Raw genomic sequence first — 71,334 nt, forward strand, 5'->3', positions numbered from 1 at the left:
CCCTGTGTGGCATTAACTTTCCTCTGCCACCAAAGCTAAGTAAGGATTGTTTTTACCCTCTTGAGGGATGATGGGTAAAACAGCATCAAAACCCTGCAGTGCACTGTCTCCTGCCTGATTAAATTTTAGTCAGAGCATTTCTTTCTGTAGATGGCCTCTCTGCCTATCACTTATAAAGTAACGGAGTGCAGTGATTTGTCCAGCCTGTGTTCCTCTTAATAGACTACATCACATTAGAGTGTCTAATGGGTACTTGGAGCACTTCTACAAAACTCATCAATATGCTTATGGAGTGCACCTTCCCTCACCTTTCTCCAGGGTATCTATAAAAGTATGGATATGCAGTCTGTGCTCATCATTAAACCAGAGGTAGTAAGTATTATTTCTTCTCGTGAGATTGTGAAAGCATGGGCTGTGTAAACTCATTTGCACCAGCCAGACGTTAGAGGCCTGTATCTAAACTTCATCTTAACACTATCTTATCACTGGAGTTAATGTATGGTGATATGTGCAGATAGCAGAATGATTGATTGAGTGAAGTTAATTTGCGTGCTGACTGAGAGGTGTGGTAGGGAAGGGAGACATCTATCACAGGAATGTGTTCTATAATATATATATATGTGTGTATGTGTGTGTATGAGGATCAACTGCTGCTGATGTTCTCAGAAGGAGTAGAAAATTGAAGCTGTGTCAAACAAAACTAAAATTATTTGTGTCTCTTTCACTGCTGCTCCTTGTCTTGGCTGGATCAGCCTGTACTGAGTGTGAGACTTGGATGTGTTGGGATGTGGAGAGGGTGTTTCTGGAGGGTTCTGTGAGTGGGACATGTCTCAGCCAGTGTGTGCAGAGCTGCTCTGTGCTGTTTGAGGTGCAGGGACTCACAGGGTCTCACCTGACCTGCCCTTGCCATGCTCTTGCAGCATCAATCTCTCTGCGTTAGCAGCATGCAAGGATCACTGTCCAACACCCCAGTCTGGCTTCCCTCCTCCTGCCAGAGGAAGATCATGAGTGGAGAAATATTGATTCCTCTTGCTGCAAAGTGAGAGCTCCCACCAGTGAGGTCTGCAGCACATGGACAAGCAATTCCCAAACGGAGGCTGCAGTGATGCTGGTGCTGACCAATTGTGTGCATTTTGCTGGGCTGTGACCTCCAGACAGGGACCCTGGGCCAACTCTCATAATCCTTACAGCTGGGATGGCCCTGGCAGCAGGGAGGTGCTGCTTGTATCTCTTCCTTCTGCTCTTTCCAAGAATTCCCAGCTTGTGCACAGAAATGCTTAAACCCATGTACTGACCTGCAGAGAAGAACAATCCATTGCTCCTCCTTGGGCTGTGAGTGAGTGCTACAGGGGTGACTGATGCCATCCACCCTGCTGTGCTGATGGAGGGCTTGGCAGGGCTGATTCTCTGCTTGGGGCATCTCTGCAGCTCAGCTCTGGGCAAGGGAGCAGAGCAGCTCCTGGGTGGGAGAAGCATTGACCATGCCAGCCAAGGCTGCTTGTTCTCCGTGGGAAGCAGTGTTAGCAGAAATTGGAATTTACAAGGCCTTGCTGCACAGTTATTTATGTGTATATTGGTCTCTCCCCTCTCTCACCTCTTTTATGGGTTGGTGCAGCCCCTGCTCTGTTAGGATCCAGAGGAGCCAGGTGACCACTGGCAGCTGTAATAACTCTGTGAGCAATAACAGGAGCTGCTGCAGTTTAGCAATTGTTAACTACGTTCTTCATTGAATTCTGTTATAGCTGTGCAATTAAGCTCACTGTAGTATGTTACACCTAATGTGTTTATTAAGAAATCTACTGAACCAAAACAAACATATCCATACCATCTGACAAACTTGTTTTCCACCAAAGTTAATTAAAGAGGAGGATTCCTCCTGACTTGAATATTTTCTTGCCTTGCACCTTAAAACCAGCTAATTTTAAACTAATTGGATTGTTAGCCATGCTCAACAGAGAGCAATTCTGACTGCAGGGGTTTCCCAAATGCTTGGGGATGTGGTGGGCACCATGCAGGTTAAGCAGGACTGAGCCTGGTGCAGGCAGCAGGGCAGGGGATATTTGGGTGTACAGGTGAGTGCAGGGCAGCAGGGCAGGGGATATTTTGGTGAACAGGTCAGGCAGTGAGGGGAGGTTGCTTATCCCAAGCCAGGAGCTGAGATACCTGAAAAAAACCCTGTGGGATTTTGGCTTTGGTGAACTCACTGCTAACCTGGAGGGCATTGGCTTCCTGTGAGCTGTTTTGTCTTCATCTTGGGAGGATTCTGCAATCTCTGCAGGACTGTGCAATTTAGCAGCACGCTGGGTTTGATGGCAATGTCTCTTTCAGGTGATGTTATTGCAGGTGCTGTGGGAACTGTTGTGTCAAGGTGGAGCCAGGTCAGCAAATTCTTTGTGTTCATGTGTCTAGAGAAGGAGGTTTGCAATATCTGTATTAAGGTAAAGGAGGCAGGGAGGAAAGCTTCCAGGCAAGTACGTTCCTTCCTATTTAGCTTTTATTCTTTTTTTAAAACTACATCAGTGTTCTAATAAAAGATAAAGCTTCCAGGAAGAAGTCTCTCTCTTACACTCATAGACCAGAGGATATTGATTTCCTTAAATTTTCCAGAGGGAAGATGTGCCCAAAAAAGTGATGAGTGGAGGCAGGGTGGCACAGCAGCAACTGAGCTGTGCTGCAGGACAGGCTCTGGAGAGCTGAGCCCAAAGTGTGGGTCTGACCATCTCCTTGGAGAGCCAAGCCTTCCCAGAGAGTGACTCTGAAGTTTGCGAGCAAACTTTGCTTTCTAAACTCCACTGAAGAGACACAGTCAGCTCTGTCACTCTTGTTCAGCTTAATACTTCAATCTCCTTAAAAGCCATCATTACATCTGCCACCTGCTAAGCAAGAGTGATTTCTTTTTTTCTTAATAGTGAGAGAGCTGTTTACTGGTATTTGAATGTCATCTAAGATTAAAAACTTTATTCAATTACCTTCTGAATGGTACCTCAGTATGATCTGATGATAGACAGGTAGTAAAGTGAATTGATTTGATTTTGTCTGAGAGATTCATCACAGGAGGTGAAAACCCAAAATATTCCCCAGCAGTAAATTAATATTCTTTTCCTGCTCATAAAAAATAAAATACTTGTGGTATTAATATATTTTAATCTTGTTAGGATTTGAATTGTGGATGTTCTTGTAAAGTTTTGTGTTGCCCTTTGTGAGGAGTGGCTGTTTATTTATTGTTTCTGTAATGAGCTCTGGCTGATGGACACTGATTTCCATTCCACAATGTCTGAACCTCTGGTTTCAGGGAGGGCACAGCTGTGAGTTGTTGCATGGCTAAATCTCTTTAAAACAGTTAAACCTTAAATTACATCAGTGCTGCACCTTCTTCTGTCTCCCTATGGAAAGCCAACTCCTGGTTTTACATTTACACACTGTTGCTATTTCCAGATGCTTTCCAGGCTGGTTCAGCACCTTCCTACCCTGTTCCCAGTGTCTCTCCCACTTTCTTCACCGTACCCAAAGGCTGAAAGACAAGCCACAGTGCAATTAACCCAAATTATCTTCAGCACCCTTGAATGAGGGATGCCCTGCACAGTCTGGTTTGGCCATACTGCTCACATCTTCACTGTGCTGTTCCTCTCTGGTTCCTGCTGCACTAAAGCACAAAGATATGTGTTTGGAGAGGGTAGGAGACCCTGCTAAGGCTTCTTGGTACAGAACTCATCTCTTCTGTAATATCTCTGATCATTTGTGTGCTGCTGGTTGTTCCTGCAAATAGCTGCTGAACCTGAGATCAGGATGCTTTTGATTAAGACATGCTGGGATGGAGACAGAATGTGCCTGCCTGATGTTTCCAAAATAGGAAACCTTCTAGCACTGCCACATTAAGGCTTGGAGATGGGAAAATTATGCACTGGCTTCTCGGGAATTTTCATATTGTTTTTTTTTCTTCTCTGTAGCACTCAAGTCACATTCATTTAATAACTTTACATGGGGTGGGTTAGGGGGGAAGTTTGTGCAATGCAATGCAGCTTAATTTGAATTTTATAGCAGTTTAGTACCACTTGGTGTGTGCAGCCTTTCTGGCTTTGATTTCTTTAATAGCCATACAGACATTTTCCTGCTGACGAAGTATCTGCCACTCTGCCCATACAGGGAAGATTGTGCCTGCAACCTTGGAGCTGAAGAGTCTGGAGAAAACTCAGGGTGGGAGTGTGCTCCTGCAAGGTGCCTTTGTAGAAAGGGCAGCACAGACAGCTGATGTCCAGACCTGTGACCGTGTTCACAGGGGTTTTCAGATGAGGGAAGAGATGAGGATTTGACTCCATGTTCCGGAAGGCTTGATTTATTATTTTATGATATATATTATATTAAAACAATACTAAAAGAATAGAAGAAAAGGTTTCATCTCAGAAGACTAGCTAAGCTAAGAATAGAAAAGAATTAATGATAACCAAGGTTTGTGGCTGGGACAGAGAGTCTGAGCCAGCTGACTGTGATTGGTCATTAATTCCAAACATCCACATGAGACCAATCACAGATGCACCTGTTGCATTCCACAGCAGCAGATAACCATTGTTTACATTTTGTCCCTGAGGCCTCTCAGCTTCTCAGGAGGAAAAAACCCCAAGGAAAGGATTTTCATGAAAGATGTCTGCGACACAGACCAGTGTCATTCCTGTTTGGTGCTGGTCTTTCCTGGCCTGGGGAAAGGGTTCTTTGTGCTTTTCCACAGCAGGTTGGGTTTCACTGGGGCTGGACTCTGCTGAGGGACAGCCACAACCACAGTGTTTCCCTGTCTGGTGCAGGAGAATGGTCTCAGCCCTTTCCTTTGCTGGTTGTGTTTTTCTAAGCCACCCCTCAGTGCTGCTGGTCCTTGTGGGGCAGGGATTTGGCACCTGCCTGATGTCCATCCTTGGTGCCTCGGGATATCCGCAGTGTAAAGTGTCGCAGACATCTATTCATTAAAAATCCTTTCTTGGGATTTTTTCCCTTCTGACAAGCTGAGGCCTCAGAAACAAAATGTAAGCAATGGTTATCTGCTGCTGTAGAATGCATCAGGTGGATTTTTGATTAGCTCATCTTGGATGTTTATAGTTAATGGCCAGTCTAGGCTGAGCTATCTCGGACAGAGTCTGAGACAGCTGGCTTTTGTTATCATTCTTGTCTATTCTATTCTTAGCTAGCCTTATGAGAGGAAAACTTTCCTTCTTTTTCTTTTTAGTTAGTTATAATGTAATATATATATCATAAAATGTTAATCAAGCCTTCTGAACATGGAGCCAACATTCTCATCTCTTCCCTCACCTGAAGACCCCTGTGACCACTGTCACAGTAAAGCTGGAGTATCTGAGCCTCCTCTGTGTCAGCATGAAGCAAACTTCACACCAGACCATTGGCAAGGCTGTGACTGAGATTGCAGAGGAGAGAGGATGGACTGAAACTCTGAGAATGAACAAATCTGCGCTGCAGCTCTGGAGAGGAATACAGGCTTGGGGAGCATCAGAAACTGGATGGTTTAGGACATAAAACTTCTGCAGAACTTTCCTGAAGCTAAGGACATACACCACTGTCCTTGTCTACTTCAAAGGACAATAAGTTGTTACCTTCCCTAACAAAAACCCCAAAAAAGCACTTATTTTATGTGTGGGCTTATTAAGTACCTAAGATGTGAGAATTGAATTTCATCAACCATAGAAACTCAGACTAACCTTAAAAAATTAAGCCGCTGCTAAGATAAAAGATGGGAGGACAAGAACACAGTATGTGTGTATTCTGGTCAGCTCCTTCAAGAGCTTCTCACTGCTAATAATTTTTGTAGCACCCCTTTTTTTATTTCTAGCTCCAACCAGCACTTTCCCATGCAGTTTTATTTCCAAGTTCCTTACAGATGTCCAAATAGATTAGACTTGCCACATTTTTCCAGTGGAAAACGAGTTATCTTTTTAAAGAAAGAGATTGGATTCAGTCTGGCATGAGCTTCTCTTTGTACACCCATGCTACATTTTATACTGCTTTCCATTAGCCACCATATCTTTTAATTATAGTTCCCTTCATAACTTGTTCAGGAAATCTTGCACACTAGTGCAGTTGGATTAATGGGCTTCTCTTAAACGCAGTTTTATATTTGCTGTTTCCTAGCACACACTGCCATTTATGCCTTGATAGATTTTTTTTTTTTTTTAATTATCATTATCCTCAGGAATTATCCAATCCCCAGAACTTAAGTGCCTTAAGCTCTGGCTCTTACTTTCACTTCAGATGGGAGTGATTTCCATTTCTATTAACTCATTCATATTAGCCATCCTATTTGTGTCCCAGCACTCAGAATCCACATTTTTAAGTGCAAATTGAAGTTAAATTTACATTTAGGTTTGGGATCTTAGCCCTGGTTTGGGCAGGGAAAAAAACCCAGCACTCTGGGCATCCTCTCAGGGTTCACCTTGTTTGAGATGCAGGAAATTCCCAGGTCTGCTGTGACACTGGTGTCACCTTTACATTTTGCATTTATTTTCTTCCCTGTATTTTGATGTCTGGCCTTGTTATCAAAGCAGGGTATTTTGAACCTTTGCAGGAAGTGCTCTCCACCCATTTCCACTGGCTGGACCAAATGGACAAAGGACATGGCATAGTAAAAAAAAATAAAAATACGTTCCCCACACACAGTGTGCTTTCCTACTCATTCCTACATCCATGGCTTGAATGATCTGTGGAGATGCCCAATGGGAGTGAAAGTTCAGAGGAATAAGAGGATGGAATTGTCCCCAAGGAAGGTTGGTAAATGGGATGTGCTCAGGGAAGGGGACCTATGTGTGAGATGGGGCAGAGGGAGGAATGACTGTAATGGGGGAAAATGAGGGAAAAAGAGAGTCCTCCTGCCAGGACTTTGTGTATATTGCTGTCATGGGGAGTAAAGAAGTTTAGAAAAGCCTGGCACCCTCTGGAACACTGAGACCAGAACACTTTCAGCTAAACCAAAGTCTCCCAGTCCCCATGCTTGGCCAGAAAACGAGTTTTTGTTGAAAGAGGCACTGGCTCTGTGTCTCAGAGCAGAATGAGAAATGCCTTGGGGTTTCACCAGGGAGAAGAGGAGGAAGAAAAAAACCATTCCTTCTTAATTTGATATTCAGTGCAGCTTGTCCTGTGTTTCTTAACACTGCCTTAACACACTCCAGAAGATGCCATTCCCTCCACGCAGCTGTTATTTGCTTTATAGTTATCATTTATTTCCATTTCTGCTATCTAAACTGCTCCTGCCCTGGGCACAAGTACAAGGCACGTTTTAGAAAGGGAGGAGGATAATCTGAACTGTGTGAGCCTTTCCTGAGCAGGGAATGGCCTTGGGGTGACAGTGGAGGTTTGCTGGGTCAGGAGTGGGATGGGTGTGGAGGCAGGAGCTGAGCCCTGGGGCTGCAGCCCCATCCCATGTTCTCCCTGCTCTGAGGACCAGGGGAATCTGGTCCTCAGGGAAATGGAAAGACCTTCATGGAGTCCCCTTTCTGCTGGGGTTTGCTCCTGTGCATATTTGACTCACACATCTCATTCCTCATGAGCCCTGGTGCTCCAAAGGCTCTCCCTGGTGCCAGGGAGGGAATTTGTGCAGGTGAGGGACAGGGATGCAGCTTCTACAGATCCAAATATTGACCAAGGTGTCAGGTGTTGGAACAGCTCTCCTGACCCCACTGAGAGAGGCCAAAATCTCTCATTATATGATCTGACCCCTCTGAGAAAGAATTGGGGCTGAGTCTGTGGAGGTGCTTTAGCTCTGGGAAAAAACTTTTCTTGCGCGGAGGAGAACAGGTTGTTTCTACATGTTTTGTTTTGAATGGTTTTAGTAGATTCCTTTCAGGCTCTGTCTAGACATGGGATTGTGTTTACTAGAAAAACCTATTTTTCTTAGCAGCAGTTTAAAAAACGTTCTTGGCTAATATAGTTTGCCCCTCACAATGGCAAAGGGGGTGGTGTTATTTAAGACAAAGATTTCAATTTTGTGTAAGGCTGAAATCTGCCCTGAAAGAAACGTGCTTGCAATTTTATTTTTTGTTTTGGTCCAGGAAAGCATGAGAATGCAGCCTGAAAAAGACCAAGCATTATTGTGCTTACAGGCTTTTTCTATGATCAAAACTAAGTCCTTTCAGCTCAGACAGGGATCTGCTTTATGTCTCACTCCAACTTAGACTGAGGAGGTTGTACAATGCCCCTAAACATGTTTGTATTGGTACTTTTAAATAATTAATGGAGGAGTTTGTCGATGCTGTTGCATATTTTAAAATCAGGTTAAGGGAGAGCAACCAGATTCACAACAGTGTTAATTAGGAGAAGAGGAAAGAAAATTACAACAAGTAGAAAATCATGTTAGCAGCCTCTAGGGGATGGATCTGTTCTCAGTCACAGCAGTACCTGAGGGGCTCTCAGAGCATTGGAGAGCCAAAATAACCATGACTTTAGGTCTTTCTGTGCTTAACAGAATAATAGTAGAACAGATGATTGCAAAACACTCGCTTGGAACTGCTTGTAGTTGTTTGTGCACAACAATTTGTCTGCATGTGGAGGGTTTTCCTGTAACAGCTGGGGAGGCTATGATGAAAGGCCACTTTTTATTTTAAATAAAAAATAGTGGCCTTAGTCTAGCTTGGATTATTTTGTACAGAGAAAAAACAAATTCTGCTTGCTGGACCTGCTGAAATGAGGGTTCTGTGCCTGAGGAGGATGGGGATACAAACTGCCTTGATGAGGTTGGGTAGAATAGCACAGAAACAAGTCCCTGAGCAAAATATTGCTTAAAAGCATGCAAAAAAGCTGCATAGGGTTGCAAACTGGTGATGTTGGCTGAAATAGTGCTCTGGGGTCTAAAGCTTCCTGAGCATTCCCCCCTGGAGCTTGGAAACACCACTATCTCCTTACTGCCCTAAGAGAAGGGATAATTCATCCCTGTGTTTTTCTTCCTTTTTTTCTCTTTTTTTTCTTCTTAAACATCGCTAACCTTGCAAATTAAAAATGGACCCATGAGTAATTAGGCTTTTCTTTTTCCTTTGTTAAGTGAGTAAGTGATGGTGACAGCTGAAAAATGCATGTGGTCTTTCTATCTGAGTCTACAGACCTTGAAGGTCCCCAAGTACAGGAGGAAAATGTTCTGAGATACAGATTTTCTTGGATTCCCCATAGAATATTTTTCTTGGGATTTTCAATTGTCTCTGTCTACACAGGTTATAAATCTAGTTCAGTAGAAGCAAGACAAATTTTAATGGAATTTTTTGTTAAAACTAGTTAAACATCTGGCTCCCTCATCACCACAAACAGACAGAAGATTAACTAGAAAATAATAGCCAACTTCAAATTTGAGCAGGGGTTTTGGAACCTTGCTTCACCTTTTGCTTTATCAGTTGCTGTGTTTTCTGGCCGTTACAAGAAGCTCCTGGTACCATAGATGTCCTTGGTCACTTGCAAATGGCCTGCAGAACAGACTTTACACTGGCAAGTGTTCCAGGAATGGAAACTAATTGATTAAGAGCACTGACTCTGGGAGTGATTCCTATTTCCTTAATCACATCTTCATCATCTGCAGCTTGCAGATCAATCTCAGCTTCACGCATCATAGTTCTGTAAAAAACCACACCATCTGGTACAGAAATGCTGGGAGGCACTTGGCAAATTTGGATCAGACACCTTTATTTCCCTCTGACATTTTGATGTAGGCAAGGCCTAATTGGATTTTGAGAGCAATCGCAGTTTCTGTGGATATCTCCCCACAAGAGGTGCTCAGAGCCCTTTGGCTCGTTAAGCTCTTACTGTGGACAACAAGAATCTCTTGAGTTTCACTGCACCTTCTTGGCTGTCCCTGCTGTTCCCTCCAAAACCTTCTTGTCTTTGATGCTCTTCTCGTTTCCTACTCTTGATGCTCTTGTTGTTTCTTGCTCTTGATGTTTCTTCTCTTTGATGCTCCTGAGCCAAAACTTGGTGTTGAGTTGCCTTCAAAGCAGGCTGAGCTGGAAATGAAGAACCTGCTCCAACAGATGGTCCAGATCCACTGCTGGCCCTGTCCACACCTTTCTGCTTTTGCACTTCTCATCCCCACCTACTCCTCAGGAAGGGGTTGCTGATGATTCCCCTGAACCCAAATCTGAACTCATCTGCATTTGCTTCTTTTAATTCCCAGTTTTCACCACATTTGTCCCTTTCCCTGCTCTGAGACCTCTGCGGAAGGTGCTGTTTCTCTAGAGCCTGGGGTTATGATTTGGGGTGGTGAATGCTGAGAGTAATGTCCCAAACAGGACCCCTGTCCTGGTCCTGGCAGGGGAGGAATGGGAACTCCAGCTCCTGAGAAGAGCTTGGGTTCTCATGGGTAATGGAATTGCCTTGGGATCACAGTTAAGTTTCTTCAGTCAGAACTTCTGTTCACCTTTTATTTTTTTGTAAATTGTTCAGCATTTTCTTTTAGGATTTTCAGTTCTTTTATTCTGTCCCAATTTCAGCTGTGAAAGTCTTTCAAGTGATTTTGGCAAGAAATCCATGAGAGCATTGACTCAATATTCTCCCACGTTAAATATTTTGATGTCGTTTTTTCATTTCCATTTTCTTCTTTCTTTTTCTCTTTTGGCTTTTCAACCTTCATTTGTTATAGAAACCTTTAAAACCAGAGAGTATTTCTCATCTATAATGGCATGAATAAATGAATGTGAGCTCTGTGATTAATGTGCCTTTATGTAGTGTGTCATCCTAGAAGGGCAAAAGTGCTTTGTGCTTGTTTTTAGAGAGCATATAGGGGGCTTGAACAGCGTCCAGTATTTAGGGAGAAGGCAACAGAAACAAAAGAATGAGGATGCTCTGAATGTAGAAGGTAGTTATTAAAAAAAAAAATAAAAATCATTTGGTGAACCCAGGACTTGTGCAGAGGGATTTTCCCTCTCTCATTTGGCAGAGCTGCCATCTTCCAAACTGAAATTGTGATTTCCAGTGCTGCTGCTGCACCACCAGCACTGCTTGCTCCCCTTGTGCTGGTGATGGCAGTGATGCCTGCAATAATTCTGGTACAGAAGGGAGGCAGTGGATTACTCTGGGAATAATTTCCCATCCCACTGGTGCATTCATGTCCCCTGGAAGCACCAGAGGATGCTCTGGGATATGAGGAGAGTCTCCTCCCACGACAGTTTAATCACCCAGACTATTTAGGCTGGCACTTGCCCTCCAAAGGGCTGAGGGCTGTGAACAAGCAAAAACCAAACAGAAAGTGGCACTTTGACACTGATAGATACCATTAATGTGGTGCCAAATCAGACCAGATCCAAATCCTGTAAAAAACAACAACAACAACAAAAAAACAAGCTGGAGCCAAGATCAATGTCTCTGACATTCAGCTGCTTTTAGCACAGAAATCACATAAGATATTCACTTAGTAGTCGGAAGGAAGGTTAAAATGGTGAAATGGTGAGCTGAGAGAACAATAAGGCAATCTCCCCTTTTTTTTTTTTTTTTTTTTTTTTTTTTTTTTTTTTTTTTTTGGTATTAAACCAAAGCAAATTCAACTTTCTGGCTGTGCAGGCTCTTCTCCATTGTTTGAGCCTGAGTGAGGGTGTGGGATCAGGTGTCTCTGATTTGGAGATTTGTCTCCCTGTGCCCAGGGCAGGCAGGAGGGAGCAGCAGAAGGGCATGGGGCACTGAGCTGCTCCTCACAGGGCTGCTTTGTCCTCAGGTGCAGCTGGTTTTTGTCAGAGAATATAGAGAATAGAGAATATTTCCAGCTGCTGGGGCAAGGGGGAACTGAGCCTCTTCCCACAACAAGCACTCTGTTTAGCGGAGGAGATGGAAGTGTAACTCTTAATTAGTTTGTTCCTCTGTTTTAGACATGCCTCCCACTTTTCAGGGTTGGAATCTGTGCTGCAGTGGTGAGCTGGGTATGAACTGTAGATGCGAGGACCAAAACACAATTCACTGAGCTCTGGCTGTAGACCCTCTTGAAACTGGATGGATTCCCCCCTCTTCTGCACCTCCCTTTTTGAATCTAAGCTGTTCTGACATTTCAAAAGACTCTTAAATAAAGCATGGTGTGGTATATTTGCATCACTTGTTATCCTGAAGGATGGTGTAGCTTTTGTAGTCATTTCCTCACATTGTCTGTGATGGATAGAACTGCCTTCGTCTCGCTGAGGTCTTTGAATCCAGCAAGCCTTGACATCTAATGCAATCTGAATAATCAACAGAAGCAAATAATGAGATGCCAGTGCTGAGAGGAAAATTCCTGCAGCTTAATGTCCCAGTGCAGAGCATGGTGTACCAGCTTTGTAACCTGCTAATTTAATAATGGAGCCAACCGAGCTGTACACATAAAGCATCTTCCAGTGTTCCTAGAAATTAACCTTTAAAAGCCAGTTGACTTGGTCTCTCAAAGGCTGTGATTTTAGGCCTGTGGGTTTTCTGTAAGATTTAAAGATTTTGGGTTAATTAGGTTTAAAGGGTTTGGGTTACTTAGGTGAAGGGGAGCTGGCAGAACCTGGTTTGCTGCTGAAAACTCAGGTGGGGTGTTTGGGGTTTTTTGGTTGGTTTGTTTGTTTTCAAGGGCTGTTGAGCTCAGTGCCCAGCAACATGGATCTGATCCCTGATAAACCTCCTGTAGGCTCAGTATCTGCATCTGTGAGCATCCAGAAAGGCACACAGTGATGTATGGCAGCAGGCACATCTCTGCTTTAATAAAATCCTGCTGTTTTGCCTAACAGCACTTGAGAGCTTCAAGTGGAAGTTTACTCAGCTACACAGATCCTTAGCTTTCTTTATTTTTTTCTTTTTTTCATGAAAACCAAACTTGCAAAAGAGGTGCAAAGTATTTCCAGTCCCTTTGCAGTGCAGTGTTGAAACACGGCAGCTGGATAAATATTTTGGCATCTCCTGGGGAGAAGAGAAATGTGGAGAGCCTGGTTCAGTTCCCAGGCTTGATTTTGTACATAACTAGGTTCTCAGACACCTTTTCTATAAACAATAAGATTCTCAGACAGTCTTCCCATAACAGGCAAAACACTCTGTCCTTGGGCTCTCTGGGAAAAGATAGCTACTCTGGGAACAGATATGGAGGTTTTGGGAACTTTTCATATCACAGCAAGAACGCTGTCCTGTTTTCAATAAACAAATCGTAGGTATTGTAAAACAAAAGGAGGGGTTAGAGTTTTCTCTGTTAACCTATCGTGAGCTTGGATTTTGCAATATGCATGAAGTTAATTAACACTGTTATATGAAGTGGCTGATTGATCAATAAATCGGAGTCGATGCTGATCAAAGAACAACAAGATGGGTCGTTCTCCCTTTGCTTTCAACAGAGAAACATGGGGAACAGTAAGGAGTAAGCACAGCCTTTCAGCCTGTCTCTTTCTGGGCATTTGGTGAAAGGCAAGGCAAATTTTGTGGTGGTTTCTTTACTGAACATCTCAGCATCTCCCTTGCTTTATCTCCATCCTGCTGTGAGTGGGCACCATGTAACAGGATTTGCTTTTGCTATTTGTAGTCATGGAGCCAAATCCAACTTGATCTGAACAATTTTCTGGGTTTTCCATCTGAAATTCTGATGCAAACTCACATGTCACTTGTACAAGAGGCTGCAGATGCTGAATGGGAGAAAACTCTAAGTTGGTTGGATGCAGGTGAATGATTTCATTACGCTCATGTGGGTTTCCTTAGTTCGTCTGGGCTTCTAATATTTAAATTAATGATGACAGCATTAACTCTAATATTGATTGCTGACTAGTGTGATAACCACTAGTACAATATCCAGTTCTTTTTCAATATTTTGTTCTGCTGTGCTCTTCTATTGGCAACTAATGTCTTTTAAGCTACATATAAAAAACATCCTTCTTCAAAAGGACATGTTTGCTTTGGAGGTATTTCAGACACATTCAAGAACAAACTTGCTCCAGTGACTTATTGCAAGCCCAGAGGAGTTCTCTAACATTGCAGCATCTTTTCTCTCTCTTTAGCAGCTGTTTTCTCCTTTTTTTTTTCTGCCTGTGAAAGACAGCTTTTGTGAGACAGGCCCTCATGGGAGCTGTTGTGTGATTAACCCTCCCACCCCCATGGACAGATTGTGCCCAGTGCAATTTTCAAGCTCTCCCACACACAAGGCTGCCTTTTGCAGCTCCCCTCACTCACATTTCCCTGCCTGCTCCCAGGCATCATCTGGGTCCCCTCCACACATGGTTCAGCTCTAGAGTTGTTCCATCAGATCCAGGGATTGGTTCCTTTGGGTAGCTGAAACCTGGTGCCAGGCTGTGACAGTGTTCACGGGGGTTCTTGGATTGGGGAAGGTTTCAGAAGGTTCAATTTATTATTTTATGATATATATTACATTAAAACTATACTAAAAGAATAGAAGAAAAGGTTTCATCAGAAGGCTGGCTAAGAATAGAATAGGAAAGAATGATAACAAAGGCTTGTGGCTCAGGCTCTCTGTCTGAGGCAGCTGACTGTGATTGGCCATTAATTAGAAACAACCAACATGGGCCAAACAAAGATCCACCTGTTGCATTCCACATCAGCAGAAAATCATTGTTTGCATTTTGTTCCTGAGGCCCCCCAGCTTCTCAGGAGGAAAAATCCTAAGGGAAGGATTTTTCATAGAAGATGTCTGTGACACCAGGCCAGCCATCAAATGTGAGACACTGGCTGTGCATAAGGGGCTTGTAGCGCTCCCTGTCTCCTGGGCTGTGTCGTGCCAAATCCCCCTGAAAGATGGGAATGTTTTGCAGAATTTTGAGTACTGGTTGCTAGAATCCCTTCCAGAAGAGCCTGGGAGGTTAAGAAGCCCAAAGTCCACTAAGAATTTTCCATGCCTCTGCTGATTGTGGAAATGGGGCACAAGGTTCATCACTGCTATTAAACATCACCCTGTAATTACCTGTTCGGAGTCCAGGGTTTGCTGGAGAAATAATTGTTTTGACTTTGTTAACCAATGCTACCAGCACCATTCCTGTCTGTGGCAGAGTCCTCCTGGGGACAGTGGTGATTTCTGGATGCTGGGTGCCCCTGTGCTCATGGTGTCCCACTGAAATGGAGAGAGCGTGAAACATCACCCAGTGCACCCAGGGATGCTGCTGGCTGCAGCAAAGGTGGGTCTGTGAAGAGAGCTGAGCTTCTGCTGATCATGTTAGCTGAAAATAGGTGAGATTGCAATAAAGACAAGTTTAATCACATTGAGAAAAGTGGTAATAACCTAGTTTTGGGCTGGCTCTGGGATCCTTTACAGTTTTTTTCTGCAGTTACTGCTTTATGAGAGAGAGAGGATGGGGAAGAGAAAAACAGATGTCCCAGATACAGCAAGAATTTCTGATAACTTGACTCCTAAAATAATCTTGCTTTATAGAAATTGATTTTGTTCTTTTTCTTTTACAAAGAACAACAGAGAGAAGGAGTTCATGTTTCCACAAATCTTCTCTAAAGGAACAGTAGTATATAAATCAAACTCTGGTTCAGGAGGTTTGTTTTTTTTTTTTTGATCTTTAATATTTAATTTAAGCCATCAGTTTGGACTGACATCTATTCATCTCAAAAGGGCATAGGTTTTTTTACCTTCTATGAGAGAGTGGTATTTTCCCTTTTGACAGACCCTTTATATCATGCTAGGGAAAGAGGAAGAAGCTACACCATTCCCCCAAGCAGTATCACTCATGACACCTTGTTTTCTCTGTAATGGATTCAGACTAAAATAAGGTCCTTCAAGGTTTTTTTCTTCTCCTGAAGCCCTGGCATGTTGGGAGGATTCAGAGCCCACCAGAATAAAAGCAAGGGCTGGGATGGGTGCATCTGGCTTTGCTGGTGATCACTGCATCAGTTGGAGCCATCACTGACCCGTGCCCCATTTGGGGTTTCTGAGTTGATGTTTGGAAAAGGGAGGAAGGAAGAATGTGGGTCCTGAGCTCCTGGGACCCCCTGTGCCCTGTCATGCAGCTTCCATCAGTTTCAAAGTTCCCAGATTCAGAAGCGCTTCAGAGCAAATAGCCTATTATTATTTTTCCTGAAGGTTTTCTTTATGGAAAAGAAAACATGCTCTAAGATCCAGCAGTAGGTATTAAAATGAATGTGTTTCTCTTCCAGGAGTTTGTTCAGTGTGCAAATAAAATCAACCCTTGGGCACAAAAGATCTGGAAGGTTTTGATTTAAAATTCATTGGGTTTTCTAGAGAAGGGTGTGAGTTTTTTTTTCTGCAGGTGTAGTAATGTGTTGAGAAAGATCCTCATCTGCATAAAACATCAGAGAGCAAATGCCAATTATGGATTCATAGACTAGCAAAAAATGTTATTCCTGATTTATCCTTGTGATAAGATTTATAAAGCACAGTGATAGTCTACGCTAAAAAGAATGACTGCAGTTGGTATAAATAAAACCAATAAACTTGATAGCAAAAGTGATAATATCAGCCCAAAACATGATCTGAACTGTATGAGGCAACACAGAAACTGGTAGTTGATGTCCAGAGGAGAGGACTGCATTTCCTATTTGCACTTGAGGGATAGATGAGCTCATTTGGGTCTGCAGGAGAGTTTTCATGTGTGACTCAGAGGAAGAGCAATGAGAATTATTGCCCCACTCACTGAAATGCCTGTTCATACTGAAGTCTCCACTTCTGAGTTTGACTCCTTCATTGCAAGATGGGCTGCCACTTTCCAGTGTGATATGGAAGGACTCAAAATGCGCATCTCAGGAGCCCTCCATCTAATTTTATTGCAGACTGCACCAAAATGGAAAAGCAAAGTCCCACATTAGTGGTGTGTCATCTGAGCAGCTCTGCTGTGATAATGTAAAAACACTCCAGAAGATGATGTGTTTGCCCTGAGAAAAAGCTGCTTGGAGGAGATGCTAAATGCATTACCTGGTGGAGGAGGGCCATGCAAGCAGTGAGTGTGAACGGGCTGCACTGAAAGCTTCAGCCTGAAAATGCCATCCTGGGCTGCTGTGCCTCTGCACAGGGAGAGGGGGCCATGGCCAGGGCTTGAGCAAGTTGCCACAGAGCTGGGGAAAGCTACCCTGCTGTCTGTGGACATCTCCAGCCAGTCACAGATGTGATTTTTGCACCTCTTGTAGGGCTAAAGCAGGGTACTTTAGCTGGAAATGAGTGATCAAAGTATTGTTGAGTTGTGACATTGAATTTCTGTGCCTCAGTTTCCCACATACTCTTTAGTGTCATGGTATGTGATGATATGGGATGGTATTTTGTGATTCTGTTAGTAATGTTACTGTGTCAGTATGGATAATGGTTATTTTCTGTGATTTGAAAGCCTGCTTTGCCACCAGCAAAAGGCCTGAGTCCAGCATTATGGTTTCTTATCCCCATTAATGTTAAAAATCCCACGATTTGGAGCTCTCCTTTGTACGAACCCTTCCTGCTGCCCGTCAGCAGGGCAGCAATCAGCAGGCTGGTCCTGTTTGTGTGCACACCAACAGGTTTTATTTGCATCTGTGCCCCTTCCCTGCCAGGGCCCAGGGCAGGAGCTCCATGGTCCCCCTGGCCACTGGGCTGTGACCAGGAAAACACAGCTGAGGAAAACTCCACCATTTATAAATCTGGAAGTTTTATGAAACTCTTGGAAGCTCTGGATGGTATGGGCTGAGTGGGAAGATCTGTGGTATTAGAGATACCAACTAGCAGGTCTGGTGTGTGCTCAGTGTGAAAACCCAGACCTCAGAGGATGGCTTGGGAGCAGAGTGCTGTCATCCCACCCAGCTGGGCCCTACAAACCTGCTCAGCCACAGAGAAAGGGTGTGGGAGACAGGCAGAGCTCATTCTCCCTGCCTCTGTGGCTGTTCCAAAAACTCACGTTTCTGAGGAAGTTTTTTTAGCCCATCAATTTACATCCATTTGTTCTCGTGCCAATACTCTTCCTCTGCTGAAATAGCTCTTCTCTCTCCCCTGTGTTTACCCCGTTGATGTATTTATAGAAAATAATCACAGCCCCTCTCAGGCTTCATTTTGCAGAGCTAAAAGGAGCAGCTTGTCCACTTTCCTCTCACAGCACTGGCTCATCCCTGCTGCTTTTTGCTCTGGGTTGGGCATTGCTGAGCACAGGGATGGGGCAGGGTGTTCCCAGTGAGATGCTCCTCCTTCCCAGTGATCTGTGCCCTGTAAATGTGTCAGCATCTCCCCAGGAGCTCTGTGCAGAGCTACTCATCCCATTCCCTTTGATTTTGTATGGCCACAGCCTGACAAATGCTCGTAAGCATCCTGTGCTAGACCGATGCTTTGCTTTTCCCCTTCCTCCCCACTGATAAGCTCACAGATATTCTTGCTTCCCATTCAGTACATAATTGTAAATTATTTTTTGTGTTTGACCCATCTCTCAGCCTCTCATCCTGTGCAATTTCTCCAAGAATGGTTCCCAGCTCTCTGTCTGATGCCACTGGAGGCATTAGTGCCTTTCTGCTCTGTCTACAGATAATTAATGAAAATAGCAACAGAAGTGGGTCCCAGACACAGAGGAATTCCTCTAATAATCTCCCCCAGCCTGCTCCTCCTCCTCGCCAAATGGCATTTCAGCATCTCCCCTACTGGCTGGGTGGGGAGGTAGTTAGTAGTTGTGAATTAATCCAAATAATTTCCAGTGAACTTAATTTTCCATGTCAGCTGTTTTGCTGAAGTGCTGATAGGTTATATGTGCTGCTTTAAAAAATGAGGATTTTTATCAGAGAAACATAATGGTGTCCCTGGGTGTGATTTATCTTGGTGCATTTTCTCCTGCCACCATTTGCTTCCAGAGCCCTTTTCTTCATCATGTATTAAACAGCCTCGCTTGCTTGTGAAATCAGACTCAAGAACCTGAAGCTGCCCAGATTGCTTGTCTGCACTTCTAAAAAATTGGAATATCATATTTTCCCATTCTATCTGATTGCACAGATTTATTAAATAAATCCTCGCCTTGTAGCTATCTTACATCCAGATTTTCAAACCTGTGCAGGGAGGATGATGGTTCTTTCTTTGATGAAATCTATTGAAAACAGTCCAGTAAATGAATCCCAGTCACCATGCATTTAATAACAAATGCAGACAAATAAAACATCCTTAGGGACTCTCATTTTTCAAGCTCTGTGTAGGTAGCATGGCTTCAGGCTGCAGCACTGTGCCTCAGTGCATTTAAACACGCTGTCACCTGCAAGGAGCAGTAGTTCAGATACACAAAGAATTTGGCAAAGAATGGCTGCAGAAAGGTTTGCAATGAGCTCTGCTATCACTAACAGGTTTGTCATTAAAGTGGAACATCCTGTATGGACACTTCAAATTTTATCATTCCTCAGAAACAGCAAGCTAACATGGTATTAACAGAGCTGCTATGATAGATGGCTGTGTTATAATTGAATTAGTTGGGAAGCATTGACCTTTTTGATGTATAATGTCTCTGAGTGTGAACAACAAATACAAACTAATGCTTTTATGACTTTGCTGGGTGAGTTTAGTCATCAATTGGCTTGTGATAAATAAGACATTGTATGCTCCAGTCAATGGAAAACACGTTTGCAGCTCCTGTGCTTGTGTTTCTGTGCTCTGTGAAATCAGCGCTGCCAGCACATGCTACTCAGGTATGACTTTTGTATTATGAGCTGGACCCAAATGTGAATTCAAGTCCTCAGAGGACCTTATACTGCTGGATAATGATAAGCCCAGCAGCCAGTGCTTGGTGTTAATTGTTTTCTCCCTTACTGTGTGGCCAGATTAGCTGACAACGACCTGAGGAGATTTCTGCTGTTTCTGCAGCACCTCTCCTTGTCAAAATAGTTGTAGATCAATAGCTGTTACCTCCACAAGCCATAGCAAAAGTGGAGTTAGATGGGAAATGCAATTAGAAGAGAGGAAGCTATTTGCAAAGAATTCATGGGGTTTGTTCTTATTCTGTTACTACACTTTGGTCCTTCCAGCTTCAGAGCAGAAAATGAAATTTTTCTGCTTTTTATTCAGTTTGGGCTTGACAGAAAAATCACTATTGCTCTAACCTGGGACATTTTATTAGTGTTTATCTGACTGTGATGAATTCACATATTGCTGCTTGCCACTGGAGCCAAAATAAATGATCTCCAGTGGACAGAGTGGGTGGGGTACTGATGGATGTCTGATCTGTCTCTACCAGTGCAGCCTAGGTCAGGAAACCTTGTCTTGAAAAACACTTGTTCACTGTGTCGTGCAAAGCCAGCTGATGGTCTCAGCCTGCATTTAGACACCTCCAAAATGGCCTGACCTTGGTGCAGGAAGATGCCCCCTACCCCTCTCTGTGCCCGTGTGTAAGTGTGGCTAATTCCTGCTGGCTTTGGTTTTCCTCACCTCACGCCCAGTTTCGTGCAGTTTTCAGGTACTTTCTTGCACACAAGGATTTCCAAACCCCTCTCCAGGTCTGAGACTCAGCCAGAGCCTGAGAGCCTGCAGCTACAGCAGCTTTCTCAGAGTTACTATTGATTTAGGTAAAAGCATGAATGTAGCATTCTTGCAGTTTGTGTGTCTGTCTCTCGCCTCAGGCTCTTCCTTTTCCTCTGTGGGATCAATTACCTTTTTATCCTTGGATGCAGCCTGGCATGCCCTGCTGGAGCACAGGAGCAGGGCCACTGCTATGACAGGTTGGATCAGAAGAGCCCCTCCAGTGCAAGGCTTTGTCACCAGGAGGGCCAGCAGCAGGCATTTGGGGGGCACTGCAGAAATGCATAGTCATGGCTTCATTTTCCTCTAAGAATACAACATATATGACTGCCTTCACAGTCAGGTCAGAGTAAGCCATGGAAGAGCAAAACCAGATCAACCAGCTACCAGAAGAAATGAAATTTGTCTTATCACTGTTTTTGTACATCCGTGCCCCTCTCTCTATTTTTGGACATCCCCTAAAACTCATGTAGGGTTCTGATGCTTATCACCCCAAGTCTAGATAGTATCATTGTCTAGAAGAGACTTTAAAAAGCTTTTTTTAGCTCTTAATCTTTGGTAATACTTGGTGGTAGTGAAGCTTAAAGGAAAAGGTCTCCAATATCACCTTCTCTGGCTCTTTGCATCAGTGTTGGACACAATGAAGATATTTTAAAATAATTTTGTCCTGCAAATTCAGGAGCAGGATACTGCTGCTCCTTGGACTTTTCTCTGCACCTCCAGGCAAGACTTTCCTGAATCCTCATGGATTTGATTCACACAAGCAGGTTGGGTATGACACACCTCATGGATCCTCTCTGGTACAGAGCAGAAGAGCAATTCCTTTAAGCATCCTGTCTCTCCCATGAGCAAAACAAATTATGCCAAAATTGCCATGTAAAATGTGGTTTTACATGGTCCCCACTGATAAAGCAATTATGGAAGAGTGTGAATATAATCCCCTGGACATCACAGGGGAAGAGTGAGGTCTTAGAGTAACTCACACAGAGAGCAAACCTTGCAAACCTAATAAAATGCAATACAGACACAGAAGGCAGAGAGATTCTTTTTCTGTATGACCAGTCCATGGTCAATGGGAGAAAAGATTAAATGCTAGAGAGATTTCAATCTATTTGTTGTGGTTCAAGAGCCTTGTACAGGATGTGCCACAAACAGTTCACTGTCTCCATAATGTAATTGAAGTTACTGTGATCCATGTCGGTCGTTCATCTGCTGTTTTCCCCAGCATGGAGAAGCATGACTTTTTGGCTTATAAAGACATCTTATTATGATGCATCTTATTACATCATGCAGTCCCTCCTGTGAGCGAGCCAGGGGAGGAGCAGAAGGGAATGGGAATACGTGGAGATGCTGTTCCCTGGCTCTCCAGTGGCACTCAGAGGGTGTCACACTGCCTGCTCTGCTCTTAGCAGCTACTGGAGAAATCCCAGGGCTGCTGAGATCAATAAGATTGTGCTGACAATTCCAAATGAAGGGAGTGATTTAACCCTACCAAGCCTGAAGACACAACCTGATGTGTGCTGCTGTGTGGATCTTTGGATGGCAGCCAGTGGATTTTGCACCACATTGAGGTACAAAGTGGCCTGGAGAAGCCAGCAAGGAATGGCTTTTCCATAGATACACTCTGAACTATTCTTCACTCTGGGAGCACAAAAGCAAACATCGTTTCAAAGGATTTTAAAGCAAACTCAGCTCAAAGGTATGGATAGTAGGAGCAGGGAACAATTTAGAGATTTGAGCTGAAACATGTGAAAAAGCTCTTTTAGAGCTTCTACCGATCCTCTCCCACAGGCCTTCCCCAATTCCCCTCCCAGGGAAGCTGACCTTGGCCCCACACAGCAGCTGTTGTTGTTGTTGTTGCAAAAGTTCACTTTTGACTCTCCACTTTGCATGGGCTCAGCCAGGACATATTGCTCCATCCCTGGAAAGCCTTGGAGCATCTGGTTAGGACATGATCCTTATTCCCCCAGTGAAGATCCAGGAAATGGTTATAAACAAAAGCAGGGCCAAAGAAGCCAAGGCTAAGTGGAGGTGCATCCCTGCCCACCATCATACATGAACAAACTGGACCGTTCCCACAATGTGACATTGTTTCCTGGAGCAAAACTGACCGAGGAGATGGAAAACTGGAGCTTGGAACAAGCAAGACAGAAATACTGAGGGAGAAAAAGGCAAAGCAGTGCGACTTGTGATTCAGCTGGAGGAGGAGTCAGAATTAAACCACTCCACCACAGCAATGGTTTCTTTCTTCCAACCCACCTGGAAGAAATGGGAACTTGTCCTTTTCCTCAACAATAACTTGCGAAGATTCTTCCTTCATTTTCCAGACTGCAAGGCTGGAATTAGGATGAATAGCTCAATCCCCCAAGACAATTCCAGGCATTTCTCTGCAAGACACACTGTGCCACGCTGCTGTGGGGGATACAAACCCATGAGGATGCTGGGCTGGAGATGATGGTGCTCCCAGCAATGTGTCCAGAGTTGTTCAAAGGTGTGGAGATATTTCATATTAAATACATTTTACTTTTAAACCCAAGAGGAGATGAAGCACCAGATAAACTACTGAAAGAAATGGTAGCTTCTTAATTTCTTTATTTCTTCAGTGGAGACTGCAGGCTTTTCTGGAAGATGCTTTTCAATCAAATGCTAACTGCTGAGCTAAACACAGTGGTGGTTATTGAGTGAAATGCTATGGGATATGTTATTTTGCAGACTGATGAGCTAATAGTCTCCACTGGCCTTAAAACCTGGATGGACATTTTAAGGAGATTCTATAAAAAGGCCATCCCAATAAATAATTACTCAGGGCAGTAAAAGCTAAGGCATTTGTGAATTCCTTGGTGACCACAAGGAATCTGAGGACTGTTTAGTGTATTACTGAGTGCCAGTGAGTGCCATCAGACATCCATCGATACGACTGGAAAGTCTCCTCTGCCTGCAGTGGACATTTGGTCAGGTCACCCAAAAAAAATGGAAATTGTGGAAATTGTGTGAGGGCTGAAGTCAGCAGGGAGGCAGAGCTGTGCCACCCTCCATCACAGAGCTTGACAGAGATCTTCCTTCAGGTTTTGACCCTCTTGGGAAGGTGATTTTGATTTTCCTTCGGAAAACCTGGATGGGCTTGGGGATGAGCCAGTAACCAGCAGAGAGACAGATTGCACAGAAAATTCACCTGAACGTGCAAGAAGCCTGCAGGTAGTTTGCACAGCTTGGAGGCACCTTCACCTCTCTGGCACTTGCAATGGAAGGTGTTACCTTCCCAAGAGCTCACAACAATGGAACAAACACCTCTCCAGCCCTGACCTGAGATCCCACACAGCCTGTGTGGGGCTGGGCTGCAGGGAGCCCTGCAAAGTACCAGGTGGTTGGTTACCTGTCACACTTGCTGCTGCCTTCACCTGTGAGATGGAGGGGGAGCAGTGCCCAAAGAGCAGGAGTGATGGCAGGGCACGGATAAACGTGAGCCACAGTGGCTCCATCTGCCCAGCCTGCAGCTCTCCCTCCCTCCTGGGGGCTGCACTTCAAAAGCAACCCCTCGATTATCTTTTCCTTCACTTTTGACCTAAAATCAGTTGCACCTGTGCTTTTGTGCATGTTCACTCCAGAAAGGAGCTTGTCTGTGCCATGACATGAGAAATGTCTGAATCTTGCCCTTTTTGCTCATGGCTAGCAATGCATTCACAAAGACCAGAACTGAGAAGTGAAGGCTCATTTGGAGAAGTATTGGTCACGAATATAAATAATGAAATTGTTCTGGTTTTGAGTTTAAGTTGGTTAGACAAACCTAAATCTAAATTTCTTCTCTGTGATGGATTAGTCCATGGCCACTTTAGTCATCAGCGTTTTTCTACATGGTTTTTAAAGTGCACTTTACAAATGCTCAAACATTCACTATGGGGAGGTGTATATTTTTCACAGGTGTTTGTGCCAGCAAAAGCCAGTTGTTGCCATGTCCACTGAAAAGAAATTCAACTTAGCAGAGGGAAGCTCATTAAAAAATTTAGACCAATAGTCACAAAAATATTTTAACTTATCCATCCTACCCTACAGTTACTGTTCTTTCTGTTTGTAAATACATTGGGGGAAAAATATCACTTCTGCCTAGAACTGCTGTCAAGTTGTACTGCTTTGAGGAATTTGGCGTATTCTCCAGTCAGCACATCTGGTATGGGTGGATGCTCTTCAACAGACTGATTTTTTAAAATTTTTTTTCTGGTTGTTGTTATATTTCAAGTGATCCTGTGCCAAAGCCCGTTTAGCTGAACAAGAAGTTTGCCCATTATCAATCACTCTCTGATAACTGCTGCCAGCCCCAAGATGCATTTTCCCAGGCACAGCCTGTGTGCATGCTGGCTGCAGGAGTCAGCTTCAGCAATATTGAGACCCTGCTGAGATTTCAGAGGAAGCGCAAATTCGGAGTGCTTGATAAAAATAGCAATCTGCAGGCTCCGTACTGCTAAGTGCCATTTAACGATGCAGAAAGTTTTGGTATTTGTCTTTAAGCTAGGAAAGGATTCGGTGTTTCATCCAGAGAGGAAGACAGCAGTGCCCTGGGTTGTCTGGCTCTTCCCCCAGAGGTTGCCTTGCTCTCCCAAATCCTGGTTAAAGACTTCAGGGAGCACAGCAGGCTCAGACAGACTTGTCTGCTTGGAGTGTAACTAACTGTGCTCCCAGCACAGGCTTATGCTCTGGGCTTTAGAAATTCTCTTTCTCTTAAAAGCAAACCCAGAGGAGATTAAAGACTTGCTACTGGAACACTGGAAAATATAAACGAGTCTCTGCACTAAAGGTGATATTGGAAAAGGACTGTTTTATTTTCTACAGTTTAATACCATTAGAATGCTGCTAGCTGTTGAAGAAATGTCTGTGCTGAGGAAGGTGCTAGGTAAAGTCATGTCCCATTTAATGAAATTCGTTTTCTTTTATGTCTTAGTGAAAGAGATTCACCAGGAAATGGTTTGGAGGCTCCTGAAAGCAGCTAAAACACCAAGTTGACTGTCGGTTTTTTGGTCTTGCTTTTATAAAGGCACAAATTTGCCCAGAGGTCACAATAAAGACGGTGAAGAAAATACTTTCTGCATGAAGATTTGTTAGTGCTTTTAGATGAGCCCTTGGGGCAGTCCCTTTGCTGTCAGTGGGACAAACAGTTTGGGTTGAATTTATAAATACTTGTATGAGTCTGTGCAAGGGGAGCACATAGCAGCTGTGTGGTGCTGCAGCCCCTGGCAGGAGGAAAGGCAGAGTGAGAGGCCTGAGCCCAGACTTGCTGATGGTTGTGCTGGCTCCTTGGATGCACATTGCTCTAGAGGGGCTAAAACAGAGAGGAAAATATGCAGGAGACTCTGGATAAGACATGAGTGGAAAAATCCTGCCCCTCCATAGGGAGTTATTCACATGGAAAGAGAGCCAAAAATTTCAGAGAAATATCTAGTGAGTGTTGCAGTGTTGAAAGGTAGATTTTCTTTCCTAGATTTTACCCTCAACATCAGTTTCCCCTTCTCCATCCATCAGCTTCAGTGTTTCCAGCCCTGTGGAACTATTCCTGTGCACAAATAAAAAGCACCATTGCTGCTGTGAGAGAGGACAGAGGCAATGCATTCATTTTTGTGTAGCTGGAACTGGCATCACGTATGAATGAGGAATATGCTCTGGCCCTGGCAACCTAATTGGGCTGAAATATCTTTATGTTAGGGCTGTGCTGCATAGGGCAGAGATTGTGAGGAGCTGGGCACTATTTCTGCGGCACTGTGATGCTAATCAAACTGGGACTGGTGCTCAGCCCTGGACACCCCTGGCTCGAGGAGACATCGACATCAAACTGGGACTGGTGCCAGTCAAACTGGGACAGGTGCCAATCAAACTGGGACTGGTGCTCAGTCCTGGACACCCCTGGCTCGAGGAGACATTCACATCCTGTGGGTCACCTGTTTAGTTTGGAAGGAGTCACTGAAGCAGAGGGAAGGGAAGCTGGAGGGAAGATGGAAGCTGTGGGGGAGCCAGACAAGGTAAATGTGCCAGCTGCTGAAGGAAAGAGATGAAAGGGAAAAGAAGAGTGAAGAACAAAGCAGAAATGTCAAGGAAAGGTGGTGAGGGGAGACAGGAGCTGATGGTGCTAAAATTAGATGGAGAATGGGGACAGGGAGAGCTGATCCCTGCTCTCCTTTTGGACGAAATTCCCACTGAAGCTGCTGTCAAATCTGGCCTGGGGAAGGAGGAGACCTGGAGTCCAGATTGGAAAGGGAGGGGGGGGCAGGTGTCCCTGCAGCACCCCAAGAGCTCAGAGAGGAATTCCCCAGCCCCAAGGGAGCCAGCCCTGCTGCCCTTGGGACACACCTCCCAGTGTAAAATCAACGCCTTGTGTATATGAGTCTGCACCGTGTTTAACTGTTTCAAACCAATTTTTGCAGGTGATTCCTAATTATATGCTGCTAGTCACAGCCCACAAGAAGATAATGAAACCCTTGCCATCAATTAAATGTAATTTCTGCGTGCTGGGGTGCAAGCAAAGAAGGCAAAAGGCTAAGTCACCAAATTTTCCTCTGGTGGGAAATGGGAACCAGCTCTGGAAACCTCTCAGAACCTGGGCAAAATCAAGCAAGATCAGCTAGACCTGAACTAGGGGTAAGAAATGTTTTCTATTTATTCTCTGGTGTGTGCAGTTCTGAAGGGTACAGAGAGTTCTTCTGACTATTCTGATGACCTGAAGGCACGTACTCTAGGAAGCGGTGTAGGGCTGAAATCACCCAGCCGTGAAATTTGCAAGTAAATGGATACTTATAGACAAAAAAAAAATCTGACAAAAGCATGGAAAATGTGGCCCAAGGACACTCCCTCTTTTAATGCTGTTGAGTAGTGGTAAGAATAATGTGGTATAAACATGTTTTTCTTCCATTTTCAAGGATGTATGTTTACCCTCTGTCTTGTATTAAGTTCTCTGAGTGTTGTCTTTACAGATATTATGTATACCCTGAATCACACACAATATTCTTCAAAGTCAGTGGGTTTTAAATAAAATCCCCCTCCTGACTCCTTGTTTTTCTCAGGAAAGCAGAGAGCTCTGTTCCCAAGGTTGTCAGAATAAATAAACCACATAGTTTTAGGCCAGTTTGTCCATGGGGGTCTGATGGCTGTGATGTGCTTGTGCATACAACCCCTCAAATTAGTTCATCTAGGAAAGGGAAGCCGATAGCCTGCTCCCCAAACAGTGCAAGCGAGAGGAGAAGTGGAGCTTTTGACATCTCCCTGCTTTATTTCACCCAGCAACACCTCTATTAAAAACTCTCTGCAGTATTTCTGTGTGGTGTGGCCAGCCAGCAGCAGGGGCAGAGGCAGTGCTGTGGCTGAGGTCAGACCTTGCCTGCCAGACAGGGAGTGTGCGTGTCCTGGGCGCTGCACGTGTACCACGGCACACCTGGGCTGGGGACCCCACACCCTGCAGCCCCTTCCCACACTGTGCAGCCCCTTCCTACACCCCCAGACCCATCCCTGCAAGGACCACCTGCCTGAGGGCAGCTGTGCAGTACAGGGATGTGCACTGGTGGCCTTGGTGCCCCGGGGGTGATGGATGGGCATGCAGGGTGGGCACTGGGTGTGCGAGGTGGGCACTGGATGCTGCCACAGAATCATGGAATTGTTTAGGTTGGGAAAGACCTCTAAGATCATCAAGTCCAAGTCTTAACTCACCTCAAAACCGTGTTCCTAAGTGCCACGTCTACACGTCTACAAGTACCTCCAGGGATGGTGTCTCCACCACTTCCCGGGGCAGTCTGTTCCAGCCTTCACTTCTCAGTGAAGAACTATTTCCTAATATCCAACCTCAACCTCCCCTTGGTGCAACTTGGGGCCGTTTCCTCTTGCCCTATCGCCTGTCACCTGAGACAAGAGACACCTACCTGGCTACCTGCTCCTTTCAGCGAGTTGTAAAGAGCCATAAAGTCACCCTTGCCTCGCCTTTCCTGCAGGCTGAACAGCCCCGGCTCCATCAGCCGCTCCTTCTCAGAGCGATGCTCTCCATGTCGCTGGCTGGGCAGAGTCGGGCTCCTTTCTCTGAGCTCCCCTTTCCCGCTGGGCACCCCCTTTCCCGCTGGGCACCCCCTTTCCAGCCGGGAACCCCCTTTCCAGCTGGGCACCCCTTTCCCGCTGGGCACCCCTTTTCCTTTCCTGCCCCCTTTGCTCCAGGCTGCCCGCGGGCGCTGTTCCTGCCCGGACAGCGGGGCTGGAGCCGAGCGCTCTTCCCCGCCCCGAGGAGCGCCGGGGCTCACCCGAATAATAACAATCACAGGGATACAGTGGTTTGGGGGAGCGGAGCCCCGGCCCCTCCGCCGCGCCCGGTCCCTGCGGAGCCGGAGCCGCCGCTGCCGCTGCCGCAGCGCCCGGGGCCGGCCGGGGCAGCGGGACCGGGGGCGGCGCGGGGAGGCTCGGCCTGTGCTGCCCCCTCCCTCCCATCTCCCCTCCTTCTCTCTCCTCTCTCCTCCCCTCTCTCCCTCCTCCCATGCCAACCTGCTGCCGCCTTTGTCAGCGCAGCCCGGCGCTATGGCATCCTGCCGGGGCTTCAGCCTCGGGCTCTTCCTCCTCCTCCTCCTCCTGCTGCTGCTGGCCGGGAAGCGGCTGCTGCAGCGGCAGATGCAGCCCTGACGGCCGCGCTGCCCGCGCCAGAGGCAGGCGGAGCCCGCAGGTGAGCCCCAGGTGCGGGAGGGGCGCGGGGCGGTGCGCTGGGGGAGAGGGGCGCCGGGGACAAGCCCCCCGTGATCTCCATCCCCAGGGATGCGCTGAGCACCCGGCAGTGCCGTTCAGCACCGGCTGCCCCGCCGGGCTGCGAGGAGGAGGAGTAAGCCCAGGTAAGAGACCCCTCAGCTCCTCTGGGTGCCCCGGGGTCCTGTCTCTTTGTTAAGCTCTCTAGGAAAAGGGGGTGCTCCAAAATCGTGAAACTCCGTCTGGGACTTTGGCAGCTCCACTTTAATCCCACACATCCGGATCTGCCCGGGAGGAGCAAGTGGGTGACCCTTGGGCTGAGCCCCAGGGACCCCAACTCCCAAACGGAGTCTGGAGGGATGGGGATCAGTAAAGCTGGACCCACCAGGGCAAGGGAGCAGGGAGGCAGTGAGATTGTTATAGACTTGCTGTGCAAAAATCCAGGATGCCCACAGATGGGATGAATTGCTCACATTTAATTAAATTAGACTTTTTTGTGTTTGTCCGTCAGTATTTTTAATGGTGTCTCCTTATACAAAAATTCCGGTAAAAACGTGGCTTGGACGTGCTCTAATGATGTATGTGGAGGACAGTATTTGTGTGTGTCTGAATGGGCCAAGAGTTGGCAAAGAATAACCCAGAGTATATGATGCAGTAATAATTCCAGTAATTTATTGCACAGTTTTAGGATGATTGTTTGCACTTTCCCAGATCGTAGAGATACCTTAACCTGGATTGCATAACTGAACCATGCAAATAATCAGATAATCAGCCTAATGTTACTGTGCAAGAAAAATCAATGGCAAACCCTGTTCGTCTTGAGCTCTTGCACAGCCGCGAGGGTCCGCTGCTTTTATCCACAAGTTCCCTATCAATTTACGCACTCAGATCCTTTAAAAACCGCTGAATTCTGGGGTGTTGAGGAAGCTGAATTGTTGTGCAGAGTCCTTTCACAGCAGAGCCTGCCTCTGGTAAGGACTGGGTTTGTAAAGCGCGGTTTCCCAGGGCTCATTCACGCAGGATAAGAGCCAGAAAACAGCGGCTTCTTCCTCCCATGCTGTTCCCAGTGACCCCCGGTGACCCTCGGAGGGGGCTGGCAGCGGGATGCTCGGGATGTGCAGGGTGTGTGCATCCTTCCCGGGTGCACAGGCACTGTGAGCTCCCGGCATGCAGGGGCTCCTTCCCTTCTGCTCTGAATAAAACCCACAGCCGGCAGCCAGCAGCCACCTCCTCCTGCCCAGGGACTGAGCCCACCCTGCTCCTGCGCCGCCACGGAGATGCTCCGGAGGAGACAGCCTGTGCCAAACTGGTCAGGAGGAGTTTTCTCATCAATGAAAGGTGGAGAGGAGCAGTTGCCATTGCACGGGCAGGGGTCCAAAGTGTGTGTTTCAGTTTTCTTTTAAATGAGCGGCAGAAGGCTGGAGGGAGGAGGAGGAATAAGGTGTGTGGAAATGGGCATTGTTTCCCTGAGTGCCAGCTCCCGTGTCTGTGTGCAGTGGAAGCCAGATGGGGCTCGAGGTCCCCATTCCTTCATCAGAAATTTCTTAATGTTTTGGCAGAGCAATGGATTTATGAGTGTGGGAGAAAACAAAAACTGAATTCCGTCTCGACGGGTGACATTTCATGTGAGGCAAGCGTTGCCTGCCTTGTTTTATAGTATCTGGTGCTGGGAAGGCAGGCTGAATGATTTATGAGCCCAAGTTAATAGTAAAACAGCATATCACTGGCTCTGTATTAATGTTCTGCTGTGCTGGAGTGGCTGGCTCTTTCTGAGGGGATTTATGCAAGGATCACTCTGCTGTTGCATTGCTGTAGTGCTGTTCTGGGGTGGCCCGTTTGTCACCGTGGGGGGGACAAAATGAGGATGCTGTTTCCCTCTTGGCTGGCAAATCAAAGGGAGAGTCACATCTGTGTGGTAGCTGCACCTGCCGTGTATATTGGGAGATGGGGAGAGCAAATGTCAGTGGCACAAAGAACAGGGGAGGAAATGAAGGAGGAAATAAGAGAGGCAGATAACGTGGTCTGTGTGGCAGTGGCTGTGATTCAGACTCGTGCAGGGCACCTTGCCACCCTGCAGCTGCTCAGGGAAGTCGAGTGGTGGGACTGTGTCTTGAATCCTGTGCTGGGGTTTATCTGCCTCAATGTGTGCTGCCCTTAGACCCTTTGGCAGGGCAGGGTTTGGGCTGAAGGAGTCACAGGAAAGCAGCCAGGGCAACTGGGAAGCAGTTCTAATCCCATGAATTCCTGTGGATGGCAAATTTATAGGGTAGGCAGGGGATGAGGGGAGCACCCCCACCCCACTGCTGATTTGGGAGGTGGTGAGGATGGGAGGTGCATGCTGGCTTTCCTGCAAGGAAGCAAGATGCATGAAAGAGTCTGCAGATTCCCCTGGTCTGGAAAACCACAGGGGAGAGCTTTCATGGAGGCTTGGTTCCTAAAGACACCAGAAAATAGAGCAGTATATTCCCTTTGTGCAGCAGAGAGCTCCTCTGGGGATGGAGCTTGCAATTGTAATATTCTTGGACTTCTCCTCCAGAGGCTGAGACAGTGGGTCAGTGGTAAGATGAGAGCTCAGTTCATTGCTCCTGGTGCAGGGCAAGAAGACATCGATCTGTGGTAAGTCTGGAGCTCATCTGCGTGCAAGGAGAGCCAGCCCCCATCGACTGGCAGTGCAATCTGATGCTCCATGAGCCCATGCTGGGCTATAATTGTGCTATTAGAGCAGCAAATGTCAAATCTCGGGAAGCTGAGTCAAAGCGACCCTTCCAATGCTAATATAACAAAATCATTAAGGATGAAATGTTAAGTGGCTCCATTGGTCAGAGATGGGCTTGGTGGAGATAAGTAAGCCAGATCCCATCCCTTTGTGTGGGGAGCCCCACGTGTCTGGAGGCCAAAGTCAGTTTGAGGGGGGTTTGGAGGGTGTGTGTGGCTGCTGGCAGTGAGGGGAAGGCACGAGGACCTTGGTGGAATTGAGGCCATCTGAGGAGAGACCCTGTGGGCTGCTGCTCTTGCTGTGGGTGCTTCCATTTGCTTTGCTGCTTTTGACTGATTCGTGACCCTGAGCCCTCTTTAAAAGGCCTTCCTGTGCTCATTTCAGAGCTCTGCATTTCTGTGCCACGTCTAGCTCTATTCTGGTCCTGCTTTGAGAGATACTGAATGAACGTGGACATAATGGCTGAGATGGTGCTTGGCCAAGTGCTTGGCACCCGGGACGTGGCAGCTCCTGGGCTGGCCTGCCAAGAAGCACCTGTCTTTGTTGCAGGCTGTTAGGAGGCTTGACAAGAGGCAGAGGAGCTTAATGTGCCACTAAAAATTCTGGCACCAGGTTTTTACATCCCTGAACCAGGAAACAAGATTCCAAGGTCCTTATATATTATCCTTAGGGGTAGTACATCCTGTTCTTCACAGCCCCAATCTGTTGATGCTCCACTAGCAGCAATGTTTCTGATGCTCTGGCACAAGGGAGCACCAATTTCCATGCTGAGGCTGAAGCCCAGAGATATCTTTCACACCTAAAATTCTCTCACACCAAAAAGCTGTTTGTGAACAGCCAAGGGGTGAAGAAGAAATTATTCCAGCTCCTAGCTAGCTTTCTTTTCCTCCAGGCCTATATCTGAGTTTGCAACCTGCCTTTTCAGTTTCTACCTCCCATAGCTGAGTCTCAGTTGAATGAATTGGCTGAATTCCCACCTGAGCAGGTTCAGCTCTCTCCTGGTCACCCTTGTCTCAAAGCCTTTGTCATATCCCTGATCTCTCACTGCTTTATAGCTGACTGTCACCTGCCAGGCTCGGGTCTGAGCACAGGGGTGGGACTGAGCTAACCCAGCCTAGCTGGGCTCCTGCTTTGGGTCTGTGCTTCAGTGCCTCCACATTTCTGCTTGTGTATGGATTGGGGTCCCCAAAACAAGGGTCCTTGTTGGTGCTAAGTACAAGCAACATGAGATTGGGGGTATGCAGCAGGGCTTCCACTCAACTTACTGAGCTTGTCATCACTCAGGCTGCACCTGAGTTTTACCACATTCACAGTGTTTAGAAACCTGAATTGAAGTTAAAATCTCTGATGACGCAAAGAATGGCTTGGTGCAAAGCAAAGATTTTCAAGGAGCTGTACCTAGGATATCCTCACTGGGATGAGAGAGTAAAGGCAGAAGGGTGGGGAGCAAAATGGGTTGACACTTTTCAAAAATACATTAGTGCAAACTGGCTACTTGGGTGTTTTAGCAGGAGTGTGAGTGGGGAGAAGGCAGGCCAGTGCAGGGTGTGCATCAGGCTGTGAAAATGGATATCCAGGTGAGGGGCTGGCAAGAAGCTGTGAATTTACAAATAGGAGGAGATAGTTGCTTTTGCTGGTATTCAGCCTGGAGGTGACAAAAAGACATATTTTCACTCCTGTCCCAAGTGGCAGATTTGTAACATGCAGAAAATTGACTTGGAATGCCAGTCCCCTGTCAGCTGGGAATGTCTCTGAGCCCCACACGTGAAGTTTATTCTGTGAGAACTTGGTAGCCTTGGTGGTGACTAGCAGAGTTTGGATCTAGCATGGGAGCATCATTAAAGGTGGCATGTCAGAGAAATACAGAGGCAGGCTGTGAAAGGGGCTCTGCGGAGAGAAAAAGGATATAAGCACCCTCCTCCAGCCTTTTGCATTACTTCTTGGAGCTGAGCACAGAACAGTAAAACATTTTTTCTCCTTTGTCAGTTGTGCTGCTATGCATAATACAGGAGCTTTAAAAGCAAACATGCATGCAGCAGAGGTGTTGGAAAATCCCTGTAGCCATTGCTTTCTGAGAGCTGTGTTTACAATCACAGAAATACATCCACGTTGCTGCTGCTCAGCTCCTGATCACACACAGTAGAGAGATGTTATTTAAATAAGCAATGGAGTTCATATGGAGACTTGTTTCATATTCTTTTGGGTAACTATTTGTTATGACAGCTGAAGTACTCTGGCTTCTGGCACTGATAGCAATCACTGATGTGTGATGTCAGGGCAGGAGATGGAACAGGAGCCCTGGATTCTGGAGTGGTGCTCAGGAGTCCTTAGGTCTTTGACCAGAAGGTGCCTTTTAGAATGAGTAATAATAAGCCTTGCAATGTTGACTTCAGTGCTTTGCCATTTGGGTGGATATTCTGCACTTGATGGAGGAGAGGCCAGTTCCAGGGGTCGTCTGAGGGTGGCAGTGAATGGGGGAAGATAACATACCTTTTTGAGAAACTGAGAAGATTTTTGTCATTCCTATCAGTAAAAATAACAGTGACCAAACATAGCAATTGGCAGACTGCATCAGCCTGTGCTCTGTCTTTCCTAGTAGCCAACAGCAGAGACACCAAGGATATTCACAATAGATGGGTGAAAAATTGTCAACATCCTTTCCTAATCCATAATAGCTAAAGGTTCATTTCAATTCTGAAAGTGCAGGGGTTTATATTCTCCCCAAGATGTTTGCTAGTGTTAGCTGTGCTTGTTCAAGCTATTCCTGTTATCTACATAAATGTGAAGCTTTTGCTCTTCACCTCTGCCCTGTCATTTCGGGATGGTGAATGGAAATGCACTTCTAGGCTTCACTGGGAGCACATCACTGAAGAGGATGTTCTCTGTCCTTGATATTTCTCTGTCTTCAAATCCATCCTGATTGGCAGCCAGCCCTCTGGCATCTGCTGGATTGGTTTCAAGGTTCAGTAAGATTTTTTTTTTTTAACTCCTTCTGTTCTTTGCTAAATTTTGGACTTTAGAGTCCAAATGGGGCCCACACACACTTTTCATGTGGGACTTGGCAAATTTTCCATTCCTGAAAAGGTATTTCTGGAAAAAAATATGTCAAAGTATCCAAAGGAGATAATTCAGAGCAGAGGAGATAATAATGGTTTAAAGTAAGCAAGATGGCAATTATGTTCTCAGATAACTTCTAAAAACATGTCAGAAGTTTATTGAGAGAAAATCTTCAGAGCCATTTGCATTCAGATACGAAAACAGGTCATAGTGCAGTAGATCAGCCCTGGTTAGGCTAGGACTGAAATGATTGCAGACAATTTGATGTTTAAACTGTGCTTTGAACCTCTCATGAGTTGGTAAGAAATTCTGTGCTAAAATTCTGTGCAGGCTATTGTCTATCTGCCATTAGTTCAGCCCCTCCAAAGATGTATCTGTTTATTCACTTGGTTGCTGTAGTAGACATTGGCATAAAGGAGCCTTCTCGGATAAAACTCCGGTTCCATTTAAATATTGATTTATTGGATGCTAGGATTGCAGCCTGAAGTTCAGAACATGAGGATGGGTTATAAAAGCAAGCCCTGGACGGCGTGGTCAGGGAGCCAGGCCCCATCTGTGGCTGAGTTGCAAGGCCCTGGGTGTTACCTGTGGGTGACTTACAATCTCTTTTGTGTTGCTGTAGAAGTGGAACGTGGTTTCCAGGCTAAACGGCAAAACACGCTTGAGCCATGGAGTCCAACCAGGAATCGTCGCTCTTCCTGGTGAAGATACTGGAGGAGCTGGACACAAAGCAGAATACTGTTTCTTACCAGGATCTCTGCAAGTCCCTGTGTGCAAGGTTTGATTTATCCCAGTTGGCCAAGCTCAGAAGCGTGCTGTTTTACACTGCTTGCCTGGATCCTAATTTCCCAGCGACTTTGTTCAAAGACAAAATGAGATGCACTGTAAACAATCAGCAATCAAAGAAAATCATGGTTGCAGCAGATATAGTAACAATATTCAACCTCATCCAAATGAACGGGGGGGTGGCCAAGGAGAAGCTTCCAGTTGCAAGGCACAAAGTGAAGAAGAAGGAGTCCTTCGAGTCCTGCAGGTCTGACACGGAGATCTGCAATATGGCAGACTGTGTGCCTGACTGCGTGCCCAACTGTGAGCTCAACGACCAGGACTTCAACCAGGGCTTTCCTGTCAGAAGGTCCTCAAAATGCAGAAAGATGGACTGCAAAGATTGCCAGCAGTTCGTCCCCTCGTCAGAACCCAACTTCTTGCTTGGTGTTAATAAGGACATGAAGGGCCGGGCTGCCTCTCTGGACAGGCTGCAGGCGCTGGCGTCCTACTCCATTGCCACATCCCCACCATGTGAAATGCAGAGTACCTACTTCCCCATGAACATTGAAAATGAGTCTATTTCAGACCAGGATTCCTTGCCTATAAGTGCAGGATTAAAAGAAACTTTCATTACAAATGACGAGCCGTTCATGATGCAGTCGTGTGTCCAGAAAAGAAATATATTCAAAGAAGATTTTCATAATCTGATTACAATATCTCCCAACTTAATACCATCCAATAAAACACCAGAAGATGGACACAGAGAGACTCAGAACAGAAAAGAAAGCTCTAAGCAGACTTTCTTCAACCACAGCTTTGAAATGCCATACAGCAGCCAGTACTTGAATCCAATTTATTCTCCTATACCAGACAAAAGGCGAGTGAAGCATGAAAGTTTAGATGATCTTCAAGCTTCAACATATTTTGGCCCAACTACTGTTCTGGGACCACAGGAAACCAAAAAGTGGACTGGAAAGCCAGCCAAGCAAACTGCCTGGCCAGCTAAAAGCTGGAGTTTAAATACTGAGGAGGTCCCTGACTTTGAACGCTCATTTTTCAATAGGAAACAATCTGAAGAGAAACCACGATACCAGAGTTCGAACAACCCGTCTCCAAACTTTCCTTCAGTTGACAGGCATCAGTCCTACCTAAATGCAAAGGATCAGCAACCAATTATGCAGGCAAACTATGCTGTGAAACCCAACGGGCACAAACCTAAGGAAATTCCTTCCATTCTAGATGTGGAGAAACACGAGCCAGTCAAAAAGTTTAAGGATAAAAGCATTAACTGTACTTCTGTGCAGATCTTAAGCATTGACAGGACCATGAGTGTTGGGACACAAACGGAGCAGCAGGTTCTGGAGCACAAGAAATGCAAGGATTTGTGTGCAGCAGGCCAAGCCAAGTATGGTGAGAGGCATTCTCTGAAGCAGTCAGATGATGACTCTGAGATTGTGAGTGATGACATCAGTGACATTTTCAGGTTTTTGGATGACATGAGTATCAGCGGGTCCACGGGAGTGATGCAGTCCTCGTGCTACAACAGCACTGGCTCCTTGTCTCAGGTGCACAAATCAGACTGTGAGAGCTCACCTGAGCACAATTTGACTAAGATCTCCAATGGGAGTGCCTGTAACAAACTGGATAAAGTGGTCAGGGCAGATGTCAGTAACACAGATGACGAACTGAAAACCAGCGTCTGCAAATTAGTCTTGAGGATCGGTGAAATAGAGAAGAAACTGGAATCTCTCTCAGGTGTCCGAGAAGAAATCTCTCAAGTCCTGGGAAAATTAAGCAAGCTGGATCAAAAAATCCAGCAGCCAGAGAAGGTCAGTGTACAAATAGATCTCAACTCTTTGACGAGCGATGCCGCGTCAGATGAGAGCAACTCCCCGCAGATATTCCAGTGCCACAATACTCCTCATGGAGGCAAACTGGAGAATAATCCAGAATGGTGCTGTTCAGATGCCAGTGGAAGTAATAGCGAGAGCCTTCGAGTAAAAGCCTTAAAAAAAAGTTTGTTTACTAGGAGATCATCAAGATCACTAACAGAAGAGAACAGTGCGACCGAATCCAAAATAGCAAGTATTTCAAACTCTCCCCGAGACTGGAGAGCTATTACTTACACCAACCAAGTTGGCATTACAGAGGAGGAGGTGAAAGAGAGAGATGGAGGAGAAAATAAGGACTGGCACAGGAAATCTAAAGAGGTAATTTCAACTTTAACTCACATAATAAATGCTTAAAAATAAGGTGGTTATGAATTCCACAGTCATCACAAGCCTCCGGGTATGACAATGCTTTGCCTTGCCATGTTATGCCTGCCTTTATCGTTATCATAATTGAGTGATTTTGTACCTGCAGGTTCTTGCTTGGCAGCTGCAAAATGGCCAAGTTGCTTCTCAAAAGCTTTGCTTTTTTGCAAAGAAAGGGTGGTAATGTGGGTGACGTCTTGGGAAGGTGATAGTATTCTTCATCATCTGCAGCAACATAAGGAGGCCTGGTAATTACCTTGGTGGAAAGGGTGTGGGGAAAATTGAAATTGTCTAGTGATTGTTTTAGAAGGGATATTTTGAAATTGAATTGTGATGGCTTTTATCAGAGAAGTATGTACATGTTTAAAAGCCAACAAAATAGATTCATGGATTCAAATCCCTCAAGGAAAGAAAACCTTGTATGTGTGCTGTGAGGTGCTCATTTTAGTTGTGTTCTCTCTATCTGACTTTCATGGTCATTTAAATGAGTCTTAAGCCTCCTGTTGTGGAACTGCAGTGCAGCTGGGCAGAAAAACTCTGCCCGTGCTCCCAGCAGCTTCCCTGTGTCCCCTTCAGTGACCCCATGGATGTCCTTGGGGCTCTGGGTGCTGTTCTCTGAAACTGCACGGGGTGGGTGCTTGTTCCTGTTCGGGGAGGGGGTCCTGCAGCCCCTTGCCAGCTGTGACCACAGGACAGGCTTGCTGTGCCTTCTGCAATGGGTGTGAGGGCAGAGAAGGGTTGAGAACAGAGAGGAAGAGGTTTGGTGGAAAGAAATGTGCTTGGGTGAACAAGAAACCACAAACCATGGGTTATGGCTAGACTGCAGAGTGGGAGGAAGGCCATCCTTAGTCAGCCCAAACCTTGGCTTTTGTGTACATTGCTTTGTTTAGGATGACATGCTGATTTTGAGACTCCCTCCCAGAGTCCTTCAGTGGCCTCTGGATACCATAGACACTGCAGTGTCAGGCTGGGGGCATCCCTGAAGAATAATTCACGTTAGGATTTGATCTAGAAACAGAAACCTGGAAGCCTGCTTGTGTCTCTCAGCTTTTGCAGATCAGCTGGGATTTTCTGGATGTCAGGGCTGTTTTCAGATTATTTTTTTGATCTATGAACAGCACAAACCCTAAATTTCTTCTGCTGTGTCAGCATTGTGTTCGTGTTGGAATTGTGTCTGTAAAATACCTCAATACCTCTTTGGTTTGTTTGTGAGGAGAAGGTGGGCAAATGGATGAAGGCCATCCAAAACCTTTATCCTAGCTAGTGTATTTTTTATCATATGGTGCTTCTGAAAGGAATATCTCTGTCTTTTGTGTTTAACTCCCTCATAGTCTTGTTTTTTCTCTCAAATTCTTTCAAACCCTGTTGCAGGCAGACAGGCAGTATGAAATCCCACAGCCACACAGACTCTCTAAACAGCCAAAAGACGCTTTCTTGATTGAACAAGTCTTTAGTCCTCATCCCTACCCTGCATCACTCAAGTCACACATGAAAAGCAACCCTCTCTACACAGACATGAGGTTGACAGAGCTGGCTGAAGTGAAACGTGCCCAGCCATCGTGGACCATAGAGGAATACACGAGGAATTCGGGGGATAAAGGCAAGATTGCAGCCTTGGATCTACAAGTGAGTCTCATTTGTTTAATTTGAATGGCTTGATTGCAAATGGATGTTGCCAGAGTATGCATTTAAGAAGGGATTTGGATAGCTCAGGCAAGAGCTGTGGATTGCTGAGCCTCTAATCTTGCTGATCCCTATCCATCCTGGCCAGGGACAGTGAAGAATGTGAATGTTTTGTTTCTGAATGGTGATCCTTGACAGGCTGATGCTCCCAGCTTATTCTGCAATGGAGAAATGTCTTCTAAGCCATCGTGGCTTCAGTAGCTCTAAAGAAGAGTTGGGGAATAAGGGAGTGCAGGAGTGAGCTGGTTCCTAACTGCAGCAAGGCAGAGTGGTGCAGGAACTGGGACTGCTGCCTTTTCCTCTGACTCTGAATTATTCACAGGGAATTGCAATGTTAGGTTTTTTTTTTTTTTTTCATTTTACTAGGAACACAAGACATCAAATACTTGTAGAAGATGTTCAATACCACAGCTGGTTTTGAAACACGTCACTGTGGAAGCTTTGAAGTGGCTGTTGGAAACCAGCCAGGCAACTAATGCTGTGTCTAGTTTGCATTTTGGTTCAGCTTGGAAGTGTGCAGGCTCTTGTGCAACAAGCAGAGGAGACACATTCAAATTTTGCATTAATGTTTTCCCGACACGAAATCACAAACCTGACATAAAACGAGCACCCACATTGGATACCCTGTGTAGTCTGATAAACACAACACATCTTTTAGGAAGGAAGATATCTGAGCAGAGGTTCAAAAAGAAAAACTGAAAGATGACATCCAAAATGTGTAAAAATGAAAGAAATTTTGCATTTTTGGCCTTGAAACCCAAAATGTGTCACACAATGAAGTGCACACTGATGTGCAAATATATGTGTATCTTTTATATGCACTTGGACAGTAGAATGTAGGACCAGTGGGGAGGTCTGGTGCTGACCTCAGGCGTTTTGGGTTCTGTGGGCAGCAGTCTGTGGGGGGCAGCTGTGCTCAGGGAGGGAGTCTGCTTGTCTCCATAGCTTGTCTGCTGTGGAAGAGTCTGAGACTTTGCTGCTCCATGCCAGCCCTGAATGGCTCAGTGCTGAGGTACCAGCTCCAAACCCATCAGACTAATCCCTAGGAAAGCATCAGGATGCTGTGCCTCAGCACCCTGAGCTGGCTGATTTGGATTTGAAACCATCACTCACACAGTGCTGTAGTGCAGCTCCCATGAGTGTTCGTGCAGGAATTTGTGCACAACAAATTCACCTCCTTGCTTGGCTCGTGCAAACTTCCCTGTCCTCACCAGCCCCTGCTCCTTGCTGTGGCTGAATTGCACTCTGAGAGAAACAAACAGCACAGGGAGCAGGCTGCATCTTGCCTCAGCTCCCTGCTGCTTTTTGGGTCCTAAAAGCTTTAGATGGCTTACTGAATCCCTAACCCTGGCATTGCAGGCTGTGTGCTGGAGTAGGAATGGGCTGGAAGAAGTTCCTCTGCAGCAGGATAGTCACAAAGCATCACTTACCTGCTGTGTGAGGCAATAAGGGAGGTGATATTTGGAAGCAAAGCCCCTCTGGGAGAAGAGTTCTCCATCTGCTCCTCATTGGGCTGTTTTGTTCTCTGTAAGCAGCTCTGCATGGCTGTGAGCAAACCAGAGAAATCAGCTTATTGCCATCATTTATCTTTAGGATAAAGGTGATAGAAGTTTACTGGTTTGATTCTCTCCCTCCAAAAAGATTGTCAGAATTGCATCTACCCTGCAAAGCCCATGTCTAGACTTTATAATGGAGCTTACTGACAAACTTAAAAAATAGACACAGACTGATGAGTGGGTTTTTTTTTCCCAGTGATTAAGTTTATTAGAACTGAAAGTAAATACATTATGCCTTAATGAACATTCCTACGTCTGGCAATGAAATGGGAAAGGAAGCTGATTAACAGTAATGGGCCTTTTTAATAATGCATCTTCCTTCTGAAGTAGTTAGAAGGTCAATGCCAAGGCAGATGGGTCCAAAACTGCAATTTCCTTGAAGCATACTATTGCTATATTTGGGGGTTTTCTACCTTTGTTTACTTGAAATTTCTCCTGGAGCCTGACAAGTCTGCTGAGTTTTCCTCCAAAAAAAGAAACTGCAAAACTAGTCAGGCCCAAAGCTTGTCCCACGTGTGGGCTCTGTGTGAGATTCATTGCTTTGCTTTTGTGTGGTGATTCACTGGGATCAAACAGTATCAGGCTATTTTCTGATGCCTTTAGAGATGAGATTGCTGCCTTTTTTCACAAGGCTGAAACAGGTCATTCAAAGCCATAAAGATACAATCACAGGTGTGGCTGATGGCCAGTTTCAGCATCCTAACACTATCATAGAGGTGTCCATTAAATGATCATAAAACCATTGCTCAGTTCTCAGTGTTTATTTCTGAGATAGCTATGGAATCTCTTCTTTTAGTAGTTCTTTACATAAAACAAATGCTGCTATCAGGAAAAGCAAAGTTTCAGCCAGTAGCTTGTGGCCACAAAATCTGAATTAGTCAATTAAAGGCTAAAGGATAAGTCAAATCCTTCTCAAGTCAGCAGGAGTTTCTTTGCAGAATCCAACAAGCTTTGGATCAGGACTGTTACAAACACAGAAATGATGTGTGTTAAGGTATTCTCACTGTAATATTTTTATATGGAATCTTTTTCATTTTTTTTAAAGAAATGGGCTTTTGGAGCCTCAGATAAAGGAGACAGCTTTGGGGAAATGCTGTCATTTTTCAAAATGCTTTTTTTTTTGCTTTACTCCTTTCTGCTGATAAGTTCAATATAATGTGTAGAGTTTCAGTTTCCCCAGTTTTCCCTTTATTTTCCTCTAAAACAGAGGTTAAAGGGGGGAAAAAACAAGCAAGGCTGAAATGGAAAGCTTTAAGAGCTCATAAATACTTAGGAACAAAAAGCTGTAAGACATAAAAAATAAATAATTCAGATGGAAATACTGATGAAGTTCTGCAGGCTGCCTGTGTCCCCAGGCAATGCCATTCCAGAGGAGGGGTCTGTGAATTGCCCCTGCAGCAGGGCTGGGTGCTGGATGGGGATGGGTTACCATCCCTGCAAACAAATCACGGTGACAAAATTAGGGTTAGCTTTATAAAGTGTAGTGCATGAGGAGCATATATTAAGAACCTTTCCCATCAGCTGAGCTTTAATAATTTAAAAATTATTAACAGTAACAGGCCGGCACTTGCTGACATCTCTGCTGTCGAGCAGATTAAAGAGATCCTATTTAAATGCCATCCAAGATGACGAAGTTTCCGGTAAATCAGAGATACGTGAGGGATTTTGGAGCAGAATCTTACTGTTGCAGGAGCCTATTTTTTTGCAGTATTTTTTTACCACTTTCATCAGCTTTATGGAATTGGGACCAGGAGATGGAGGGGTGTGAGGAGTGGCAATAACCCACTTTATCCTGCCAGCAGATCCAGGTGCAGCTGGATACATCTGCTTTGCTCACTTATTTTATTAATGGCAGACCCCAATCAATTAACAACCGTTTCCTTTTGATTTTTAGACTCAAGAATCTTTGAACCCAAACAACTTAGAGTACTGGATGGAAGACATTTACACTCCTGGCTACGACTCCTTGCTGAAACGGAAGGAAGCCGAGTTCAGGAGGGCGAAGGTTTGCAAGATCGCCGCCCTGATCGCGGCGGCCGCGTGCACGGTTATCCTGGTCATCGTGGTGCCCATCTGCACCATGAAATCCTGAGCCTGGGCACACCCTGTGACCCCCAGCCACCCGAGGCTCGGATAGCTCACGCTGTGTGACAAATGGCTGCTGGCAAAACTGTGAGGAGTGCGCTGAGGGACGATGCTCTGAGGATATCCCGCTGGAGAACGGAGGCGGAGCGCAGAACAAGTAGAGATGCGTTTTTGGAAAAGTCATATTTTAAATAACAGACTGTATGGTGGAGTTAATGGGAACTCGGTTCGATTTTTATGCATTTTTAAAAGTGCAATATTTTTCTTTTTCCTAAAGGAATTATATAATGTTTTACAGAATCAGAGACTGATGAGAATCCAGGCAAGAGAGGAAAGCTGTCTGAGCTAACTTGAGGTGTGGGCACATGGATTTAGCACTGTATAGAAGGGAATGTTCTATATGCATTACATTGAGGAGCTAGGGAAGTCTTAACAGCTCTCTACAGTGTTGAAAATTCTGAATGTATTGTATTTATTTTATAGTATTTATGTATTTCATGATCATTTGTTCGAAAGCAGACTGTGTAGCTGTGAACAGAGTTCATTCCTACGTTCAGATTAAAAAGGGCTCTTTGTATTTGGTCTTGCCCTAAGACCCACTCTATCATCACTGAGTACTTAGTTAAGTGCAATGTGCTGCAGACCAAAAAGATTATGTTTTAAAGCAATCACAAGAGCTTTTAGTTACTTCTGTTGAATAACATTTGCATAGAGTTGGCAAACTTGCCTTGCCAAAAGGGTATTTACCTCTGCAGACAGTGAAATTGTCTGAATTTCACTCCTGCCAGCAAGCAAATCTAGCAAATGAAAGCAACACTGTTAAAATTCTTGGAAATATAATCTGAACAGTTACAAATTTTTTTTTTCCACCAAGTCTTTGTGCCTTTTTTTAGACTCTAGGTTAAATAGAACTGTTTAATTTTTTGCTATTTTAAGCCCATACCATAAATCACAGCATAATGGGTACTAATGGAGGTCCTTTTCCTGCAAGCCTTCTATACAGTTCCGAGTGCTCCTCAAGCAGCAGGGCTGGTGGTTACTGAGCACTTACATTAAGGGCACAATTTCTCAGCACTGGTGGAAACTTGCTGCTGGTGCAGTGCATTCAGCACAGGGAGATCTTTTGCCTCCCTCTTGCTAATGTACTTAGGAGTGATGGTTGAATCTACTGGACAGCAAGCAGTCTGTATCCCATGGGAAATGTCCATTTGATGCTTTATCCCAAATGCAAATAGTAGGTTTGATGGAATTCTCAGGCTGGGACAGAAATATCCTGTCATGGTTAGTGAAAGCAAAAAACCCAGACAGTGTTACTCTTCTGTCAAGTATAGAAAAAAAAAAAAAAGGATTTTCAGGAAATAGTGTGGATCTTGCTGGTCCTCCTAGGGGAAGGAGAATCTTTTAGTGAATGCTCTTTATATAGGGTAATTTTGGTTTCTTCAGATGCAGCCTCCCTACACAATGACACAGCAGCTAAGAAAGCACTGGATGCTCCTTCCTCTGGCTCTCTGGGATGTGCTGCACTCACTGTTTGTTTCTGACTGGTTTAAAAAAAGTATTGAAGGAAGGGTGTGTGGGAGGTGAAGGCTTTGTTGTGACTTGAGATGTGTGTCAGTTCTTTCCTGCAGTTGGAGAGCTGTTTATGTGCTGCTCACGTGCTGTGCTTTATTTAGGGATAGGTGATTCCTGAGACTGTTGATCTATCAGAAAAAAAAGCACAGGGTTGGATGTCCCATCAGCAAATAGAGAATAGACCCACAGACAAAACCTGTGCCTGCCTGGCCTGAATCCTGACCCAAATTCTGTGACTTTGGCCCATTCACAACACTAAGCTAATTTCTCTTTCCTCCCAGATGCTGCAGGATGGAGTCGCAGCAGGGAGGGAGCAATTCACACTGTCTATTTTAGGCTGCCTTTGGTTGTGGTGTGATTCAGAGCACCTGAGCACAGGAGCTCAGGATCCATGTGTAGTAAATATAGGCAGGTAGAGAAACCTCTGGGGACAATTCAGAGCTGCCAGCAAGATATCTAATATTAGACATGGGAAAAACACTCTGGAGGACTCTGCTCTGCAGTTTACCTCGTGCACAATTTAGGTTGATTGTCTATGTAGGAAAAGCTATTCCTGGTTCCAGGTGATGTCAGGAAACCTTCTGACACCCCTCCCTGGCTGCTGGAGGGAGCAGGGGCCCTGTGGGGGCACAGGGTCAATCCCCCATCTGCCCACCCCACACAAGAGCCTTGGAGGGGCAGGAGGGGTGGGGACAGAGCCCCTGCCCTCTCCAGCCCCTCTGAACCTGCTGCCCCCAGTCCCAAATCAGCAGTGCTTTCACCAGGGCATCTCAGTAATCTGAAAAATTTAGAAAATATCAGCCCAAGGGGAGGTAGGAGATTGGTGTGGGAGGTGTCACTGATCACAGGGTTTATCTGTGCAGCTCATCCAGCTGGCACCAGATGAGTCTTTGCATTAGAGATGCCCAATATCCTGGGAAGGCTCTGCAGGTTATGGAGCTGTGGGTGACGTGGAGCTGGCCCAACCCAAGCACTCAACATCCCAAACATCCAAGCTGCCTCCTAATTTACTGAGGTGCTTTTGCCCATCCTTGCTTTGCACTAGCAGCCAGTGGCACCCACTGCATTGGCCAGTGGTTTCCTCACACACCAGATTGTGGTTTGCCATGGGTTCCCTCCTGGAGCCTGAGGGAGAGCAGAGCCTGAATCCCTGCTCCAGAAACACCTCTGTGAGCCACTGCCTGCCTTCTCCTCCACTCCCGGCAGCTCCTTGGCACCCCTGGGATGTGCATCCCGAGCCATTCCCAGTGGGATTTGCATCTGGCACAGAGCCCTTCTGAAAACAGGCAAGGAGATGGAGCAATGGGATACTGCTGGAGGAGAGCAGAGCCTGGCTCCCTGCTCCACAAACACCTCTGTGAGCTCCTTGGCACCCCTGGGATGTGCATCCCGAGCATTCCCAGTGGGATTTGCAGCTGGCACAGAGCCCTTTTGAAAACAGGCAAGGAGATGGAGCAATGGGATACTGCTGCTGCTGCTGCTGCTGGAGGAGAGCAGCCAGGGGAGGAGGAAGCCTGCACAGAGTGTACAAACTGGGTGAAATCCTGACATATTAACCTGCAAGAATATTGTGATCCACCTTGTGAACCAGTTACCAACTAGAATACACTGTATACCATATGATAGACTTTTGTATAAAAAAAATAAAAAAGAAATTAAAGCTATAGGTACATTGTAATCCTTGGTGTGATTGAAAAAGTGTCCTAGATTGTATTACTTAATTAAAATTATGATGAGCATATTGAACTGTTTTTCGTATTTATGCCTTATAAACTTGATATATTACACATGATAAAATGAAACTGCAAAAACTATAAGAAAAGATACTCCATTTTGGGGGCAAATTCCATTTTGCTTTTCCTAAAAATAAGAGTGCTGCTTTAAATGAGCTTAATAAATCATGTGTGCAGAAGAGCAAGAGTAGGATATGTCCCCAAATGACTTTTTAGGATTTTTTTTTTAAATGGGGCTTTGGTTAATGTACTATGTAATAATTTTATTTTATAATGTTACTGTACAATGTTGCCTTTTGGTTCATTTAAATATAACACCAAATAAACTTGAAAATTACAGTGTCCTAAATTTTAATGAAACAGTTATAATAATTTATTACTCCATTGCTTTTCCTGTTTTTTTTTTCCCCAGGGACATCAAGATAGCCATGGGATGTGAGTGTCTCAGTGTTAGATAACTAAGCAGCCTATCTAGTTCTTGACAGAATTGCTAATGGATTTCTAACTTGTGAAATAATAAGATGGCAGAAGATAATGAAAAATGAGTTTGTTTGGTTTCTTTTAAAAGCTCCTTTGCATCACATTGTTTGGGCTTCTGGAAGATTAGCTCTTGACACTAATCATATTTCATTTTATAGGTTATTTCATGCCTGAGTTTTGCCATATTAACTGCTTTAACAAGGTCATGACTAATATTTTGGTACCTCTTTAACTTACATGTTTGTGCAACCCTGTCCCTTTTATGTCAGAACTATAGATAAGTGTTTATAATCACCTGTGAACAGGCAGCCAGTTTATTTAGGGTCCCTGTATGAATTTAATTTGCTGCTTGCGAGTTGTTAATTGCAAAATCAGGTTGTCTTGAAATTCCAGGTGTTGAAACAGAGGTAGAGCTGAACCTACCACTGTCAGAGGGTATAGAGGGCAGCTGTGGAAGAGGACTCATAAACAATGGGCAGTGACATGAAAACACAGTGATGTGAGATCCTCAATTCCTTGTTTCTGCTGCACAAACATGAAAACACAGTGATGTGAGATCCTGATTTCCTTCTCTCTGCTGCACAAACACCTTCAATGTGTTGCTTTTGTAGTTTTGTTCAGGATGGGGAATGCTGAGTGTTCTCTGCAGGGCCAGGCCAGCAGCTCCCACCTTGGGTGCTCAAGTGTTGTGAGTCAGGCTGCAATCACAGGTCCCCATGGAGGGGTTGTGAGTCCCAATTTGGTGTTGGTTTCAATTTTGGAGATAGTTTTGCATTCATTTGCACCAATGGTTTATCATGGGTTTGCATCAATTTCAGGTTTTTCTCTTGTACCCATCAAGTCCAGAAGCTTACAAGCAGGAGTGCCCTTTCGATTTTTAGATTACAGCACGAATCCAGGAGCAGGAACATTCATAAAAATGCTAAGTGGGGCCAGGCTCATGCCAAAAATTCCTAAGCACTCTGGCACAGCCTTCCTCAGCCATGAAGCTGTGAATATTGGATATATAGATCTCATCTGGGTCATCGCCGTGCTGGAAGATGGAGCAGCTGCCAGGTTTCTGTCTGCTGGATGGAGCCACTGAGTCTCAAGGTAGAAGAAAACTCCTACATGCAATGTTGTATTGGCAACCAAGGCCCAGCCCCAGGAGCTCAGTGCTCTTTGAATGTGTCACAGCAATCGATTGTGCTGGTTGAATAAATCCTTGGTTTCACATGGAGCTCTGGTGAATGGCTCTGGCTGTAGCACAAACAGTCACAAGCAGAATATTGGATCTCAGGGCCATACATTTCCTTTTGAGGAGCTCCTGTGTCTCCATCCAATGGCATCTGCAAGCAGAAGAAGGGAAAGCAGGCAGTGCCCTGTGTGTAGCAGTGCACTCCTACTGAAAGGAAAGGTCAGTTGTGTTGGTGTGCACTTTGGGAAAAGCCAAGCACCTGGGGAAGTAATTGTGGAGATGAGGTAATGTTTTAAATTTCATTTTTTCCTTGCTGTCTTTTCAGGAAAGGACACTCTGTCTTGTAAAGTGCTGCTCTGCTAGTGGTTCTCCAGCAAACTTGGCGACTTTGGATGATTTCTGAGACACTGCATAACTTGATATCTTGCAGGATGTTACCTGAATCTACACTTAGATACTGGAACAAAATCTTCAAACAAGGAAGAAGTGGGCTGTCAGCAGCCAAACTCCTCCCATGAGTAAGTTCCCTACGGTTTTATTTATGTTCTTCAATACAAACTATGAGCAGGACAGGCTTGAAGCTCTTCCAGAAGCAACAGTCTATCCACACCTTCCCAACAGCCACGGACTGAGATTTCCAAGGGAGAGCAGATCATGGCCTTGGATGAGCCCAGCACAAGAAATCAGCTGTGCCTGGACTGTGCATGGCACCACAAGGCACTGCTGGTCCTGGTGGGCAGCAGTGGATGGTGGGGAGATGTGCAAAGCTCTCTCTGGATCAGGGAGGTTTTCTGCAAGGCATAGCACAGTGCAGGGTTGAGGGAATGGTGGGTGTCTGTAGATATGGTTGCTGCTGAGGCTGAAAGCTTTTAGAAATTGAGAGCATTGTGGCTGCATTTACCCATCCCCAGTCCTGCTCCTCCCTGCCCTCCTGCATCCTGAACCTGTGGAATTTGGGATATTCCTCTGAGGCACTAAGCAGGTCTCTGGACATACAGTGAAGGCTCAGCTCCTGCCTTTTCTCAAATTTAACCTGACTTCCTCAGTAAAAAGAGGGAATTTTCTGCTGGACATTGATGCTTTGGCATCAGCTAAATAAAAAAATCCCAGGGTCTGTGATCTCCTTATCCCACTGGAGAGGCTGAGAGCAATAAGGGAATGTGATCTGGCCCCTCTTCTCATCACCCCCAAAACATCATGAGACAGCCCTGGAAATGGCAGGGCTACAAAACAATTCCCATTTGCTTTCACTCTGGGATTTGTGGGAGCCACATTTCCTGCCAGCCTCTGCAACCAGAGGGCTGGAAACTGACTTCATTTATTAAGGATGGAAATATATGGGTGAACTCCTCGGGTGGGAACACGCAGTTCTGATTGCTGGTTCTTCAAGAAAAATGGGAAATCCTGCTATTCACAGCAGAATTGCTCTGTTTTCCCTGCTCATTTTGAGCCTGTGTGCAGTGTGCTGCTCCCCAGCACGTGGTGAGGCTCCAGCCTGTGCCCACAGCAGCAGGTGTCCCCCTGGAAGAAGGGGAAAAGAAGGAATTACATACAGTAAAAAAGAGGGACTAGAGAGATGCTAATTGTTTTGTCTGTTCCTGGAAATTATGTGGAATCTGCTCCTTTTTGAACAGCTTTGCTGTAAACTGTGCTTTAGACACAGACACATCTCTGCATTGAAAAATCCTCCTGATCTGCTGTCCTGCCAGACTGCCACACTTCCAGCAATAACAGAGATTCATGTTGTGCAGCATGTTTTTCCTCATGTAATATTGGGGAGAGAGGAGAGAACCAAGGAAGCTGACTCATTTATCTTTGCTTGTCTTGGTAATGAAATATTGCTGTTGAACTTTACCCTGCTTTTCCTGTTACTATATTTTTTTTTTGCAATGGTTACCATTAAAGAGGCTCACAAAATTGCATTAGTAAAATTTATGACTGTGTAGCAAATATGTGCATATGCATTAATTCTGTTCAAGGCCAGTATCTTGTAGCTGCAAAATTAATGTTATGGTGCAGTTTCTAAGTATGGCTAATGGCTGTTCAATAAAGCAGGGCTCATGTTTTGCTCACCTTACAGCTCTTAATTCCTTGAAACAGTGCTGCCTTGAGGAGTTTGCCAGGTAAAAGTTAAAAAATGGTACATGCACAACACACAAATATGTATTTTTTATACATTTTTGTTTATGCAATTAAACATTGAAAATTTTGGCCCAAGAAGTTGGTTCAGTTGGGTGTCTGCTGCTTTGCTGGGCTTTTAGTTACAGATTTCAAAAGCAGATGTCTGTGGATGCAGTATATTAAAAATGGGCCTTTTAACCATGATTCTGCTCTGGAGAGACTGAACTGGATGTTAGTGCTGCCCTGACGGCTACACCTTGTGCTGTTTTGGAGTCAGTGAACAATATCTGTTCAGTAAATTAATGGACATTACTTAAATTTAAACTTTTATGTTCTTACTATGTAGAAAAGTCACTTTCTGCTAGAAGGATGAATTAGTGTTTGTAGCCTTTTTACCAGTTTAAAGGTGGTTGCTAATCTGGTATTCAAAGTTGTAGGCATAACATAAGACAAATGACCAATGATGAGGGCTTGCTTATGTTGGAGAAAGGAGGTTGGAAGAATATTTTCAGGATGCTGAGGCAGGAATTTAGAAGGTATCTGACAGCACTTGTTTATGTCTCCAAAGCTTTGTCTGACAGCCAGAAGAAAGCTCAGTGCTGATCTTGGCTGATATTTGGGATGGGGCATGTGCAAGATCACTGAAAACTCATCCCTTGGGATTCAGGAGCATGAAGTGTTGAGGAGCTGAGACGTGCTGGAGCTCTAGGGCAGGCAAATGTCTGGGTATGTCCAAGTCACACCATGCAGGAGCCCACTGGTCCCAAAGGTGGCTCCAACCACAGCAGACAAAGGGATTAGTGGCAGCAGCCTGCAAAGAGAACAAAAAACCCATTTATGTTCTTGTAGCCTCTAGGAACAAGAGCCATTGTGGGGGAGAGAGGGACAGTGACACTTATTTTTAATCTGCTGGAAGAGCTGAGCTGCCAAGAATAAGGCACCTGTGGGATGGAAAAAGTGCAGTGGGAAAGATAATTTCATGTGAAAGCTCTCAAGGCAGTGCCGTATGTCTTCCATGTTTTGGGACTAGTTGCTTGATCTCTGTGGGCTTTCATTTCGTGCCAGTGACTCACTGTGTCTCTCTTCAGGCATTTGCTTGGACTACAGCTTGTGCCTTGCTGTGGGGTCGTGAGATGCCCAAGAAAAGAGGGGCCAAATGCGGGCTGAGAAATCTGACAAGCACCACCTTGATGCTTGTGATGGCATTGCCAGTGTCATAAATAGTTACAGCCAGATCAGTCCTCAGATTTGTAACTCTGGTGGTAATCAGAGCTACGACACCAGGGAGGTGTTTGGCTCAGTTTGTCAGAGTGTTTTGGCACTGTGAGAATGATGGGAAGGCTTTTGGGGGAAGATAACATGATAGAGAAAAGCAGGGGAAGCGCGATGCCCTGCTGGGAGCATGGGGAGAGTGGGATTAGTGCTGCACAAGATGGGCAGACAGTGAGCATCTGCTCTGGGCCACCAGGATCACAGCACAGCAGGACTGAGAAATTCTTGGACCAGTTATCAAGGAATTGGGAAACTCCAGGATACTCTCCTCATGGGGGATTTTTACTACCCAGACATCTGCTGGGTAAGAAATGCAGCTAATCACAGTGATAATGTACAACCCTAATTCACTATAATTTCTCTCCCATATGTTTAGAATTGTATTTACAGTAGGAAGTGAGGGATAGTTATTAATGAATCAAGGTGAAGTGAATTACTGGAGTCAGCCATGTATTGTGGAAAATAATATGTGACAGACTTGAACAGAATCCTTCTGAAAGCATGGCTGTATTTCAGGTGTTTTAAGTAAAAAAAAAAAAAAAAAAGTTCCTGTAATTACTACTTCCTTTTAAATGTGCCAGTTGAACCACTCATTTCTCCATAACCTTTGCTGACCTTGAAGCACAAGTTCACAAGTGGAGTTGATGAAGAATTATCCTCCAGATGAAACACACCTTCTCAGATCCAATTCTGCTGATAAGGAGGTGGAAAAGGGTTAAGAAAAAAATCAAAAGGAACCTCAATACTGGCTGCTTAGCTCACCGGTAGCACATGAAAGGATGTTGTTTTATTGATATACTTCTACGGCCTTTCTCCTGTTGCAGGCAATAATTTTGCCCTCTAACTCACCATGGGCCCAGAAGAGCACTGTGAGCTCAAATATATCTAATATAGAGGGGGGAAGGAGGTGGCTTAGCTGCCGGATTCAGGGCTAGTTACCGATGAATTACGGTGCCTTTTCCTGCCGCTCCCTGGCTGCGCCTGCCCTGCTGCCTCTCGGGTTTGTTTGGGTAAGGATGTGTAAACTGAGCTCTGGCTCCGGCCACTCAGAGCCCGGGGATTTGCATAATGGCATTACTGCTTATTCCTCAATTACGGGCTTTGAATATGCAAATCTGCTGGTGCTGGTTGCTGTAATCCGCCTGCCCTGGCAGGTCCCAGCTGGGCAAGTTTCTGAGCCATTTATTGGCAATGAGGGCTCTCCTCGTGGGTTTCTTATATCCTGCTGTGGTCAAAGGGGAAAACTCCTCAATCAGCTACCTGAAATAGAGAACAAAATTCAGAAAATGGAAGGAACATTTTAAAAAAAGTCCTTGAATGCTTTTCCCCCTGTCATTTTCCTTGCAGGAGCTCATGCTCGCGCTGGTGAGATGGGATGGGTCACTTGCTCAGTGCTGCACACTGCAGCAGGGTTTGTCCTTGCAGAAACTGTCCCCTGCTCCTCCCCTCCCTGCCTGCTGCCCACCTGAAATTTGGGTTCAAAGCAAGAGAGAACAAGCAGTGGTTTTGGAGGTTGTCTGTCCATCGTGGCCTCCTGGCTCTGGAGGGGCTGGGTCAGTGTAAAGCAGGAGAGGCGCTCAGCAGAGCATCTGCAGGCTTGGATGGAGAGATGGGAAACCTCAGCTCACAGCACTTGAGCTTAGACAAAAGAAAGTTTGGTGAACTGCAGTGTTTTGCCATCTGCTGAGCTTTTTGTGCATGCCTAGAGCTGGAGCTCTTCTTACCAAAGCATGACTTGAGTGACCTTTCCCATTCCTACTCCCAGTATTTTTCTAGTAGTATTTTCAGTAGTATTTATTTTTGACCCTGCATCTTCTCAAATAAAGGGTGGAAACTTTTAAAAAAAATTATTTTCAAATAAGAGAGAGTCCAAACTGCCTTATTTTCTGGAAGAAATAGATTAAACAGGAAAATCAATGCCTTTTCAATGGCAAGGCTGAGATCCTGGAGCCATTGAAGTCCTATTTCCCAGGTTTTTCTGAGCAGGCTGCATCTCACCCAGCAGGCCCTGCGGTTTAACCTCCCTCAGTGCCATGGGGGTCAGCACTCCATGAGCAGAGATTGTCATCTCAGATCCAGCTGCTGGGCTTCATCCTGTTCTTACATCTTCATCTCCCTCTGCTGTACACCCAGGGCACCCTCGATGGCTCCTGTTCCTCTTCCCACAGCCATGGACCTGCCAGCTCCCTCTGCACAGGCAGCATTTGTTGGGAAAATCAGTTTTTTTGCATCTCTGTTGATGACTGTGCTGCGAGAATGTCACTGTCACACAACTCAAAACGTCCCAGGAGTTCCTGGGGTATCTTGACAGATTTGAGAGGAACACTTCTGCCTGTGAATGGGAATATGTCCCATGCCATTATGTGTTAATGGGTATGATTTATTTCAGAAAAAAAGACCAACAAAAAACTAGAACGAAACCCAGGCAAATGTAGAATAAATGATTTATGGGAAACAAGACTGTTTCAAATATAAATAGAGACAAGCAGCATATTTGTTGCTGATGGTGCTATGTTCCCTGGGAGAATAAAGCCATTTTGTTACTATTTGTCTGTGTCTTGAGATTGCCAACATTTTGTCTCAAAGTTTTAAATTTCTAATAATTTCATTTCCTATTACAATATTTTTCTCAGACCAACAAAAATGGTTTGACACCCACTTGTAAAAGGCTTCATTGTAATCTATTTTTACATTCTGTTCCCAAACCAGTTTCTTCAGTTCTCAGGAGTTCCCCAGTAATGCTTTATCAGCCAGATGGGAGAAGATACCTGAAAATGAAGGTGTATGTTGTACCAGGGCTGGCTACTGAAAATATCCTGAGCATTCCTGAGTTCTGCTTTGATGCCATACTTAGCAAAACCTTGTCATGCTCCTTTCCTGCAAGATTAGTATGAACTGAAACACTTAGAAAGAAATTGTTCCTTGCATGTTTTTGACCCCTTAAGGGAGTAATACTTTTGGAGCTTTTCATCTTACTTTCACTGCAGGCGTTTCTGCTGTTCAATAAAATTAACAAAAAAATAGCCAGAGAGCAGGATTTTAATCTTATTCTATATAAACTAGTACACAAGAATTATTTTTCACTATGTACAAATGAACTGTATCTTTTTTAGGTAAACTAGATTCCTGGAAGGGGAGGAACCTCCTGGGAACTGAAGAGCTATATTCAGGTCAAGTAAAGGACAGCACTGCATTTATGATTTTATCATCATGTACCTCTAATCTGGAAGAATTCCTCTGCAAACCTTTAGGAATAAGAGGATAATCTAGTGCTTGGGTTTATTCAGTATTTAGCTGGTCTGATGAGATCAATGGGAAGAGATCTGTTCACTTTGTTGATGTTTGCAGGAAGCTGAGGTGATATTGCTAAAACTCTTCAAAGATGTAAAATGCCAAGGTTACAGGAACCCTTTATGTTTCAGAAAAGGTGCAGACAAAATATAACCATTCAGAAACATTGCAAAGATGGAACATGCAACCATTTTTGTGTTCTGGGACAATATGGCAGTGTAGAGCAAGAAGCAATCCAGCACAGGACAGGGCATGAGAGATGTCACTTGATGTCCAAACTGTCCCACCTCTCTTCTTGTCCTGACCCAGCTCCCTTTTAGTAAAAAATAGTAGCTACTGTGAGACCTGAAATGCATTAACCAAGACAGGCTTCCCCACACATTGCCAGCCTATGAAAGCTGTCCAGCCTTTCCATCTGAATTCTGTTTTATTCAAGTCTCCCCCAATAACAGTGGGTTATCTTTCCTGCTCCTATCAGCTCGCCATACACTGTAACTGGTAGGAGAAAATGAGTTTCTTCCAGTGAAAGTTCTGCTGCAGTGATCTGATTTACTTAAATATGTGATCAAACGAAAATGCAGCTTCTGAAGAACACTTTAGAACAAGAGCAAAATCTGGCATCTTGTTAGGTGCCCTCAATGACTGCAGTCTTACCAGAGGCTTTGATCACAGCTTCCTTCATCTCTTTTCATGCTGCTTGCAAAGTTACTCTGTGTAAAAATGTAATGTGTGATTTACTTCAACCAAGGAATGACAAATTCATTCTGAAGGCGGGAGATGGTCAGTCTCTGAGCTGGAGTTTGTGTGTAGATCTTGAATGACTTTGGAGCAGTTGCTCTGGAGAGGATGTCCCAAGTGGCTGTCAGCAGGGCCACGCCATGACCACAATGAAGTGGAAAGGTGACCTTCTGCAGTCAGGTTTCATTATTACAAAATTGGAGATGATTCTTCCCCAAGATTGTGTGGTATAGGGGTGTCTCTGTGCTACTCCTTCCACCAGCCCTATCTGTGCCCATTTTGAGCCATCTGGAATCTCTCATGGGCCAGGAGCCATACCTTGAAACACAGAAATCTCCTCCAGGGGAGCTGTAGTGGTTGCTGGAGGAATTCAGCCTCTATTTAGTCCATGAGACTGTTCCCACCACTGCTGAGCTGCAGACACTGCTCAGTTGCCACTCTGTGTCTGCTGTGCTACACTGCAGTATTTCAGGAGGAGAAGTGGAGGATGACTTTTCCATGTGAAGCCATTTGAGGGGATTCAGGCAGGCACCATGTAATTCCCCTGGCTGGAGCTGGGCCAGGCAGGGGATCTGTGGCTCCCCATCTGCAGGCTTATTTTCAGCACTCCAAATGAGGGATTTCGACAGAACACGTTGAAATTAATGAAACTAAGTTAGTTTCTCTCTGGATATCTCCTCCATCATACCCACATCAGGCACAACTCACCTGCCCTGGACTGCCCTTCAAAGGCTCATCTTGCAAGCCCAAATGAAAGAGCAGCTGGAGGCAAGGAGCCTCTCCTGCTCATTCAGGTGAGTTGTGAAGTGGGTAATGAGAATGCTATTGTTTTCCAACATGGCCAGAATAGGTTGTTCAGGAAAATGAATTCTGCCTGTGACTTTTCCTCTTACAATACAAACTGTGGCTGTAATCCAGCAAAGCACTTTAGCGTGTGCTTAGGTGGAAATTTGTGAGTGGCCCTGCAGATTGCAAGGGATCAGCTCTCATGCCTGGAGTTAAATGTGAGGAGTGGGAGCTGGCAGGTGGGTGTCTGAGCATTGCCCAGGGGTCCTGCCTTGTTATCCCTGATTAGATGGGCTCAGTGCTGGGCTGGATCCCGGCCCGTTGGAACAAAGAGCGGGATTAGCAGGCGTGCAAAGAGGGAGCAGAGCCAGAGGGTTCCAGCAGAGCCCAAACACAACTTTGTTACCCTGACAGAATGTACAAAAGTGAATGAAAAGGCTGTATGATTGCTGTTGCCATCCTGTTAATTAGGCTGAACTCATGCTTCATTAGTGCTACAATATGCTTCCATCTTAACAAAGCCCTGTTGGGTGTATGGAGCCACTTTGAGTAAAATGAGGCCTTATCAGAGAGCCCTGTAATTCATTTTGTAAGACAAGTCATGACATATATTGTGTTGAAATTGCAACGGAGAGACAGATTACTTACTTAACACTTGTTTTTCCTAATGAACGGGAAAAGATATTTCCAAAACTAAGTTATTAATTGTATTGGGAGCTCTTCTGACCTGGTGCCTAATTACATCACATAGTCCTCTAGCAGTGTTTCAAGTAGTTCCTAAATAACCCAAATTGAGCTGAGCTGCTTTTGCTCTTGCACATTCTCTCAGTGACACTGTGAAATACCATCCAGCATTAAATTCCTTGTTTCTTGCAGGCATTATGGTGAAGACTTCAGTGTACAAACAGCACAATTTCCCTGCAGCAAGAATGCAGCAAAAGCACTGGCACAACCATCATTCCCTGCTTGCAGCAGCACTGATTAGGCAGCACAGTGAAAACTTGACACAGGAGCAAGAAACAACAAGCACTGGCTTGTTCACTGCCCCCAGGAAACCACTGAACTCCCCAGCACGGGCAGAGCACGTGTTTGTATCAGAGCTGTGATAGATACTGAGCTGGTGGGGATTTTTCTACAAATTCCCTGTGCTGGGAAGGAAGTTTGGATGTGACCAGGGCACAGATCCACGTAAGCCTCTACAGGAGAGCTGACTGAAGTCAGTCCTGCCCCACCTGTCATTCCCAGAGTGGGTCATGCATGGTGTAGTTGGATTCAACTCTACCCTGGCTCTCAGATCTTCCTGCCTTAATGAGCTTAATTTGTGACTTCTGCCCAGACAAGGGCGATGTGCAGCAAAATCTGCTTATTTTCATGTTTCTTCCTTGTCCTATTCTCTAGCCTTACTGTAAACATCCATGCTTACTCATGTTTTTCTACAGCAGACCTAAAAATATCCCCCTCTCTCCATTCTGATGCTATGTCCTGCAGACCTGAGGTGACCCTAAATGAGAGAGTCATAACAGCACAGTCTAATGGAGAAGAAAAATGGCAATGAGGTAATGTAGCAAAAACAACTGTCTGAAAGAGCATCTCTGAACTGCTCACCAATTCTGGCTGCTCTTACAGCTCAGGCTACTTGTATTGTTATTGAACTCCAGGGCTAAGGGCACTTCTTGGTGTGTCCCCATGGTGAAATCCATGGGTTTTATCCCAGGGTGGCTGCAGTTATTCAAGTGACTGCTGTGGATGATGGGCACAGCCTCACATTTGCTGCACAGTTGTGCATCTCCAGTGAAATCAGCAGCAGCCCTGAGGGCCCAGGGGCGTTGCATGTGGTCACACTAAATCAGATCTGCCCCAGAGCTCTGAAATCAGCACAGTGGTACAAAATTTGGAAAAAAAGCTGGTTTTGCAGAAGGATTGGTATTTACTGCTGAAATAGAAATATCTTATTCTTACAGGCATGGAAAATGCTGTACTGCAATATACTTGGAAACATCCTGTAAGATTTTGTTCCAGGATGGAATAATGCCTTTGGGCCACCATAAGACACAGTTGTTGGTTTTCATCAGGGTAATTTCAATCTGGCTCAGATCCCTTCTCTGCTTTACCATGCAGCTGTAGAGATGTTTGACTGAAATGCAGGGATGGGACAGGATGAAGCAAGGCAGGACAGGAACAGCTGTTTTGGTGGCAGAGCCAGCTCACAGTGATTTAAAGGGATCACAGAGCTCTCACATAAAAAAGGTGATGGCTCATGTTCTCAGCTGCTTGTGGTCAAGGACACACCATCCTCTGGTTGCTTAACCAAGTGATTTCCTCAGCTCATGTTGTGGAGGTTACATACATACCCAAAAGTGAATAAAGAAAACGAATGGCAAATAACAGGAAATTGTAGGGTTCAGTATCTAGAGGCTGTAAGAACATCTAATTTCCCATTCTTCTCCCTGTGTTTGTAAATGCGAATATGAAGTAAGTGACACGTTGTCAATGCTCTCCCACAGAATGAGTTCAACAGTACAAGATGCAATCCTCTTGCAGATGTCTAACCAGGTTATTCTGTGGGGGTTATTTAGACAGCCTTCCTGGGATAAATTACAGTTTTTTAGGAAGTAGATGGTTGAAATTTAACATGTTGAGGAACACAGGCACCCCTTCCCAGTGCTTGTGACCTGAGTTTGCAGGGATGGTTGGTATCATTTGGTACTGGGTATATTTTGCTTAACCTGTCATATGCTTTAACTCATCACAGTGTTTTACACCTGGGCTGGCTGTATTTTTATCAAGCATTAACATGCACAAGGGTTTGCCAGTACTTAATAAAAATGCTGCTGAAAACTGCATTCTTTCACCTGTTTACTGAAGCAGATTATATTGTGTTTGAACTGTGTTTGAACTGAAGGCACACTCATGTGAAAACAGTTATATTCATAACCCACACCCAAGCAATAAGAAGGAGCTCAGTTAATGAAAATCATTCAAAGGAAATCACTGCTCACCCCTTCCAAGATCAATTAGAAAGATTATTCCAGCATCCCTAATGCTGCCAGGCTGCTGTTGTACTGTCAGCTCCTCTTCCCTTTGGAAGACTAAGGTAAGGAATTTGACAATAATGTGTAATAAACATTTATGATGCTATTATCATTGTAAGTTTCTACAGCAAAGAACAACACTTGGACAGTGTAAATATATCAGGTCTCTGTGAGCCTCCCATTCAAATGAGCACAAGAACAGAAGATTTGGGACTAACCAACACTGGATTGGAGAGTTCCAGCCACCTTTGCAGGTAAAGGCAGGCAAAGCTCTTTCCCAAGGGGTCTTTCTCTTTGGAGGACACCTCAGTGTGGCTTCCTAATGCTCAGCAGAGCAAGGAGCATCTGGAAGATGGCTGTTTCTCCAAAGAGAGAAGAAAACATCCTTTCTGTCAGCACCCCAGCAAATTCAGATGCTGCAACAGCACAACAGATGGAGACTCTGCCAGAGAAGAAATCCCGTCCCTGAGCTGCATGAGCATGGCAGTGCGGGCACAGCCCTGGCTGCTGGGACACAGTGATGTTCCACAGCCTTTGGAGACATACAGCAAATTATAACTGTTGGGAGCCTGGCTTTGCTGTGGGCATTTCAGTTTTTAAATGTGTTTGTTCTCCTTCCCTCTTTCCTCTCCTCTGGTGTCTCTGCTGACAGCAACAGGTTTCTCTCAGAATTTATTTTTTCCCCACTACACTAAGAAGTGGGCCTGAGCTTAAATGTGCAGAGCTGTCTGCTTGAGTTTCTTAATAAGTGGCAAAGGACTTAAAAGCTGAGACTCTAATATTTATTGATGATGAGAAACCTTCAGAACTGCTTTGAATATTTGTTTGATAGCAAGTGTCCTGCCAAAAATAGCCAATTCTTTAACTACATGAAAAAAGAACATTGCCAAAGCCTTGCTTGTCACTGCAAAAAACACTCCAATCCTTCAAACAGCATTAGAGATATAATTCATTGACTTATGCAAATTAAAAATGTGCATAATCATTTTGGTAAATATTTCATCTAGTGTAAATACAGATCCATTTTAAACTGCAAACATATGCAAAGGCAGGTAAGGTTTATTTCAATCAGCTCACCACACAAAGAGCTGCAGCTTTTTTCAAGTGAATTTTCTTTCTACCTACATCTGGAGGCTAAAAGGGAGGAAAGAGATGAGAGCAAACTTTTTTCTGCAATGGTCGTGACTGAATCACTGAATAACTACTTTTTTCCTCTTTACAGTAGTGTTTTTTATTGAGTGATTCATGTGCTGCTCTATGAGGGGGAAAGTGCCCCAGTCCAAAGAGCTAGAACACAGAAGTGCTAATCTTCACTACCCCTTTGTTTAAATAAGAGGATTTATGGAGCACAGTAGGAAGAAGTGAGGCATTGGTTCCCTTTAAAGTAAACCCCCAGTTTTTGCTCTCCAGCCATACATACAATTCTTTCATTATGATGCACTAGTTTGGTCATGTTAATTCCTTTGAAATATGTTTTATCCCACTGTACCTTCAAAATCACAAACCAGTTGATTTATCTTCACATGCTCACATGTTATCGGGAAGAGAGGACACTTCCAATTTGGCTTTGTAGCATTCACTAACCACATACTTCAGATTTCTTGTCTGAGCCTTTAATAAAAGCTCATGAACCTCTGACTTGTGTGATTGCAGTCAGGAAATGTCTTTTTTAAACACAGACATTGTTTGCTTTTGTCAAGCCAGAAAACAGAGAAACTCCTTCTAATTCCCTCCTGAAAACTGATAATTTTTCTTTCTGTCATCCCTGAATGCTGCTGAGTGGTCTGTGCTGTCAGTGCCTGCTGGAAGCATCTCTGAACAGCTTCATCCTATCGCTGGCCAGGGGTCTCTGTACAAATCACAAACGGGACAGGACCGATGTGGAACGTGCCTCGAGCTGGTTTATTTTCCAGCATCAGTCTCATCACGTGGTTATGACAATGGGAAGATGCCACCAGCTCACATCCCAGGCAGCAGACAAAGAACTTAGTGTTACAACTTTATAAGTTTTTTGACCAATCACACAAAGCAAAAGCACATTGACAGTAGCTCTATCCAACCACTATAAGCAACACATACCTTTGGTTAAAACAATGCTTGCTTATTTCAAATACAATACCTACTTGTAAGCCTTAAAACACAATGCACAGAGCTCCATTATTAAGCTTCAAACTTCCTAATATCTTGCTAGATAAACTTTTCTGTAGCTTAGAGAGTTATTCTAGACAAGTGTTAATACACAGACCATTGTTCTATTTGTCCTTGCTTTTCTACTTTTTAAATAAATTTTCCCTGACCTATCTCATGACTGCTGCTTAGCTCTAATCACAGTTCAACTGTCTCTGAGGCCTGCCTTTTGCAGCTTTCCCAAAACCCTCTGATTTTGTGGATTCCCACATCATCCCTGCCCTTCTAGGAGGTTATCTGAAGCCCTGTACAAAGCCAGGATCCCCTCTGGTTCCCCTTGCAGAGCAGTGTGAAGAGAAGCTGATGCAGGATATGGATTTTCCCTTGGCCAGAAGCTGCTGTGCAGCACAGAACAGACCAACAGCCTGGTTTGTTAGCATGAAATCCCCAGGAAAGCTTGGGAAGGGAAATCCTGCTCACCAAGGACTTTTACAATAACTTCAGCAGACTCAGGCTATCATCACCCCCCACCCTCTCCAGCAGTGAGAGATGGGTCCTGCTGGCCTGGTGCTTTGCTCAGCACCTTCGGGCTTGTAATCAATCATGTGTCTTCAGATTCAGCTGTAGTCTGTCCTTAGGATTTCCTGGAAAACCTTAGACCAGCAGATCCTGGCCATGAGATTTGTAACACAGGAGAGGAACAGGCACATCTCTGCCTGGGGAGTGGGAGAGCATCACTGCTGCAGAGGTTCCTCCTTCCATCTCCCTGGGGCTGCGGGAACCTGGGGAGCAGGGGCACCCTGAGTTTGCAAAATATGGATAATATCCAGATTGCAGAACCTTGTTTGTACCTGCTGCCTGCCCCTGGTGAGGCTCTGCAGAGCTGGGGCTGTGCTCAGGACCCCCAGCTCCAACATGACACTTTTTCCTTTGGCACCTTACACCATTATGTACACTGCACTCCAGATGTGCCATACTCCATAATCTTGCTCCAAGTATCCCCTGAAGATGTACACAGCTTTTCCAATTTTGAAATACTAACAGAAGGATTAGCATCATTATTTGTTGGTTGATATGCTCTCCCTGTTGCACACCTGTCTGAACAGACTCACATAGATGGCCCAGGAGTTTTTCTTTTCTATGTGGGGCAGCCCCTAATGTTCTCACACCCTGCTCCTATGAGGGATTTAAGCAAGAAATCACTCTTTTAATTGCAGTTTTATTTAAGATGTAAACTTCAAAGTGCTTTCTACTACCTTAATGTGGTCAGCTGAGTTTTTCTGGTGTTAGACCAGGTTGAGGGAGACCAAGTGCTGGGTAAGTCCCTGCTCTGGCCAGGCTTTAAGTGTTTTTCTTTTCTTGTACAGAAAGATAAAGATATGAGCATATCCCTCATTCCTGTTTATGTAGACCCATCCAGCAGGGAACAGCTCCATTTTCTGGTCAGAGAACTGAGTTTGGCTGATGTAAAAACCAGAGAGACAGTGATCATCAGTGATGGTGCAGTCTTTACCATGAGGAAGAGAATTTCTGCATTTCCCACCTTGGTGAATGCTGAGGAACTGTCTCTGCAGATCAGAAAGAAGCTGACAAGAGCATGAATCTCTGTGTTGTTCTTCCTTGTAGTTAAAAGGAGAGGTAGCTTGTACCTCAGTTGTTCCTCTGATGGTACCAAATCAGTCAGCTACTGCAATAACATGAAAATGTCATTTCCTGCATGATAAATAGGGATGTTTCATCCTAGGAAGGATACCCAAGTGAAAACTTGCCAGTGAGGTGACCCAGGCTCGCTACCTATCAAAGTCAGGCTGCTCGTGGATTTCAGAAATAATCTAAAAGCAGAGCCAGAGCTCAGCCTGTACCTGAGATTGTTAAACCTGATGTGAACAGCGAAGCTGACAACTCACTTATCTTAGAAAATCACTTGTGAGGGTTTTTGCATTTTGTTGGAGTCTCCTCAGTGGCTTAAAAAAATAAATATAGATGCACTGAAGAGAAGAGGTTTGCTTAGGCAGCATCCTGTGCTGCTTGGACCCTCTGCACTGGATGATTCTTTTGGAGGTTTGTGGACTTCTGTGCACATAATAATGGCTGCAGTGAAAGGAAAGAGACCAGTGATAACCCAGTGCCTGGCAAAGGTGCTCCAATAGGTAAGGTTCATCTCACAAAGTGAGCTTTGGCAAAAGCACAGTGTTATATTTCAGATGAGGAGGGGTGTGAGGAGGAATAAATTGAGAGGGAAAATAACAAGCACATGCAGTAGAAGGAGAATGTTTCACTCTGTAAAGGCTGGCTCACCTGAAAAGGGATAACTCTCCTTGCTCTGATTAATCTTGGCTCTGTAAATGCCACGGTCTGTGGTTCATTCTCAATCACCACACACAGGGAATTCCAGCCAAGAATGATGAGGCAGCAGCGCTCAGGATAACCAGGGCTGGCAGACTTCTCCAGGTGTGAGCTGGGTTCACATAAACCCAACTGGACCCCAAACTCTAGAGAAACCCATCAGTGTCTCCTGCAAAACTAGCTGGGTAATGGCAGGTGCCAAAAAGGTGCTGAAGTACTCAGGGATGTCAATAAATTTGAAATTATACTAAAATATTTGTTTCAAAAGTTGTCAAGCTATACAAGTAGCTCCAAACCTATCTCTCAAAAACCTGAAAATGCAGGAAACTACCTCAGGTTTGCTCCTATAAATTTTGACCTTTGACTCAGCTGCCCAGACACTGCTTGGATTTTACATTGGTTTGCCTCATAATTGGGTGAAGCTCAGCAGTTTCAGCTGAGTTTATGGGTTCAATCAAATCATCATCTATATGAACTCAGAAACTTAACCATGAAAAACCTATTGGGAATTCACATGGCAGCCCAAAACCCAACAAAATAATTCTCAGAAATGTTGAGTTGGTATCTTTTACAGCTGCCCAGAGGAAAGTGTTGAATATCTGTGGTGCTTCTGACATGACCCAGCTCCTACATCCCCTGTCCCTGTCCCTGCCTCTGCACTCCACATGGCAGCAGTAATTGCCTCCTGCTCCAAACTGCTCTGTGGAGTTCCTTATCTTGCACTAAACTTGATCTATTTTTTCCCAAGCAGTGCAATAATTCAGTCTCCTGGGGGAAGGCTGCATGAGCAGTCTTGTGGTCAGGTAAAAAACCTCAACTATTCCTTGAAAACTTGTTTCTCTGCTCTGATGTGTGCAAGTTACACAGCAGGATGTTTATTCCCCAGAAGCCTCCTGCCTGCAGTTTTCCATAGCAAACAAAATGCCTCAGTTCTCTCATGTCCTTGATTTCTGCCTGGTTTACTGTGGGTGCAGGTCATCTGAAGAGTCACAGTAAAAGGAATTAAGTTTTTAAATACTGTGTCTCACTGGAAGTATTAAGCAGTTTGCTTTTTAAATTGTACTGTTTGTTATTTGGATGTACCTATAGAAGACTTTGGTCATCTGGGCTTTTTGTGTGTGTGGGTGTTTTTTTGTTGTCTGTTTGGGGTTTTTAATTTTTTTTTTAATAATTTGAAAAATAGGCCTGTGTCAAATATTGCTTTTGCATTTCTATTCTGCATGGTGATAAAGCATTTCAGTATTTGCATTGCTTGCTTGCAGCTAATGCTATGTCCCTGGAGAGTCTCTTAGCAGAAAAAGCATTTTCTTTAGAGCAGCCATATGTGTAGAAGAGATAAGATTTACAATTGTATATTTAAAAAAAAACAACCATAGGTCAAATGAACAGCTGGTAACTCCTGTTCTCAGTGGACTTCTCTGTGGCCAGGCTCAGCTCAGAGCATTTATGGAAAAGTGGCACCCATTACAGCACTGGTGGCTGAGCTGTTACAAGCAATTAGGAAATATCCCAGGTGAGAGACAAGGATCACAGCAAAAGCCTTGCAAGCTTATTTAGTACAGTGAGTTTTTCTGAGTTAACCTTTTCAGTGGGTTATGGGCCTGAAGGAACAGACTTTGCAGCTGGTTCAAGTTACTCTGATGGTTGTGAATGAGCTGAGGGGTTTTACAGTGGAAAAGTGCATTAAAAAGTTGCTGTTGCTCTGTTCTCATGATTAGTTTTCCTGCTTGGGGCCAGGCAGTTTAGGAGGTGGGTGGTGGTTCCTATCCAGAGATGGGCCAGAGATCACCCATGGACACACCAGCTTGCACAGGGATCCACAATGCAGAGGTCCTGCAAGTATTTGGGACAGCGTATGGTGAGAAAAGTTTGGCTGAAGTTTTCAGTCCACTTCAGGAATTTGAATTACTCATGAAAAAGGATTGGAAACAAGAGGTCCAGCCCTCTGAGAGGGTGTCAGGAAATTTTGGCATCAAGGTTGCTGGAGGACAGATTTATGTGTTTTCATCACATGCCCCATTTCTCTTGTGCTGTTCCTTGGCCAGCTCATTTGCTGAGATCCTTCTGATTTAGGATATGGATTGTGCATTCTCCTCCCAGTCACTCCCCTGCTGACAGGGACATGGTTTTTTGAGAGAATACCTGGGAACACAAATCCATCAGGAATTTCAATGAGAGTGCCTTGTTTGGAAAGCAGTAGCTCTAAGTTTTGTACATCTGTCTCCTTACAAATGCACCTTGTTATGTGTGTGAAGAGGCAAAGCTTCTCTGGAGAGGAGTTTATGTATCCTCTGTCTGAGCTCCATGCTCTGAAAGGGGCAGGATGGAATCCAGGTCCCTTTCAAGTGATGAGAGTCTTGCTGATAAGTATTTCTACTTTCTGAAAAGTATTTCTGCTTTATTTCCACTCTCTTTTCTCTGTTCTGATGGTAACAATGTTATGTTTATGGCACCTTCTCTATGATCTGTTCCTCTGCTCTTTTCCATCTCAGGACACTAAATACAGGGATAATACCACTCATTTTCTCAGATGAGGAGTGATAGCTGCATATTGATTTATTTATTGTTTTTATAAACTCAGGAAATGAGTGGTACAAGTCAATTGAGCTAAGCAGTGATCAGGGAATGTTAAATACCCCAAGCATTGTGTGCAAGTGGTTTCTTGCTATAGAGCTGGTCAAATTTAATTGGTGGGTTAATAAGGCTGCTGTCAACAAGCTGGGATCCTCGGTGCTGTGTGCAGCTCCTGTTATCCCTGAATGAGGATGGATGAGGAGGGATTCCCTTGAGGGTTGCCTGCCAGAGACTTGCCTGGGTGATCCAATAGGAAATGCTGGAGAGAGATGTTTCTGCACCCTCTCTGCTTGCTGGTGCCTTAAGATGCTGGTCTAGGGTTTTTATCTTGCTCAGTTTGGGTTCTCCTTCCAGTCCCAGATGCTGGAGGATGGACCTGGCTGGTGCTGAGGGAGGAGGCAGAGGTGCTCTGCTTGGTTTTGCTCACTGCTGTGATCTGAACCTCAGCTGGGGATGGCACAGACCAGGGGACAAGTCCCTGTGTGCCTGAGGGGATCAGACCCCCCTCTCCCAGCACCCTTTTTGGGTGACACAGAGATCCCTGGTGTGAATTTTCAGTAACTGTGGTGCACTCAGTATAAAGTGTCTCGGTTTCTGGTGTTCACCTCCACGGCACAGGGCTGGGGGGACACATTGACACGGCCCAGGAGGAAGGCTCTGAGCCTCCTGCCATGATTCCAGCAGCCTGCAATGAAAACAGGGGCAAAATATAGGGCAGAAAGGAGCTTATTGAGGGCAGCTTTGAGAGCAGCACTTGGAATTCAAGCTCCCAAACTCTCCTCACTCACTGCTTTGGGCTGTCGATCCCTTTTGTTGGTCTAACAAGGGAAGAGGTATGTGCTGAGACGACTGCCAGGCACCCTGCTCATCCCTCATGCTGATTTGAGGGGGAAAAAAAAAAGAATATTATGGAGTGCTTCTCTCCTAATTAATTTTCAGCTAATGGGTAAAAATAGCTGGCACAGCTTGAAAAGTGCAGCACGTGTAGTTCGGGAGAGTCTCAAGTCACAGTGGGAAGAGTTAAGCTGCACTTAGTTAGTCTTGTTTATCTGATTTATTGTAAGCAAAGGCACTCCAAGCAAAACAACAGTCCCTTAGATTTTTGTAAGAGATCTGACAACTGTTTTTCAGAGGTATATGATAGCATTTAAGAACACTAAAAAAGCATCTATAATTGCCTCCTAGGAGAGGCATTGCACAGTGGAAGTCAAGAGAGTAGAAAATGGCAGATTTGATGACTAACAGTAAAGAAAACCTGAACTCTCAAAAAAAGTATTATAAAAGTGTGATGTCTAAAGACTGTTTTCATACCAGCAAAATGTTACACAAATATTTAAAGAGTAAATCACTTGTTTTCAAACTCAGAGACAGAATTTATTCAGCAAGAGAGACAGATTTCTCATTGTCTTGAGTAGCAAATATTGGACCTTATCTCTGTATTTTAGAATTCAATGGGCAGGTAAGTTGATTAGATCTTAATATTAAATACAGGGGAGAAGCATCGGCCAGAGGAATTTTGTTTTATTTTATATTTAGAATTCCACTTGATCCTGAAATTTGTCAGAAATTGGACATTGATGTGAATATTAACAATTATTGGAAAAATGAAAAATTGAAATTTAAAAATATCTGAACATTAAAAATGTTCAGATCAGGGCATAAACCCAGCAAATATATTTTTCTTGCACTACATAGAAAATTAGTCTGGGATGGGAAGAAGCATGGACTTACTGGGTGTGTATCTGTGGGATGCAGTTGCTGGGCTCTGCAGCATCATTCTGGGGCTCTGCTTTTGGCCTGATGGCAGCAGGAATCCTTGGGACACTGCTGCAGGAGAGCTCAGCTTAAAAGGAGATTGAGAAGATCTCCCACACAAAAAATGGGAGATGTCTGAGTCCTTTCTTCAAGCTGTTTGCCCAAAGAGAGGATCTGTGGAAAAATTTCCTTCACCTGACATCAGATCAATTTTCCGAGCACTTAATGTATGCAGTTTGTCACCCATTAACTTTCAGAGAGTCTGTTTAGCACTGAGGGTCTGGCACACGCTAATTCTTCAAAGGCCTTGAAACTAAATAGGCTACTCTGTCAGTGACATGTGGAACTGCTGGAAAGATGGATGTGGTGAAGCCCCACAGCATCCACACGCTGCAGCTCTTTGAGCAGGCAGCAAGGCCGTGGGGGTGCAGAACCCTTTTCTGTGGCAGCAAAGAGCCCCGTGGGGCTCCTGCAGATTTTCAGGGGTTGTCAGCCTGATACTGGGGCAGGATTTGTCCTGGAGCTCTGAGCTGTGAGAGGTTTGGGTTGGCAGGATGAGGGCTGGGAGCTGCCAAGCCTGACCCAAGAGCCCCTTCCACAGAGCACCGTGGGGAGCTCAGAATCCCTGTCCAGCTCCAGCTCCTTCCTGTCATGGACATATTTTATGAAAAATCCTTTCCTTAGGATTTTTTCTCCTGAGAAGCAGAGAGGCCTCAGGAACAAAATGTAAACATTGATTATCTGCTGCTGTGGAATGCAACAGGTGCATCTGTGATTGGTCTCATGTTGGCTGTTTCTAATTAATGGCCAATCACAGCCAGCTGTGACAAGCCTTTGTTATCATTCCTTCTTTTTCTATTCTTAGCTAGCCTTCTGCTGAAATCTTTTCTTCTATTCTTGTAGTATAGTTTTAATTTAGTATATATCATAAAATAATAAATCAAGCCTTCTGAGACATGGAGTCAGATCCTCATCTCTTCTCTCATCCTTGGACCCCTGAGAACATGGTCACACTTTCCCATGCAGGGAAGTGACCAGTGCCAGGGGGATGATTTTCATTTTCACCTTGAGAAAGGTGTGACTCAGGGTTGAGGAGGTTGTGTGTGGGTTTTGGTTTATGGTTTTTCTTTTTTGCTTGTTTAAAACACCAGGTTCTCTCTTCCTTCCCTTCTCAGATTAATTCCACAGCATTTTTCTGTGGCTGGGGGAGCTGAGACTTGCAGGGACCAGTTGCACTTGATCTGCTTTGAATGTCTTGAGGTTAAGAAACACATAAAATGAGAATTTATGAATGCATTTAAAGACCTATAAGAGGAAAAATGCTGGTGAAGGGAAGTTTTTAGGTGGAATTCTATGACTTGATAACACCTTCAACCTCTGTGAGTTCTCTCACAGGTTAATATTTTTATACAAGTTAAAACTGTGCAGTTCAGACAGTATAATCCAAAAGTCATTATAGGAGAGGATAAATCTAACTTCCAACCTTTAATTTAAAATAAAAAAAAAATGTCCTAGGGGGAGTTTAATCGTACTGTGCTAATCGCTTTCATTATCACTGATACAAGCACAAGACTTTGCAAAGTTCTCTAAAGAGCAACTTAGGGATGTGCCATCAGCTTTTACAATTTTGGGTTGCTTGTTGCAGCCCCTGTGAACATGCTCTGTGTGTGTCTTGGCTCTTTGGGGATGCAACTCGTGCTTTATTTCTTCCTCCCTCTAACGCAGAGCGCTCTTCCAGGAATTGCCTTAACGACAAAACCTCGGAGGATCCACCAGAGTGGGAATTCTCAGGATTCTATAAAAATTTATCAGGGTTCTGCAGAATTGGCTTGAAAAACACCAGATAATTGGGCTCCGTCTGTGGGGGGTGTAACCATCTAAAATAGGTCTCTTGTGGGAATGCAAGTCTCAAACTCCACCAGGAACGTTTTCCTGTAAATTGCAGCTTCTCCTGTTGAGATCCTGAAATTCTGCCCTGTTCCACATAAGAGGAAACACAAGTACTTTATTCATAATCTCCTTGGCCCTTTCTGACTCAGGGTGTTCTGAGCTGGACTCTGCAGCAGAAGAATCTTTTCAGGGTCTGATTTTTTCCCTGAAAAACAGTGGAAAAACCACACAGGAGACAACTCCAAGAGCTGTTTCTGTACCAGAAACACTGTGCAGAGCCCCAGAGCAATACATGGCATGCTGCAGATGAGGCTGCCTTCCAACACCCAGCACTCTGTACCACATTTCAGTGGTATTTGAATTCTTTTTCCTGCAAAAGCCCGGAGAATCAAGACTTTCCAAAGTGGTTAATCTCATGTCAGTGGGGATGCACCTTCCAGAGGTTCTAAGGCAGGACTCAGTGATGCTCAGCTCTGCAGGACTCAGGTTTAGGCTGCACCCTCACCAGCTACAAGCACGGTTAGCCCTGCCAGGTAGGGATGATGGCTAAAATCAGATATCTGTAAATTTCAGCACTATATAGAGCATCACTCAGAGGAGCAGCACTAGAAATATTTAAATGTTCTGCAAAAGCTGAATTTTAGTGCTGTGCTATTGTGCTTTTCAGTGGATTTTTTTTTTCTCTTAAACCCCATTTGGGGCCAGTCTCCTCACTGGTGTGCATCGCTCTGACTTTGTGAAGCTGTGCTAATTGAAAGCAGCAGAGGATCTGTCTCTCTTGTGTTACATCTAAAATATTCATACAATTAAACAGTGCTTTGAAGTGCTCCAGAGCTAGATGCTCTCTGCTTTACTTTGGGTGGTCAGGAGATGAAAATGGAAATGTTTTAATTGGATTTGGTCCTAAGAAACTGTGCCATGTCCTTGTTGGAATTTCCTTGCTAAGCAATACTAGAGCTTCTCCTCACAGCTCGGAGCAGGCAGCCCTGTGCAGAGGGGACCAAGATAAATGGTTCATTTTAATCATCTCCACTTTGGAGTGAATTAGGAAGGAGGGGCAGGTTTTATTCACTGAGCTCTATTACTCCACAGAGAGGGATTTGTACTGAGGAAAGGACCCAAATGCATCTTGGCTGTAGGACAGGTTTGGATTTGTTTGTTTGTTTTGTGGGTTTTATTTTTGTTCTCTTTTTTTTACAGTGGAAAAAGCCCATTTACTCCAACTTCTTGCAGCTGCATAATGAGGTGCCATTTTTCTGATGTGCAATTT

General features: G+C 44.8%; 1 protein-coding gene across 2 annotated transcripts; it reads left to right on the forward strand.

The window, feature by feature from the left end:
- Positions 1-28,874: 28,874 nt before the first annotated feature.
- On the forward strand, positions 28,875-44,509 carry MINAR1 (membrane integral NOTCH2 associated receptor 1). 2 transcript variants are annotated; one of them, XM_054272637.1, is made up of 4 exons: positions 28,875-29,033; positions 35,446-37,801; positions 39,218-39,472; positions 42,980-44,509. In XM_054272637.1, exons 2-4 carry the CDS (start codon positions 35,492-35,494, stop codon positions 43,175-43,177), a joined length of 2,763 nt encoding a protein of 920 aa, XP_054128612.1. In that variant the 5' UTR covers positions 28,875-29,033; positions 35,446-35,491; the 3' UTR covers positions 43,178-44,509. The 2 variants fall into 2 exon arrangements, with proteins under 2 accessions (XP_054128612.1, XP_054128613.1); XM_054272638.1 differs by lacking the exon at positions 42,980-44,509 and having other exon boundaries at positions 39,178-39,319.
- The last annotated feature ends 26,825 nt before the right edge of the window (positions 44,510-71,334 follow it).

This window comes from Melozone crissalis, unplaced genomic scaffold (assembly GCF_028551555.1).
Source record: "Melozone crissalis strain CALT ecotype California unplaced genomic scaffold, PUWL_Pcris_2 ptg000014l_1, whole genome shotgun sequence".
NCBI lineage: Eukaryota > Metazoa > Chordata > Aves > Passeriformes > Passerellidae > Melozone > Melozone crissalis.

Bases quoted from the DNA above. Each gene is read 5' to 3' on its own strand.
- MINAR1 (XM_054272637.1), top strand. From the start codon at position 35,492: ATGGAGTCCAACCAGGAATCGTCGCTCTTCCTGGTGAAGATACTGGAG. The intron at 37,802-39,217 runs GTAATTTCAACT...ACCCTGTTGCAG, and splicing joins GGCACAGGAAATCTAAAGAG to GCAGACAGGCAGTATGAAAT. The intron at 39,473-42,979 runs GTGAGTCTCATT...TTTGATTTTTAG, and splicing joins TTGCAGCCTTGGATCTACAA to ACTCAAGAATCTTTGAACCC.